Source organism: Micropterus salmoides, unplaced genomic scaffold, assembly GCF_014851395.1.
Source record: "Micropterus salmoides isolate LMB-PRFRI ecotype aquatic unplaced genomic scaffold, ASM1485139v1 Ms_hic_scaffold_14, whole genome shotgun sequence".
NCBI classification, from domain to species: Eukaryota; Metazoa; Chordata; class Actinopteri; order Centrarchiformes; family Centrarchidae; genus Micropterus; species Micropterus salmoides.
In genome coordinates this window covers 2,018,996-2,091,084 of record NW_024040485.1, presented here as the reverse complement: position 1 = coordinate 2,091,084, position 72,089 = coordinate 2,018,996, and the positions used below count along the sequence as shown (strand labels likewise).

At 40.3% G+C, this 72,089-nt stretch overlaps 4 protein-coding genes and 1 pseudogene across 8 annotated transcripts in view; all 5 read right to left on the bottom strand.

Moving 5' to 3' along the window:
• tmem71 (transmembrane protein 71) overlaps nucleotides 1-2,356 on the bottom strand; it is an 18,131-nt gene extending 15,775 nt beyond the window's left edge. For all 5 annotated transcript variants that reach the window (XM_038717217.1, XM_038717218.1, XM_038717221.1 and 2 more), the window contains exon 1: nucleotides 2,152-2,356. The gene's annotated coding sequence lies outside the window, so the exon portion shown is untranslated. The remainder of the gene's footprint in view (nucleotides 1-2,151) is intronic.
• A 5,681-nt stretch (nucleotides 2,357-8,037) lies between these two features.
• On the bottom strand, nucleotides 8,038-10,480 carry LOC119901652 (tripartite motif-containing protein 16-like). The gene has a single exon (XM_038717216.1). It carries the CDS (start codon nucleotides 10,409-10,411, stop codon nucleotides 8,732-8,734), a length of 1,680 nt encoding a protein of 559 aa, XP_038573144.1. The 5' UTR covers nucleotides 10,412-10,480; the 3' UTR covers nucleotides 8,038-8,731.
• Nucleotides 10,481-16,870: 6,390 nt separating this feature from the next.
• LOC119901651 lies at nucleotides 16,871-19,986 on the bottom strand (annotated as a pseudogene).
• Nucleotides 19,987-40,191: 20,205 nt separating this feature from the next.
• Nucleotides 40,192-47,022, bottom strand: LOC119901650. Its single transcript, XM_038717215.1, has 7 exons — nucleotides 46,819-47,022; nucleotides 43,872-44,016; nucleotides 43,668-43,763; nucleotides 43,006-43,150; nucleotides 41,618-41,763; nucleotides 41,191-41,330; nucleotides 40,192-40,873 (listed from the first exon to the last, which is right to left on the bottom strand). Exons 1-7 carry the CDS (start codon nucleotides 46,916-46,918, stop codon nucleotides 40,725-40,727), a joined length of 921 nt encoding a protein of 306 aa, XP_038573143.1. The 5' UTR covers nucleotides 46,919-47,022; the 3' UTR covers nucleotides 40,192-40,724.
• Nucleotides 47,023-50,815: 3,793 nt separating this feature from the next.
• On the bottom strand, nucleotides 50,816-69,289 carry cunh5orf22 (chromosome unknown C5orf22 homolog). Its single transcript, XM_038717214.1, has 10 exons — nucleotides 69,050-69,289; nucleotides 65,074-65,219; nucleotides 64,196-64,345; nucleotides 63,715-63,848; nucleotides 60,089-60,393; nucleotides 57,992-58,054; nucleotides 57,399-57,520; nucleotides 53,597-53,663; nucleotides 52,731-52,870; nucleotides 50,816-51,257 (listed from the first exon to the last, which is right to left on the bottom strand). Exons 1-10 carry the CDS (start codon nucleotides 69,116-69,118, stop codon nucleotides 51,101-51,103), a joined length of 1,353 nt encoding a protein of 450 aa, XP_038573142.1. The 5' UTR covers nucleotides 69,119-69,289; the 3' UTR covers nucleotides 50,816-51,100.
• Between the last annotated feature and the right edge of the window lie 2,800 nt (nucleotides 69,290-72,089).

Here is a 72,089-nt window from a genome sequence, read left to right as displayed (position 1 = left end):
GGTTAATTTTAACCAAACATACAGTATATTAGCATTCAAGGTCAATATTTATATGACATATTTATTTTCATGGAGGACATTTTGCAGTTTTGGAATTTTCCAGGACTTGTCTACAACTCAAGTCAAAGTCAAAAAATCCATGGTGTACATTTCTTCAAGTACTGTACCTAAGTACATATTTGAGGTATGTGTACTTTACTATGTAGATTTTATTCTATTTCACTACATCTCAGAGGGAAATATTTTACTTTATACTGCACACTGATGTCTTGTTATAGAAAAACTACTCAACAGTATAATAAAGTTGCTAAAAGTAGCTTCCCTTTACATGTTAATGCATCACTAATGATATGATACAGTCTGCTGCCAACATTTCTGTACTTGTGTATTTTGATTGCAGAACTTTTAGTTGAGTATGCGTGTGAGCCCTGTAGTGAGATACCTCTCATATCTGAGTGGACTTTAAAATACTAGCAACAGTCAAAGCCTCTCCTTCTTTTAATAAGAAAAAATCTCTTCCACACATTGAGGCCACTTTCAGAGTGCAGCATTGCCTGTGTTTGAAGGAGGATAACAAACAATGTGCCTGTAAACTGAAGTTCCTCTTCGCTGTTCAGGACAGGTTTGTATGACAATAACTACCCTGCAGAATTATGAAGAACAAGCAAAGAAACCAGAGCTTTGTGTTCATTAATAAAACAGAGTAGAGACTTGGTTTGGTGGCATCCAGACTATTAATCCTAGTTGAGAATCTGTAAACAGAGACTGGCTGGAAAACCGCAGTTGCAACCTTTCAATATGTTGTAAACTATATTATGTTCAGTCTCACAATCTTGAGTTTTAGTTGTTATCATCAAATATATACTGCCTGCTTTTTGTGTTTTCTACATGCATGACCTTCAGAAACAGTAAAAAAAAGCTTAAAGATTTGAATTTAAATAATGTGTAAGTTTACGGAAAATTTCCAAACTTCACAATATAATGAAAAAAGATGGTTATTTTGGTTAACAATAATAAAACATCCAAACTCTATAATATATTGGGTAATACTCAGTGAGGTTAAAATATGAGATTTTTAATTATAACCCTAAAACAAAACTGATATTTGATATTTCCCAACTATTTAACCTCAGTACCTTCCATGCTTTATAGTGGCATGTCTTAAATTATTTAATTTCCCCACATTTGTCTCATTTTGGACTCTTCCCAGCCTGTGTTTCCCAGCATCCATTGCAGCAGCAGCAGTCTGTTTCTGTTGGAGCTGCTGATGCTGGAGGAAAATGCGTAGCAGGAAACACAAAAATGGATCAAACCATTTCACCATCCCCAACACACAGCCACAGGAGTACCCTGCCTGCAGGGTCTCTGTAGGTCTTTTAAAATATTTTTACAGGAGCTTCCAGCAGGTTTAAGATTCACAGAATTGAATTCTTACAGCACTTATTGTCAAATGAGTTGTTAAAAATTTTGTATTATACTTTTATTATTGCTTTAGTGCCACTTATTGTATGTGGGCTGCTAATTTTGAGTTCACAGAGTCCTCACTGTTCTAATAATATTATTATTATTGCATTATAATTTTAATAATAGCCCTATAATATAATATCCTACATAGTGTTTATGCTGCTCTGCTCAGAAAATAATTTATAAAGTTTTCTTTCGTGTTTTAAAGAATCCTTTATTATTTACAACAATATTACTCTAATTCCTCATATTGCGTTTTTTCACCCTCACTAAGTTATTAGACTAACTATTCTATTCTATATTACTCACAGTGTCTTAAATTGTGCGTATTGTGGCTTCACGCTATTTTTAGCAGCAACATTCCTATAATATTTCCAAGATAAAGTCTGGTATGTCTTTTGGTATCGTCCTGCAATTATAATTATAATATGTAATGCACCTAAGGAAACTGATAAAGATTGCATCTGTCATAATGCAGATAAAGGAAGAAACTTCACTATTAATAACCAAATAACTGGAAAGAAAATGTCTTTGCATGAAATCAAATTGGGTTTAAAATAATGTTAGTTACTTAAAAAGGTCCAGAACGCTATTCGTTGTATATATACAGTATATGTGTAACGTTACGTTGATCTCAGCAGATTCTTCTGTGTAAATCCAGACAAAGAATAACGGGACTGAACTCACCGGTTTGTTTTCCTCCAGGTTTCTCTGCCGCAAGTGAAGAAAAGTCTTCTTCTGGCTGAGGGATTTAACTGTCTGTACTCTTCTTCTTTTTCCCCTTTTTCCACTTTTCTTTTAAAATCTTCAATTTGTCTTCGGGTGAATAAAAACACACCGAAGATCCGAGTCTCAGAGCTCCGCAGCTGTCACTTAGCCTCGCCCACACAAAGGAAACACCACCGGCTGACAAGTTAAAACACACAACAGCAGTTACAATACAGGTTCTGGTCAGGATTTTCAAAGTAAAGGCATATCGCTATTTCAAAAAGCACACTTTTGAAGATAAGAATACTAAACTGTGTTTATCAGTTTGGAAGAAGTAGGCCTATTCATCATTTATTAGTAAATGTAGCAATACTAGAAGTAAAAGTCCTGCATTCAAAAGTATTAACATCAAAATGTATTTAAAGTAGACTACCAAAAGTACTCATTATGCAGAATGTCCCATTTCATATTAATGAACATTGTACCGTATTACTGAATTGTAATCATTGACAGATTAATGTGTTCATCACTTTAGTGTTGCAGCTAGTAAAGGTGAAGATCATCTTAATCACTTTATATACTGCTAAATTCATAATAATATAATATATTTTATTTGTTTACAATATTTCATATTAACAGTCTCATGCTGTATATTAACTCATAATAAAATAAATCAAATAAATGTACTGGAACAAAAATTAAAATGTTTCCCTCTGAAACATGGCGGAGTAAACATATAAAAGAACACTGAATGTAAAGCAAAGTCCAAGTACCTCAAAACTCCAGGCCTGAAACCACCACCACAGCTCCACATCCAGACCCGACAGCTGAGTCTGAACAAACACACACAGGCAGAAGGGCTGACATTATCCTCCTCATGGACTCTAATGGAAAGTTCCTGGATGAAAAGACCTTATTCCCAAGGCACAAAATGGAGAAGATCTGGTGCCCCAACACCAGGAGAGCCCTGGAGCTGTTAACAGTGCCTGAGCTAGGCTCACCCAGCCACATCATCATCCATACAGGCACCAACAACTTAAGGTCCCAGCAGGACAGACTGGCAGACTCTGAGGAGAGTCATTGAGCAAGCCTCCACCAATTTCCCTACCAGCAAGATAGTCATGTCCACGCTGCTGCACAGGAGAGATTTCCACCCCCACACCATTCACAGAGTGAATATCAGTCTCTCCAGGGACTGTGCCCTCAAACCCAACGTGTTCTTGGTCCGCCACCCGACCCTGCACCTGGACTGCCTGTATGATAACATACACCTGCACAGAAATGCAGTCCCCACCCTTGCTAGGACCCTGAAGGATGTTGTTCTTGGAAGGACCCCACTCCAAGGGGTAACCACACAATGCAGACCTCCAGGACCTCCTAGACCTTCAAGACCATCCAGACCATCTAGACCTCCACCATACATCCACCCACGGCCGTCAGAGAGGACGGCCAGGCCACCAAACCCACCGCATCACCAACATCACAACCCACAGCCAACACAACACTGGCCACTGATACCCAGCCAGAGAGCCCCCCAGCCTGGAGGTCCTGTACCCCCCCTCATCCCAATGGCAGAACCAAGACTACAGGAGCAGCATTCATCCTATTGGACTGAATTATGCTGCAGCGGTGAGAAGAGCCACAGCCCCGCCCCCCTCTGGTGAACTCAAAAACATATTACACATGCTAAACCTGCTCTGCTCTCGCCTCATATAGCTACATGGTGCAAGAGCAGAGACCTCTTAAAGACATCACAATAATTCATAGTTTAGCATGTTGGATATCATTTTAAATGAATAGTAATATAAGGAGAATTCTTAACAGTATTTCACACATGATACACTCTAAAATGTCACTCACACTTTTTTTTCTTTTCGTTTGTTACTAGTATTATTTTTTAATATCTAGTTTACTATTATTATTATTTGTTTTTTAAGGTGTTTGTCTAATTTTTGAACAGATTACACTTGGAGATGAAATCGTTTACAATAACATGTTGGAACATTCAAGGTCTGAGATCATCAGCTTTTGGTTTAAAGAGCAGAAATTCAGATTTTAATAGCGAGATAATAGACTCTGACATCATAGTTTTACAGGATGGTGCAGAGAAGATGTTTCCACTGGTCGTCCTCACGGCTACACTGACATTATTATACCATCAACAAAAAATCCCACAATAACCCAAGGCAGAGATTCAGGAGGCCTGATTATATGGTGTAAATCAGAACTGAGCCAGTTCATCACAGTTATTAAAAAAGGAGAATCTTATATACAGTTGAAAATTAACAGATGACAACATGTCTACATGTGTGTCATCTATATACCTCCACCAGAACCCCCCTACTACAACCCAGATATTTTCTCTATTCTTGAGGAGGAAGTTAACCATTATAAAACCATGGGAAATGTATTAATCTGTGGGGACTCGAACGCTCAAACAGGGGAAAGAGCTGACACTATGAACACCCAGGGAGACAAACACTTACCTGGAAGCACCTGCTTCCCCCTCCCTGAATGCTCATCGCTGCTCTGCCGAGCTGCAGAGCAACGTTACTACACACACACACACACACACACACAACACACACCGACACACAGACATGGTGAAGGAAGATTGATTCAGCGTAGTGAGCATGGTAGTGAGTGATACTGTAAGTTGTTGTTAGTGACTGTTACTTGCTGAACTTAAGCTACCTTAACCTGAGATAAAGGAAAGGGGATATTTAGTTGGCCATGGAAAACACTAGTGTTGGTAGAGTGAACGCCATTAATATTACCTATCTCTAGTAGCCTATTTCAAAACAATATAAGTCCCCGTAGAATGTTGTTGTCAGTGAAAACTAAATGTCATAATGTCATAATTTCATGTAATACTGTTGTAGAGAGAGAGTATGTAATGTGTTGGAGAGAGAGAGAGAAGTGGGAGATTGGGGGAGCTGATTCTGAAGTCAGTAGTATTCTACAGGTCAGTCTGTGGTCTACAGGTCCAAGGAAATATAGGCTGTTTTGTTTTCTTCTAACAACAGACATTTTCTTCTGCATTCATTGGCTGTAATAAATTAAATAAATATGTAGATGTTGCCTAATTAAATTAAATTAAAGTAACCATACAAAAATTTTATCCATATATATACGTAGTAATCATTACTCCAAATATTTTATTCATTCCACCATCAGGTTATTAAATTCAGACAGTAGTCACTTTAAATAGGATCCTTATCAACAACTTTTGAATGTTTGTTTGTATGCAAACCAAACTACAGAGCAAAAAAACACTCTGATTGAACCAATCCACAGTGCAGTAACAGTAATTAGTGTAATTAAATAGCATCCTTTGAATCTGCAACTTATCTAAAAGACAGGGGAATTCGACTTTACTTTATCACACATTTACATGAGCGGCTGGGTAGCATTTAAGTCACAGACTACAGAAGAACTCAGTGTGGCCTAAGTGAATTCCCCCCATTTAGCGTTGATGTGTCTAAAAGCTAACATTACATGGGCGTCGGAACCATTGTAGAGGAGAGCAATGTTATTGGACCCACTCACTTTTACTGTCTGAAATTCAGCGCATCTGTTTGTTCACCTTTCAGAGCATCGTCAATCAAATCCATTCCACTTGAAGAATGCTCTAATAAATTACCGTTAACTCCATTCTACAGCCTTCACTTTCACTCTGCTGCTTCTTCAAATCCATTCCACTTGTCTCATTTAGAGTCCATATAAGTTAAACTCCATTCCTTGTTTTCACTGCTCGTGGCTACTGCACAGCAAGGTAAACGAAGAATTTTAGGATACCTGCTGCTCAGGTGTGTCTTTGTGCTCACATACTGTCACAAAAAAGTTGCTTTTTAAGTGAATGTTCATCATTTGTTCACCTATCGATCAAACCAGATGAAACTCATCAGTTAGCTAAACATCAAATGTGCCTTCAGGATGTTAAAACCTGGATGTAATTTTCTAATGTTAAACTCGCATTAACGCATTATCTAAAGATATAGTTTCCCTTGATGGCATCGCCCTGGCCTCCAGCACCACTGTGAGGAATCTTGGAGTTGTCTTTGATCAGTACATGTCGTTTAAGGCGGCCCTTGAAATTTGCTTAATGTGAGAACATTAAGCAAAAACCAGGAACATCCTGTCTAAAAATGATGCAGAAAAACTAGACCATGCATTTGTTACTTCTAGGCTGGATTACTGCAATTCTTTATTATCAGGCTGCTCGAAAAAGTCCATTAAGACTCTTCAGCTGATCCAGAATGCTGCAGCACGTGTTCTGACAGGAACCAGGAAAAGAGATCATATTTCTCCTGTTTTAGCTTCTTTGCATTGGCTTCCTGTAAAATCCAGAATAGAATTTAAAATCATTCTTCTTAGCTGCAAAGCTCTTAATGGTCAGGCACCATCTTATCTTAAAGAGCTCATAGTACCTTACTACCCCACCAGAGCACTGCGCTCCCAGAATGCACCTGTGGTTCCTAGAGTCTCCAAAAGTAGACTAGGAGCCAGAGCGTTCAGCTATCAAGCTCCTCTCCTGTGGAACCAGGTTCCAGTTTGGGTTCAGGAGGCAGACACCATCTCCACATTTAAGAGTAGGTTTAAGACTTTCCTCTTTGATAAAGCTTATAGTTAGGGCTGGCTCAGGTGAGTCCTGAACCATCCCTTAGTTATGCTGCTATAGGCTAGACTGCTGGGGGATTTCCTATGATGCACTGAGCTCCTCTCTCCTCTACTTTCTCTCCCTCTGTATGCAACCTTATCCCATTATTGCATGTTACTAACACAACTTCTCCCCTTTCCGGTAGTCTTGTGCTTTCTCGTCCTCTCCTCTCTCCTCCTATCACTTCCTGCAGGTGTTTCTGGCTCTGGAGCTGTGAGTCTGGATCTGTGGTGCGGGTCACCTGCTGCCCCCGTGTTCCTGCTCGACACCCTCTGCTACAACGACTATTGTTACTAGTCCTATTGTTATTATTGTTATTATAATCATTAACATTACGATTGTTACCATTAACACTACTATAAATATCTGTACCATTTTTCATTTAGTCTATAGCAACATCACCTTCACTGTCTGTACCTCTGTGTGTATATTGTGTAGGCTGCCTCCCTCCCCTCTCTCTTTCCTTCCATCCCTCTCTTTTTCTCTCTGTTCCTCTCCTGCCCTCTCTCTCTCGCTCTCTCTCTCTCTCTCTCTCCTTCACCCCCAACCGGTCGAGGCAGATGGCCGCCCACCCTGAGCCATGGTTCTGCTCGAGGTTTCTGCCTCTTAAAGGAAGTTTTTCCTTGCCTCTGTCGCCTAGTGCTTGCTCTTGGTGGGAACTGTTGGGCTTCTGTAAATAGCATCATAGAGTATGGTCTAGACCTGCTCTTTTATGAAAAGCGCTGTGAGATAACTGTTGTTGTGATTTGGCGCTATATAAATAAAATTGAAGAAATTGAGAAAAATTGAGAAATTGGTGCAGAAATATTCACCAGAATGCAGGAAATTAAGTGTTTATTGCTCAAAATTTTCAGGGGGAAGGCCTCAAGACACAAACCTGAAATTTGAATTCAGGAATCATGATAGAGACTATTGTTATTGTATACAAAACACAACGAAATGCAGTTTGGAGCAAAACAATGAACCAAGCAGCTATAAAATAGCATATAAGCAATAAGCAATGAGGATTTCTATAAAATAGTGTTAAAGAACATCACATCTTGTTCTCTTTATATATATAGGCTATATATATATATATATAAAAAAACTCCTGGAGAAGGACTGTGGTGTCCGAACGATAATGCTGCGATGATGTGTTGAGAAGAAATCCGCTTGACACTGTTCTTGATTATAAAAGTTTATTACATCAAAGAATTCAGCATCAATTACAAGCTCTGCAGCAGCTTGGAGAGTGACCCAGCCCGATGGCCACTCTGTCTCTCTGTACATTGAACACAGCTTATATAGGACATGTTTAGGTCTCTGCTAAAAACCATATAAGGGCAAAGTCCCTTCATAGACACTAATCACTACTCCCCCTACCACTGGGTCAGAGGTCAAATTCCATAGAAGGGTTCACTCTTTGCACACCCATCAATCATTACTTCCCCTTAAGGGTTCACTGTCCCTCTCTCCAGCTGCAGAGTATTATGTTAAACTGTAATGGTCAAATGCACATATGTTATACACCACAGGACCCACCCACATTTGTCGTTTGTTGACGCCCATGTAACACAGTAACTTGGCTTCTTCACTGGTTGTTGACATAACTGTAGTTATAATACAGTAACAGTCTAAGTAAGTAAAAGGTGCGAGTGCAGAGATTTCTCAAGCACAAGTTATGCATACCCCGTCTTTCAATCCTAGTGACGTCCCTGAGCGCCACCTAAAAAAAACTCAAACATTTACACAGCAACTAATGAGAAGATGCCAAAGTACCACCCATAATGTTTGATTGACAGGTGACCTCTGTGCAGTGAAGAAATGCCACAATCAGCTCTCAGCAACAAACATGACGACAAATTAAGTTTAAGGATTAAAACAGAGAATTTAACCTACTTTCCCTCAAATAACTTCTGACTATCTGAGTTCACAAAACTCAGCAGTGTCTCCAAAATCTAAAATTCGAAGTCCAGCATAGAGAGGCTGAGTGAATGTGGTCTGGACTCTGTGGAGGATAGTCATGGTTTCAGAGACGCTGTAGAAGGACAGAATACCTGCTCTGTGATCCAGGTACACTCCTACTGTGGGGGACCAAGGACCTGAGACGGGAGTTTGGACTTCGTTGTACAAGATGTTATAGCCGTTTTTGTCACACCTTAATGTCCAAGATTTGTCATTTTGTCCAAATTCACATTCAATGGCTCCCCCTTCTCGCTTGATATTCTTGTATGCAACTGCTACATAAACCCCTCTCCCTCTCCACTCCACCTCCCAGTAACAACGTCCAGTCAGACTCTCTTTACTCAGGACCTGACAACATCTAGTGAATCTGTCTGGGTGACTAGAATAACACTGTGCTTCTCTCATTCCTGTTGCCTTTCTGTTCCCCTCAGATAACAACAGTTTTGTGTAAGCTGTGTTTGGATCCAGTGTGATTTCACGTGAATATTTTAAGAATCCAGCTCTGGTCTTGGGCTCTGGTTGTAAATGTGGCAATAAAACATCCACTTCAGTCACTGTCAGTGAGACGTTTGTCCATTTTTTACTCAGAATGTCCTGTAGTTTATCTCTGACTTCTGACACAGCCGCTGTCACATCCTCAAAGTAGCGCAGAGGACGTTTCTTGATGCTGGATGAGTCTGTAGATTCACTGAGTGATGACAGTGAGGGGTAGTTGTGTAGAAACTGGTTGTGATCCTCTGTGTGTGAGAGCTGTTTCAGCTCAGCGTCTTTCCTCTTCAGCTCAGTGATCTCCTGCTCCAGCTTCTCCTGAAGCTCTTTGACTCGACTCACTTCAGTTTCCTGCTGGGATCTGACCTGCTGCTTCACATCAGAGCGTCTTTTCTCCATCAGACGGATCAGCTCGGTGAAGATCTTCTCACTGTCCTCCACTGCTTTATCAGCAGAGCCATTGATAGCCTCCACCTCCTGCTGAAGCACCTTCACATCTTTCTCTCTGTCCTGGATTCTCTGCTGGATGTTTTGTCGACTCACCTCGAGCTCTCTCTGCCTCTCAGTCCTTTCTGCTGCAGCTGAGACTGTGTCGTGGCCTTTATGTTCATCCACAGAGCAGAGATAACAGATACTCTGCTGATCAGTACGGCAGAACATCTTCATCACCTCATCATGACGAGAGCAGATGTTCTCCTGGAGCTTCTTGGAGGGCTCCACCAGCTTGTGTTTCTTTAACGGAGCTACCTCATCATGACGCTGGAGGTGTTTCTCACAGTAAGAAGCCAGACATACCAGACAGGACTTGAGGGCTTTCAGTTTTCTCCCAGTGCAGACATCACAGGCCACATCTTCAGGTCCAGCATAGCAGTGATCAGCAGGAGCAGCTTGGAGTCCAGTCTTCTTCAGTTCCTCCACTAAATCTGCTAACATGGTGCTTTTCACCAGGACAGGCCTCGGTGTGAAGGTCTGCCTACACTGAGGACAGCTGTGGATTTTCTTCTCATCCTGTTCATCCCAGAAGCGTTTAATACAGTTCATGCAGTAGCTGTGTCCACAGGGAGTAGTCACCGGATCCTTCAGTAGATCCAGACAGATGGAACAAGAGAAGGTTTCCTGGTCCAGCTGAACTCCTTTCTGCGCCATTTCACCTCTCAGTGGCAATGACTGTCTGAGTTTCACTTCCTTAGAAGTGAAACTACATAGAGCTCTGATCCAAACAGCATGTGTTTCTGCAGCGAATGGGTTCTGTCAGTTCCTGCACTTTACCACATGTTGGTCACACCCATCTTCAAACTGTAGATCTGAAGGGGAGGGAACAAGGAAGTGTATGGACGAAGAAGGAGGGGTAAACAAACTAATAAACTGGTAATTCATTTCAAGAAGAAGAGCAGCTCTATGGATTTGAATCTTGTTTCTTCATTTACTATGAGCCTCAGTTAAAACTGCTACCCTAAGTTTTTAGTTGTAAAATAATTCTTCAGGCTCCTCAGGCTTTGCTGATGGCTCCAAATTTATCCAACTCTTCTATAACTTCTGTTCAGTTTTCTTTTACTGGTTAAAACCATTTGATTGACAATAATCAAACTAAAGTGTCAAAAAATATTTAAACTGCTGTATAATCATGTTCTCACTGCTTGTTAATGTAAATAAAGGAAGGCAAACCAAAGTCATCCCTAGTTAACAGGATGAAGGCGCCCTCTTGTGTTGTGTTGTGTTTCCACATTTCAATTATTAACCTGCTGTGATGTTCACTGCAGGAAGTCATTGAAAAACTTCACTGACTCCTGAGCAGTTTCAAACAACATCAGTAAAAACAAGTTTAAATATATGTAATATTACACTATGTCAGTTTGTTGTGAATAGTATGTGGTAATGTAGCTTAAAATAAATGTGGTAATGTAGGTTGAATTCTGGTTAAACAACATGGAAATACTTGTAAAGGAACAACATAAATCTCCAACCATAAATTATTGTCATGATGATCAAAAATGATGTGGGGAATATTCTTTATTCATATTATTGATATGAAGAGAATCTTTTTAATCATTATGGAACTTCAAGTTCAGCCATCAGACCTTGGGGCAACTGGACTTGGTTCAAGATATTCAAAGATGTTTTGCCTCTCATCCGAGAGGCTTCTTTAGTTCTGACTGACAGGCAGGGAATCCAAGCTATTAATCCTAAGCACTTTTCTTACCATGAATCTCCCAAATAAACGCTGCCATAAATACAAACCTGCTCGCCCAAACCAGCCCGACCCTTGGCTAACTGGTACCATCCATAGATCTCAGAGCCACTGAAAGAAAATGGTGAAAAACCGGAGACCCTGCTGACCTTGAGGGCTACCAAATGCTCCTATCCTCCTTCTCAACCAGTCATTGTGGAATGCAGTGCTGCTAAAACTGCATTCCATAATGACAGAATTGGCTCAGGAGGTAGAGCAGGTTGGCCGTTAATCAGAAGGTCGGCAGTTCAATCTCGGCTCCCCCAGGCTGCATGTTGAAGTGTCCTTGGGCAAGATGCTGAACCCCGAATTGTCCCTGGCGGCTGTTCCACCAGTGTATGGCCAATGGTGAATGCAGATGTAGTGTAAAAGCGCCTTGAGTGGTCGAAAAGACTAGAAAGGCGCTATACAAATACAGAGCATTTACAGAATTAGCAGTGCCACTGACTCAGGCAAATTATTTTCCACTTTTAAAGTGCTACTAAATCCTCCTCTACCTCCACCACCCACAAACCTGTCCCTACACACAAAGCAATCTCTGTCCCAGCTGTTCTCATCTGTGACACCCAGTGTTGGGGTAGTTACTCAAAAAAGGTAATGGATTACACATTACTAGTTACTTTTTTTAAAGTACTTTACTAGATCACTCACTGTTGAAAGTAACTAGTTACACTATTAGTTACTTTTTGGATTGCTGCGTAACATAATCTGTGATGCACAATAATAATAAAGATAAACCTCATATATGCCCAGATCAACACAAATCCTTATTATGAGGACATACACAGAATCTCTCTTTTATGTTCTTTAATTCTACAAAGCTAACAACAAAGTCGTGAACATCAGCCAAACATTTGTCAAGAGAAGAACAAGGCTAGGTGAGTACAGTAGCCTACCATAATGCTTAAAACGTTTTTGGACATTTCATTGGAAACATTTATTTCTGTTCTCCGTGAGAGGGAAAAATTTAGAAACTTGCGTGGAGACCCCAGCTGCAGTAGTCCATGGATCATGCGTAATATTCATCCAGCCAGAGGGAACAATCAGGAACCGTTCATAGCATGTCGGTCATATAGCAAAACAACCCGTACTGGAGAGGGAGTGGGACGGTGGAGCGTACAGGGCCAGGAATTTGCATTTGATTTGCATCTGGGGTGAATGTAAACAGCAGCAACCAGATGATAATATGAGTTTCATCTTCACTTCCAACATCTGGGAAACAGAGTCCATCCTGACTGCAGCTGTGCACTAAGCATCATCAACAGTCCACTTCCTCTCATCTTGCCAGAGTACAGAGTCCAGTGCTTGATCCGCTCTGATGCAAAGACTCTAATTCACGCCTTTATCAATTCAAATTAGCTTTATGGGCATGTATGTGTAACAACAATATTGCCAAAGCATCATACAAACTACATAAGAACAATCAACTCCATACATTTCATTAAACAAGTAATTAAAGCGTATGTGTGTTTGTGTGTGTGTTTTATTAAAAATTAAAAAACATTTTTTTTATTATAAAATTAAAATATATTAAAAATTAAAATAAATTATATAAATAAAACAGTAAGTGTGTGTCTGTCAAAAAAATAAAAATATAAAAAAATGTAATAAAATAAATAGATAATACCGTAAATGTGTATGTGTGTATATTAATAGACAAAAAATAAAGAATTAATTGATTAAAAAAATAATAATAATAATAATGTTTTTTTTTGAAAAATCAGTATCAAATGTAAAAACTAAACAATTACTAAAATATCTAACAATCAAAATAATAATACTTTGAGAATTTGTACAATTATTTATCAATCAGATTACTGTAATGCCCCTCTCCTTGGTGTACCCACTTGACTGTTAAACAGAGTCCAATATGTCCAGAATTTGGATCTGCATGAGTTCTCTGCCTCAAGCGTACATGGGAGCGCATCACCCCAACCCTTGAGCAACTGCAGTGGCAACCAATTAAATACCGCATCTGCTTTAAAAATACTTCTTCTTGTTTGTCAAATTTGTCCATGGCCTAGTGTAATCAGCTCCGAGTTGTACTGCATGGTCCTGACTTGAACCAATGACCTCGGGTATGGAAGGCAGAAGTACTGCAAGGAGGCTAAAACCCATGGGCACTAGCGTCAGTCGCCAGTGCATCTCTTGGGGAGTGACGTTTACTCACTGTACAACCTTGCTGGCTTCTGTTACATTAGCACCTCCCTACTTATCCAAACTACTCCGTCCCTACACACCTTCTCACTCACTACATTCCTCAGATGCCTATCCACTCTGCCCTCCCCCCTCCAGGCTCCACACTATGGTTCAGTGTGCCTTCAGTGTGGCTGGCCCTAACCTCTGGAATGCTCTGCCCCATGCTCTGTTGGTATTTACATAAGCCTTTCCTGGTGTTTTGTAATATGTATACTATGAATGTGTTTCTATATTCAATGTATTTCATGGCTTGTTTTTCCTTTCCTTTTCCTCTTTTATCTTTTCCCATATTACCTGGTTTTTGTAAAGTGTCCTTGTTTGATTTGAAAGGTGCTGACAAATAAAATGCATTATTATTATTACTATTATTTAACCTCTGTGGGGTCGTTATTAAGGTGATGGATAGAGCTTGGTTCGTTAGTTCTCCTGGCTGTTGTAATGACAGCCGTTGGAGGTCATTGGAGTCACCTGAGGCTATCGTCGGCATTGTCACATGAGGCCAAATGTGATTGTTCAATCTCCTGGAAAGGAAAGAAAGAAAAGCATATTAAGTGGGAGATAAGTGGTGTTGCAGACCTCCTACCCAATTGAGAGATGGTTTCTCTATTCTGGTGTAAATGGCCTCTTTCAAACCATCTGTCCTCCCTTCCAGAATATGTACACTGTTCGTCCTCAAAAGAGTGTCCCTTATCCTTCAAATTTTAGTAAACTGCTGAGTCTTGACTTGAGGAGTTGGCCCTTCTGTGCTGACCCATGTGTAGTTGTTGCTTACTTTCCCCCAATATACAGGTCTGTGCATTCCTCAGTGTATTGGATAATGTACGTAGATTGCTTTTATTGAATTTGGATATGTGAACTTTCAAATGGACCAATAGCTGTCTGAGTATTTTCTTGGGTTTAAAAAAAACAGGGATGTGGTCATTGTTGAAAATCCTCCTTAGCCTCTGTGATACTCCAAACAAGTATGGAATCATGCTGTTGCTCCTTTTACTGTTCTTTTACTCATCACCGCTAGTGTTGGTGTTCTCCTGGATTTTGTAGCTGTCACAAAGGTCCAATGTGGATATCCACAAGCTTTTTCACCCTTCGGGTGTCTATGTTAGAAGTGCAGGTCTTTGTCTGTAATATATAAGACTGTGTATCATTTAACATTTTATGATACCAGTACCAAAACCAGTACCCTTAAAGTAATAAATGTCACCTGTTAGTAGTAGGCATAGTAGTTGATTGGTATTATTATTTTATTGTTTCAATGAACAAGCAATGTGATCTATTTTCTTTTCTTTTTTATTGTTTGAAATAACTGTATCAGATCACTACTTATCCTAATTATGTCATCCATGTTAAGTATATCAGAGACAGTTTGGGAGTTTTTTTGTAGCTATTTGAATAAGAGAGGAGGAGAGAAATAGGCTAGTTTATTGACCTCGTGAGTTATTTGACCCCTAGCTTATGCTCCAGTGGGTGGTGGGAATCGATGAGTAGATATTGGTCTGTGTGTGTGGGTTTTCTGTACCATGATTTCATCTGGATCCAGTTTTAGTCCTCGAACTTTGTTTACAAAGTCAATGGAGTTTTGGATGTGGTGAGGCGATCTCCCTTTCCCACCAAGGGAGCTAAGATGGTAGAAATGTGTTTGGCAATGTTGTAGGTGACCGAGTTAATGCTGCTGATAATCGGCCTGAGTGGGGCTCCTTCTTTGTGTATCTTGGGTAGTCCATAAATGCATGGAATGGCTTCTCCAGGATACAAACGGTAATATTGTTCACGGGTGATGGTGTTGTCCTTCTGTAACTGTTGTAGACATTCTATGGCCTTTTTCTTGTATCCGCTGGTTGGGTCTTTGTCTCAGTTTCTCATGTGTCCATTAGTAGTGTGTTGACTTTGTTCTGGTAGTCCGCTGTGTTAAGGACTACCCTGCATCTTCCTTTGTCAGCAGGTAGGATAGTGATGTTTTGATCCTTGCTCAGAGATGTCACAGCCTTCCTTTCTTGGATGGTGAGGTTGGAAGGGGGGTCCTTCACATTAGAAAGGGCTGCTGATACCTTTAGTCTGGGCTGTTCCGCTTCTGTTTCTTCAGAGGAACAGCACCGAGCCACTGGTACAGATATGTGGACGACACCTGGGTCAAAATTAAAAGCCAGGAAGTACAAGCCTTCACAGAACACATCAACTCTGTGGACAGTAATATCAAGTTCACACGAGAAGATGTTCACAACAACAGTTTGGCCTTCCTGGACTGCGCTGTACACACTGAAGAGGACAGGAGCCTGCAGATTGGTGTTTACAGAAAACCCACACACACACAAACCAATAGCTACTCTTCGATTCACACCACCCACTGGAGCACAAGCTAGGGGTCATGAGAACACTGCACCACAGAGCGGAAAATATACCAACAAGCGCCCAAGCCAGAGAGAAGGAACAGAACCACCTGAAGGGGGCACTTACAGCCTGTGGATACCCTAAATGGACCTTTGTGAAAACAGCCACAAGATCCAAGAAGAACAAAACTACAGGGGAGGAAAAGAAGGTCAAACGCAACAACATTGTGATTCCATGTCTGGAGTATCAGAGAAACTCAGGAGGATTTTCAACAAACATAACATCCCCAAACACCAAAACTTCATCTGACATAAGCATTTTCCCAATCTAGTTACAAAAAGGATTGAATGCAGTACTGGTTTAACTGAAGAAGTTTTGATACTACTTGGTACTGGGCTATTTCGATCAATACCTAGGCACCTTGGCATTCCTGTAGAGAAGGCTCATTGCTTCTCACACATGAGTGTTCCCATTTATTGTGATGAACATGGGTCTCGTGACCTTCATCTTTTCCTTGACTTTAGCACATAAACAGAATGTACTTTCTGAGACTGTCATCCTCATGCAGCACATGAACAAGCACATTCTTATTAAAATGATTACAAGTGATGTTGCAATAAATCTTTTATTTTTTTAATAGTTTGATGCAGGGAAATTCACGATTATTTTCAGAATGAGCCTAGATAACAAAATAATGGGGTCAAAGTCAGATAGAAGTTTAGAAAAGGTGGGCCTTGCAGTAAGGCCCAGAAAAGGAAGAGGGTATATAAATGAGTGATTTTTGAGGATCAATAAGAAAACCTCTTGAGCAAAGCAGGCTGTTTAGTGGACTGACAGATTCCACCCTGGTGGACTGACAGATTCCACCCTGGACAAAATAAGTCGCAAGAAGTTTCAATCAATTCTGGATTCAAACTTTACAACCCAGGATGGTCTGGCTGTGAGGTGACAGTGCTAAACACTGAACCAACATGACAACCTCATTCTGAAGTTTCATCTTGATGAAAATCAACAACAATAAATGAAATTAGCCACAACTTCACAATATCTGTTTTCTTATGTGAGTCAGTTAAACTTCTTCACACCCAAACTTGACCAAATGAATTGTGACTTTTTTAAGTCTGTTTAATAAATCCTCTTTAGTGATTATTATCTGTTAAGTGACTGTTGTTCAATGTTCTTCTTGTAACTTCATCTACACAGTTTGTTTGATCAGAATCTCATCTATGTCAAAGAAAATAATGAATGGTCTCTTCCTTTCAAATTGCGTTTATACAACTCAGCAGTGTCTCCAGATGACCAGTAATAAAACCAAAGTCCAGCATAGAGAGGATGAGTGAATGTGGTCTGGACTCTGTGGAGGAGAGTCATGGTTTCAGAGATGCTGTAGAAGGACAGAATACCTGCACTATGATCCAGGTACACTCCTACTGTGGGGGACCAAGGACCTGAGACGGGAGTTTGGACTTTGTTGTACCAAAAATTTGAACTGTTTCTGTCACAATATAACGCCCAAGATTTGTCATTTCGTCCAAAACCAATTTCATTCAAGCTCCCTGCTCGCTTGATATTCTTGTATGCGACTGCTACACAAACTCCTCCCCCTCTCCACTCCACCTCCCAGTAACAACGTCCAGTCAGACTCTCTTTACTCAGGACCTGCAAATACATAGTGAATCTGTCTGGGTGACGAGAATAAGACTGTTGTTGATTCACTACTGTTGCCTTTCTGTTCCCACCAGATAATAACAGACATGTGTTGGCTGTGTTTGGATCCAGTGTGATATCACATGGAATATTTTAAGAACCCAGCTCTGGTCTTGGGCTCTGGTTGTGACAGTAAAACATCCACTTCAGTCACTGTCAGTAAGACGTTTGTCCATTTTTTACTCAGAATGTCCTGTAGTTTATCTCTGACTTCTGACACAGCCGCTGTCACATCCCCAAAGTAGCGCAGAGGACGTTTCTTGATGCTGGATGAGTCTGTAGATTCACTGAGTGCTGACAGTGAGGGGTAGTTGTGTAGAAACTGGTTGTGATCCTCTGTGTGTGAGAGCTGCTTCAGCTCAGCGTCTTTCCTCTTCAGCTCAGTGATCTCCTGCTCCAGCTTCTCCTGAAGCTCTTTGACTCGACTCACTTCAGTTTCCTGCTGGGATCTGACCTGCTGCTTCACATCAGAGCGTCTTTTCTCCATCAGACGGATCAGCTCGGTGAAGATCTTCTCACTGTCCTCCACTGCTTCATCAGCAGAGCGATTGATAGCCTCCACCTCCTGCTGAAGCACCTTCACATCTTTCTCTCTGTCCTGGATTCTCTGCTGGATGTTTTGTCGACTCACCTCGAGCTCTCTCTGCCTCTCGGTCCTTTCTGCTGCAGCTGAGACTGTGTCGTGGCCTTTATGTTCATCCACAGAGCAGAGATAACAGATACTCTGCTGATCAGTACGCAGAACATCTTCATCACCTCATCATGACGAGAGCAGATGTTCTCATGGAGCTTTTTGGAGGGCTCCACCAGCTTGTGTTTCTTGAATGGAGCCACCTCATCATGACGCTGGAGGTGTTTCTCACAGTAAGAACCAGACATACCAGACAGGACTTGAGGGCTTTCAGTTTTCTCCCAGTGCAGACATCACAGGCCACATCTTCAGGTCCAGCATAGCAGTGATCAGCAGGAGCAGCTTGGAGTCCAGTCTTCTTCAGTTCCTCCACTAAATCTGCTAACATGGTGCTTTTCACCAGGACAGGCCTCGGTGTGAAGGTCTGCCTACACTGAGGACAGCTGTGGATTTTCTTCTCATCCTGTTTATCCCAGTGGGTTTTAATACAGTTCATGCAGTAGCTGTGTCCACAGGGAGTAGTCACCGGATCCTTCAGTAGATCTAGACAGATGGAACAAGAGAAGGTTTTCTGGTCCAGCTGAACTCCTTTCTGCGCCATTTCACCTCTAAGTGATAGTGACTGTCAAATAGTTTCACTTTCTCTGAACAGAAACAATCCCTGTGCTCTGATTCACATCATGTTGTTTACACCCATCCTTAAACCTGAAGATCTGCAAGGGGGAGGGAACAAAGAAATATTTTGTTCATGTGGCACCTGTTGTGTTTGGAAAAGAGGAAGGGTTTTCAGGCTTTACTGCATTCCACAAAGAGTAGCTTTTTGAGAGAGACAGTGTGTGTTATCTGCCATTAACAACTTGCTTACAGGCAGGCAAACAGGCACCACACAGACGGCACACAGATATATCTTCCCCTGAGACCTGATGACCCAGAAAGCCTAGCTGCTGTTTTAGACTGTGTCAGTGATGTCAACTGTTGGATGGCATAACATTTTTCAACAAATCATGTTGTTCAGTCCTCCAAACCCCATCAGTCTCAGTGAGAGTGGCCTCGGCTCACTGTCTGCTAATGTGAAGCCAGCTGCCACAAATGTCACAATTATTTTATTCAGAGCAAAGCTTTGAACCAAAGATCAAAAAAGTTGTCTAGTGCTGCTTCCTTCAAATAAGCACTGTCTCTAGAATTAAAACAATTATCTCACACTCTGACCTGGAAAAAATAATTCACGCATTTATCTTTTCCAGACTCAACTACTGTACCTCGCTCCTTTCTGGCATTAACCAAAAGTCACTCTCTCGCCACCAACTAGTTCAGAATGTAGCAGCTAGTTAGATTCTCTGGTGGTACGCTTCTGGCCATTCCAAATCTTAAATCTAAAGGTGACCTTGCTTTTGCAATCAGGGCCATCTGGCTTTGGAAAAACCTGCCTGATAACATAAAACTTGCAGTATAGACTTCTTTTAAATCACTTCTTAAACCCCTTTCATTTAAGCCATGTTAACATCAAACTGTCATGTTATTTCAAGCGGACTTTTGAAATATCGCAAAAAAGAAAAAAAATAGTAAATGTGAAATAGGTGTGTTTCCATCAGCTAGTTCGGAGCAAATAAACTAGGCTACAGCAAGCGTAGTAATATCAGTAGTTGACATTACACATGGCTGTAATAAACAAAACCGTATGGGTTCCAAACCAGAAACAAAACCAGTTGCATGGACCTGATGGCCATTGATCTTAGAAAAATGGAGAGAGGTCCTCAGGAATGTGTTTCGAGAGGGCAAGCTGCTACCAGCCATGTCTCTGCGTGTTATGGGAATATAGACAGCGGAAACAGCTGATCAGACGTGAGTTAACTTATTCGACAAAAGTGTTTCCATCTCCCATTTAGCGCATTAACTCTTTTTCGACAAAGGCAAAAACCACCTCAAGCAAGTGTAAAAACATTTTAGCGAAATTAAGGATTAAGGATCAAATTTTGTCGTTTCCATCAACCTTTTCTAATGTGATGAAGACACAGCTTTAAAGTGATGTCTCTTTTTTATTGGTTATAGCGCATTTCTTGTGTGTATTTGTTTATTTATTTTTATGTGATTTTTATTTATGTTTTGTTTTCATAGTGTGTCTTATCTTAATGTTTCAACTTTAACTTAACCTTATCTTGCTGTGTTTGGCATCTGTTGTTGTATTACCTTCTGGCTTTTGCTGTGTCTGTCAAAGCACTTTGTAAACTCAGTTTTAAAATTTCACAAAAATAAATAAAGAGCTGTTTTTCTGTGCAAATGAAACTTTTTACAGATACATGGTTCTCACAGGACAGTGACACTACATATATAGTGTCAGTGCTTGAAATGGAAAAGTGCTAGTACTCCCTTTTTTCACGTTGACATGTGAATCAGCCAATATCAGCAAATCATTAAAAAGAGTCTGTAGCCTGCTTAACACCTCTGAAAGAGCCGTCAGAACACGTGATTCGCGTCCATAGGTTGATGGATGAAGATCAAACACCAGAACACACACACTGCAGCACACGTGTGAGCATGTGAAACACTCGCTGCATAATCAAAGTCATAATCAAATCCCTTTTCTCCCAAAGCACATGAGCTAGTATTGTAATCTTTTTCAACATAAGTTTGCTTCCTAGATGTTATATTTGCTTGCAATTTAACCCTTCTAACCTCCTGTATATCTGTGTACTGAATTACATTGCTATTGGACGTACAAATAGTAAATCTTGAAATAAAACTCAATTGTTCATTAGTGCACTAAAATTCTTCCATACTTCAAACTAGTTTACTAATACTACCTACAAAACAGAAAGAAAACATAGATTAACACAGATGTTCAACAAAAACAGAAAGAAAACATAAATTAACTCAGGTGTTCAGCATCACACATGTGTCTCAGGTTATAATTACAGTTGCTTGGTTGTTCCTGTGGAATACATAACAAAGGTTGATCATGATTTAAGACTCACAATCATCAAATTTAAGTATGCAGTAGCAATGTGCTGCTGAAATTGCTTTATAAAAGCTTCAATGAGGCTTCTCCTTTCGGCCTCCTTAAAATCAAGCCTGAAAGGTTGCCTGTCATTGTATCTGCTACACCGAGGAGTTCTGCGCTGGCTGTTCCTCTGCACAAATCCAGAGCAGACAGTGATCTCTAACAGTTATAATAAATAATATATAATATATAAAATAATCCCACTAGATTCCCTTTTCCTATAACGCTGTTTAAAAACACAAGGAATGCTTGATGTTCTGATCCCTTTTTGCTGAAATTCAGTATCAGGTGGCTGCTGGAGGAGAGCAGGACACCAAAGTTATTAACTCAGTATATTTGTGTTAATTAATACATTATTAATGACATATCTTGCTATTTTATAGATCCTGAGCTAATCTTATTCTTATTCTTATTCCTAGTCTTTTTTGTGAAGACATCAGTCCCTATTTTCTTTTTTCTTCCCCTATCTTTCTATTTTTTCTTCTCCTACAAATTATCAACACTCCTACTCCCAAACTCTTGTGAGGTCAGTCTTCAAACAGTTCTTTTTCAGCAGATGTTGCAATTTTCAAGGCCTCTTCTAATGTTGATCATGGTGAGACAGAGAGCTCTTCCTTGGTGATGTTTCTGTCAGCACTCGGTCACATGTGAGAGCATTTTGGCTGAAGTTGATTTTCACTGTAAAGCCTTCTTGACCTTTTAAACTTTGTGCTGTTAGGTTCACAGTCTTTAAGGTGGTGTTGTCCTCTTTGTGATTCGACTGTAGATGGTAGATGTGGTCTGACTGGCTGCGTCCTCAGCATTGGGAAGATGTCAGTGGAGGTGGGCTTGGCCTGTGATGCATCAGGTTGGAACGCCTCTCTGTGGAACGCCTCCTGTATCACTGCTCGTTTGTGGCCCTCCCTTTCTTCCTCACAGTCAGATTCTGCTGTGTCCATTTTGAAGCTGCTCTCTCGCCTTCTTCATGAAACTTCAGAGCTGCCATCTTGTCCATTGTAGCTCTGTCTCGCTGTCGTCATGTCTCATGGTTCGTTGTGCTCTGCAGGTGCCTTGGTCTGCCTTTCTGCCACCTGTTTTAACTTTTCACTTCTTTGTTTGGGAGTTGTTGTTTTTTCCTATTCAAATCTAGCTCTCGTCTCCTCCCTATCTAATATAGCCTCTCTTTTTCCATCTCTCCTTTATATCTTAACTCAACCCTTTAAAGACCCTAATTCTTTTTTCTTCTTCTTCTGCCTGTACTGGCCCTTAAACGCACTTACTTATATCTTTCTTCCACTTGCTGTATACATTTCTTCATCTGGGGGAATATCTATTTAGCCCTTATTCATTATTCTGTCTCAGTGACTACTTTTCCTTCACTAAAGGCTATATAGTATGTCAATATTATCTACCTGTTGGTCAAACTGTTTCTCCCTATTTTCCCTTTATTCTGAGCTTTCTCTATCTCTTATCTGACGTCTTTTATTTTATCTTTAACTACTTAGTTTTGCTGTTACCACATATGTTGCTGCCACAGCTCCCTCCTTTGACCACCTTTGCAGTTAATTTGTCTTTTTTCTGCTCTTTACCATTTAATTTCACCTGCTGTGTGCCTCCCAGGACAGCCATCGCACACTCACTGCGAGCAAACACTTACTCTCTGGAAACTTTAGAATTTGGACGGCCTTCATGCCTCAAAAAAGAAAAAGACAGTTAATTGTCAAGCCACACAACCAAGAAACTAGAATGAAACAATTCATTGAAAGAAACTCAGGCAGCTCTCCTTGTTTCTATATCAAAGAGCTATTCAACTGAAAAACCATCAAAGCAGAGTTTACTAAAAATAACTAACATCAGTGAAACTAACAACTATTAAAATATCAAATTCAGTTAAAATTCATTTTAATTTTTTGTACTTTAACTAGGTTCTAGAGTGAGGAAGCTTTCAGAAACTTCACCTGGGCGGAGAATCCTGTACTCAGACACACTATTATGCAGAAATTTTAGAAAAAGGTTTACTGCTTACCTTTTTAAGTACGCGTATGTGTCTCTGAGATACAGGTTGTCCGTCCTTGGTCAAGGTCATCCTGCCCCTGTTCAACTCTCCTGGCACGGCTCGACAAGTAATGTCGTGTAAAAATTCAAGACTTGGGCCAGATAAGAAAGCTTGAACTTTTACCAACATTTTTATTATCAACAAAAACAGACACCAATTAGAATACAAAAGTTCCACCGGAGTGTGTCAGAGATCGGTGCAAAATAGAGCCCCATTCTGTTACCAGAACAGAGACCCGAGTCGACATGAAAACCATGTAACAACTGACTTTCACCTCCTTTTGGACCTCCTTTTATAGCTCTGTTTCTTGGCTTCATATCATCTCTTGGCTCTCTTTCCTACTGCACCTGAATCTGGGAAAGTCCTTGACTGCCTGCTCCTCCTCTCTGTGTCCTCTGCATGCACTCTGCTTGATCATGCCATTTCTTCCATAACCTGACTTTTGTGGAATAAACTGGTGTTTTTTGTGCTCTGTGCTAGAAACAGGACATTACACACTATATTGATGTATGTTTTGTTATACAATTTGCACAAAATCTGCTTCTATATTTTCCTTTGCAGGTATTTTTGATGCTGCCTCACTGTGCTCCCTCCCTTTTCTCCCAAAGCACATGAGCTTGCTCACACACACACATGAGCCTGGGCAGTTAGATACAGAAAGGAGCACATACACTCAGAGCTGTAGAGTTTTAACACTGTGATCCTAACTTTACACTATAAAATAACACTTTAAATGATGACAATGTAGACCACCATTGCTCTAGTAATTAATGATAACAATTTAGGCTATAATGCTCCAAATTAATTCTCAACACTACACTGCCAGAATTTTACAAGGAGAAGAAGTAGATAGAAATGACTCATTCTAAGGTAATAAAAACATAATGGCTCATTATGTAAGGTCTTTATACACCACTGAAAACATTGTTATGGATATTACATTGCATTCCCGTCAATAGATCCTCAGAAATATTATACACCGAACCTTTAATTGCGTTGAGTGGAAAACACATTGCTGCACCTCTTTATAAGGGTTAAAATCTTAAAGCATTAATTCCCCAGTCAATGATATTAAATCAGATGGTTTACCAAATGGTGCACAGTATGAGGAGTTATTTGACAAACACTTGTCACTTTAATGTTAAGTGTTATTTAATCCCCATTAAGCAATTATGACCACTAGAGGGCAGAAAAAGAAAGAAAACAGAATAAACTCTCAGCAACAGAGCTATTACATCAATTTACCAAGCAACCCTTCCACATTCCAGGGAGTTATCTGACTCATTGTTCATGTCAAATACATTGGTGCTCAAAATAAATGGAAATCAAAAGATAAAATTAAATAGCATTTTCAGCAACCTACAGCATGATTATATCTGTGAATCACAGACTGACAGTGTTATGATTCCGTCTGTGTGTCTTGTTTGGGAGTCTGAGTTTAGTTCCATGTCCTTAGTTCATGTTTTGGTAATCATTCCTGGTCCTTGTTTGTATTATTGTGATTTGGTCTCCTCTGTACTCTGTGTTCTAGTTCTGTGTTCTCATTTAGGTTCTGGTTCTTTGTAACTTGTGTGTTTCTGTCTTCTTGGTTATTCACTCTGCCCCATGTCTGCTTGTCTAGTGTTCTCTCTGTTTCCCCCTGCTGTCTCTCTGCCTCGTTAGCCCTGATCCCGCTCACCTGTGTTGCTCCCGCCCCGCTCATTAGTCTCTGTGTATATGTATGCCTGCTTGTCTCTCCAGTCTTTGTCACGTCCTTGTGTCTAAAGTTGTGTGTTCCTGCCTGTTCCTTGTCTTCCTAGTTCTGGATTATTCCCTGTGTTTTGGATTGCCTTGTGTTCTACCTTTGTTGGACTTTGCCTCAAGCTCCTTGTAAGCCTGTTTAAGTTAGTTTTTTGAGTTAATAAACATTTTTGCTGCACCGCAACCTCCTCGCCTCGCCATAGTCTGCATTTGGGTCCTCGCCCCAGTCTGCACTTCAGCGCCCCAACCCATGACAGTAGGACGTGACCAGAAATGGACCCAGCAGACTACTCGGATGAACTTTGCGAGCTAGTATGTGACTTAATCGAGTTAAAAGTTTTGTGGAAGGAAGCCCTTGATGATCTGGAACGGGAGGCTTTTGGGTCTCTGGCTCATGGAAGAGTTGCTGCCAAGCCGTGGTTAAGGGACTCATTACCACCATGGGCTCATTGCTTCCTCCGCAACTCTGCTCCTCGGCTCAGCAGCAGCATTCAGCTGTCTAGCCTGTTGCTTTCACCAGCTCCTGTGTGTTCTCCGGATCCCCGGCCCGCTAGCGCTCCAGCGGCTAGCCCCCTGCCTGTTTCCCGGCCCGCTAGCGCTCCAGCGGCTAGCCCCCTGCCTGTTTCCCGGCCCGCTAGCGCTCCAGCGGCTAGCCCCCAGCCTGGCCTGCCCATCTGCCTGCCTGACCCCCCCAGCAAGGACTCTGGGACCATGACTCTCCTGGCCTTCTTTGCCATGAAGGCCAGGGAGTCGGAAGAAGCACAGGCAGCCAGTCTGCGGCCTACTAGTGTGGAGGCTAGTTTCCCCCCTGGCTCCACGTCTGATCCACCTCCAGTAAGGCCAGCTGGAGGGCGACGTGGACCCCGCTGTCGAGGAGCAAAGACGTCAGTGGTCCGACCAACACCAGCTCCGTTGGTGGCCCAGCCGACTCCTCCTGTTCCTCGTGCTCCGTCGGTGGACCGACCGGCACCAGCCCCGCCGGTGGTCCGATCGACTCCTGGTTCCTCGTCGGTGGCCCGACCAACGCCAGCTCCGTTGGTGGCCCAGCCGACTCCTCCTGTTCCTCATGCTCCGTCGGTGGACCGACCGGCACCGGCTCCGCCGGTGGTCAGACCGACTCCAGCTCCCCGTGTCCGGTCCATGGTCCCCAGCCCAGCGGTCCAGTCAGTGGTCAGACCGACTCCAGCTCCTCCAGCTCCTCCTAAACAGAAGAGGAGCTGTGTATAAGAACCTCATAAAAATTAAAACCACAAGAGCAATAGGGCAAACGAATAGGAGAGAGAGAGAATTATACATGACATTCCATCAAACTCATTTTTGACAGCTATTTCCGGTCCACCCCCCATACCGGATATCTGTATGTAACTGATAAGAGGGGTGCATCTGGTCCCGCCCCAACCGGAAATTTGGACACCTGTTGGGCCCTCTTCATAGTGACATTTTTTTCAGCGAGAGGCTCCTCCTGAACTCTGTGGATTTAAGAATTAAGCTAACCAGGGCTAGCGATGCCTTTTCTCTCATGGCTGGGGCTGCCAGTACTTTCAGTACAGATTAAAAATACTGGGGGCCTCTCTGTTTGTTAAGAAAGTCACTGTATCCCCAGCAGTGCGATTAGGTCATGCATCGGCCTTATTGAGGGGCAATGCCCTCTACCCCTTATCCCGTGTGAATGTCAAAACCTATTCTATACCCGCAAATTCACGGATATGCAACCAAGAAAATCTCTTCCTAGGAACGTTACCTAAATATCTAGTTATTGCCATGGTAAACCACGAAGCCTTCACAGGAAAGAGAGACCTGTCACCCTTCAATTTTATACACAATGATGTAGAATACATGGCACTGTGTCAGGACGGGAGACAAGTCCCAGCCAAAGCTTTCCAGCCTCAATTTAACCACGGGTTGTCTGTCCGAGAATTTTATAATATGTTTACCGCCACAGGGAGACATCTAAAAGATTTACCTCTGAGCATCAACCGGGAAGAATTTCAGCAAGGTTACTCTTTGTTTGTTTTCAACCTCAATGCCAGTGAAGACAACAACGCTTTGTCAACTATTTCCAACGGGAGTTTAAGACTTGAAATGAGATTCCGAGTGCCCTTACCTCATACCACAACTCTCATTGTTGAAATAAATTCAAAACGACAAGTGTTGGTGGACTATTACTAAGGCAATATGAACAACCATGAATTGGAAGGAATATTGTGACATTTACTTGAAGATTCCTTTTGTGGCGTGTGGGCTTCGGATCAGTTACCTTTACTGAGACAGTCCTTTAGACTACCTGCTTACATGATAGTTAACACCCACCCTGCACACGAGCCTGGGGAGCACTGGCTGGTGCTCACTCTTGAGGATGGCCAGAAAGCTAGATTTTTTGATTCTTTTGGATTCTCACCAGAGTTCACATTACCCCAAAAGTATCTTGGAATTTTTAAAAAAACGCTGTGAAACCATTTCATATCATACACAACAGTTTCAGCATACACTGTCTACCACATGTGGTCAGCATTGTGTGTTCTATTTGGGTCATCGAGCCTGCGGTCTATCTTATGAGAATGTGCTGTCTTTGTATCATGATGATTTTATAAGAAATGATTCTATGGTATCAAATTTTGTGAAAAAATATCAACGTTGTATGAGGCAACAAAGAGCCGCATCTTTTCACCACACAGTTTGTTCTTTACAAATGTTCAAAGACTGTTACAAGTTATAAATAAAGATGAATCTTGAGACAAATAACTTTAGTTTGAATTGTTTTTATTATGGGTTAAAATTAAGCCATTGTGGAGCAAGGGGGATGAGTTTCTTTCTTTTTTCTCTTCTTGAGGGTGGCGAGGCTTCCACCTCTTCCCACTGGGGGGTTAAAGATGCTCGTCTGTGTTTTCTTCCCTTCTTAAATAGTAAGGGCGGTGTCTCATCATCCTCAGCATCCCTGCGAGGGGCACGGGGTGTCTGCTTTTACCTTCTTCCCCTATTTATCAGCAGGGACATCACCTCCTCCTCATCTTCCCAGGGTCCTACCGTTTGAAGTTGCCTATATCGCTCTCGAGCTTGAGGGTTACTCATCATTGATAAAGGGATGTTGAGTTCTGACAAAGTATTCAAAAAACCTGTCCAACCCTTAGGAGGCTGGGATTTTTTTAAGGGAGACGGTCAGACTTTTAAACAAGTCTAGTAGGTGTGAACCTTTCACAACATCTCCATTATACACAAACTCTCCCCTGGGAGTCCACCCACCTCGGCTCTTAGTTAATTTCTTTATGATGTACTGTGCATTGTTACGATAGCGAGCCGGCAAGTTTTGTACAACCTCCCTTGCTGTTTCATCCAGTTTCTTGGCTTCTTCTTCTTCTCCTTCTACTCGCTGCTTCAGTGCCTCAGAATCTTTAGCTACTGTCAGAGTAATGTGGCGTTCTTCCTTCTCTCCTTGTTTGACCAGAGCTAGGTATCTTTGCAGCAGGGCATTGTATTTCTTAATTTTTTCATAAGCGTTCATACCATCCTCGTTTAGTATTGCCCTCATTTTTTCATCCAAATCATTTTCTACCGTATGTCTCATTGTTTCAGCATTGGATGCAGATGGTACAGAATGATTCAGCCGGTTTAGTTGCTGAGGTGTCACCAAAAACATTTTCTGACTCATGATTTATCTATTAATTAGCCCTCCCAAAATGACAGGAAGGATTGTTGAAAGAAGAGGTAACAGAAAGCCTCCAGACTGTTTTGTCAGAGCCTTATGTTTGGTTTTAAGACTTGTTTTTTTATTAACCAGCAACCTTATAATTTTCTTTTGTTTTTTGAGTTTGTTATATTGAGCTGAGGTCATAGGAATGTTTCCTTTTAAAAGATTCAAAGAGAGTTCACACAAAGACTGAAGAAAGTCCGATGAGCAATTGTTGAGATTATCTTTACGCTTTTGAGGCGTGGCGTGACATGAAGCCCTCAGTAAAGGCGCATTCCTTTTTAAACGTGCTGACATGTTGGATCAGGACTTTGATTTGGGAAGATAGACAACAGGCCACTGGTGGGGTAGTACTCCTGATCTTAGTCTGTAAGTTTCTGGGCAACTAGGTGTGAGGTCCAAGATTAAATACCCGTGAGGATCTTTGGTAGCATCTTCAAAACTTTCTAAGAAAAAGGCTTTTCGTTCGAGAAATATTTGTTGAGCTAATATACTCATCTGTAATCTATCTCGAGGGTTTTTAAACAAAACCAAATAGTTACTATTTAAACTAATTGTCCTACTGTGCTTTCCACGGTGAAATACATTTTGAGTCAACATGATGACACTAATTTTTTTGTGATGCCTGTACTGTGTGAAAATTTTCACAACTTCAGGGTGATCAGAGGCCTGGAAAATGACATCATCCAAAATTATAAGATGATCTTGATCAGGTGGGAATAGAATTTCATCGTCAAAAGAATCAGGGAATCCCTCGACAAATTTGATCTTTTTATTCTTCTGTTGCAGTTCAGTGTACATCGGTTGATAAGAAGTAAAAATCCAAACAATATTACTAGGCATGTTGTCGATGACATGATTACAGGATTCCAACACAGACTTTACAAAATAAGTTTTACCGGACCCGCTTGGCCCCAAAATTTGACAGGAGAAAGGTGTTCTTAGTCTAGGGTCAAACTCAATTTCATTGGATGAAAACATTTTCTTTCTTCAATAGCCAAAAGGCAGGGTTTGACCTTGGCTCAGTAACCTTCTCTTGTCATACACCACTCTAAACTTTTTCTGGAATGATGAGTTTCTAAGGAAAAACCCCCTTTTATCTCGTACAATATTGTGCTGAGGTGTTTCAATGACACCCCCATCATCAGAGTTTAGCACATAATTCTCCACCAACTGTTTGACACTGTTAAAGTTAACTTGTTCACAACAATCATGCGTTTGAGTGATTCCCTTTACACAAGTACTACTTTGTTGTTATGAGTCTGGTATGCATAACTTTTAGGACCCGTGGCCGCGAATTCTTTTATGCTATCACCATCTAACTCATCAGTCAAATCTCCCATGTAATTACCCAGGTCAAGCCGTCTCTCCCCCTCTTTTGTGACATAGATAATACTGTCTATATCATAATACAAGACCCTCTCCTGCAGCTGCTCCAAATAACTGTACAACTTTAGACGCCCATAAGCTGTGGTGAAAGCAGCTATAAAGACGTTGTCTACCTTGTTTGGAGGGGCAATACACTGCTCACCGTAACTCCACTGCAACAATGCTGTTTTGTCGTTGACAAAGGAAAAGTATTTAACTTTATATTTTCCAGAAAACATAAAGTTAAAAAACTCTTCAGGGTCAGTGATTAGTTTAGTCTGTGTCTGATTCTGATTTGCGTTGTGCAAATTTCCCCCAGAATGTGTTGAGACATAATTTGGAGACTTGTCTTTTTGCAGGATTCGGATGAATTTTAGACGCATCCAGCAAAATACCCTGATTGGTCTGATAGTCCTTGATGTACTTTTCTCGGGCTGCCTGATCTTTGGCTTCAGGGGGTAACCTGAAGCTTCCTGTTTACCCTTCAGAAAAGTGTGCATGTACTGAACAAAAATCGAGTCGCTCTGTCTATCAAATTGCCATACCTCTGTGATCTCAGCTACCCGATACCCCATCTCCAAGGCCTTGTTAAATTCAGGAGTGACCCAGACCCCTGTCATCGCTCTGTCCTCATCACTGTGTTGACACGGACCCTCCTGAAAATTAAGCCCCCATTGCAACCACTGAATGCCTGCGTTTGAATACGTTTTGAACTGGAATGTGTAGTTATCGGGGTCGGGGATGGCCAAACTTTTAGGAGGAAGGAAGTTGGTCACAAACACTTTCATGCATGCAGATGCTATAGTCGCAGCAGCTTGCATCCCTCTGCGAGAATCTCAACATCATTTTCACAATAGAGGCCTCTCTCATGAAATCAAATGTACTTTAAGTCTTTCAGCTGTACCGTAGTCATGCGTTCTGTACCGTACATTTTTGGCTCTGGGTAGGGACCTATGTAGGTCAAAAGGGCAGGTGAGCTAAAATTATGGGGAAAATAGCCTTTAATTCTGTCATCGAAACCGAGAGCTTTTGGCATATCGGCTAAACGCATGGAAAGAAAGGACAGTGAGTCAATGTATTTTTGATTAAAATCAGGATCTGTCATACAGATGACTTTTGAACCTTGCAAAATCAAAGAGGGTTTTAATGCTTGTTCAAGCATTTTAATGCTTGTTCAAGCATGGCATTGAGGAGTAGGTAGGAGTCAAAACCTTGAGCATTGTGAGCAATAAACACAGCATTTGTACAGAGGGCGTCTGAAATGCATGAGAAACTCGTTGGCACAATTTCTGCCTTGAGAGCTCCATGTTTTGCCATCTAACGTTTTTGTACACACCAAAAAGGGTATGTGAACACCATTTTCATTGACGTATGTTTCAAAATCATAAAACACCAATTTTTCTGTGTGTTTTGTTTCAGGTGGTAGTGTCTGGATGTAGCACTGGTGCATCTCACTCTTATCTGTAACGTGTTCCCTTTTCCGAGGTCCGTTGATCGGTATAGGCTCAGTCTGATTCAGCGGCGTACACGGTTCTGCTGGGTCCGGATGAATGATTTCCTCTGCTGTCAGTCCCCGCGCTTCTACCGGTGATCCGTTACGTGATCTCCCATCTGCGGCCTGACTGGAGCGCTCTACATCATCGACGGGTGATTCCGGGGACACATCCCGGCTCATCGTGTTCCGGGGACCCCGGTGTTATGTACGCTTGCGGTACTGAAAACGAGGGCTGATCTGATTCCAGAACCGGAGCGTTCTCCTCGTAAAAGGTAGGAGAGAGACCCTGCATAAAGTACTGTTCACATTCGCTCGCACCATCTGCGGGTGTAATGAAAGAAAAGAGTACTGTTACCACATCTGCGTAAAAGTTTGTAAACAAATAAATAAAACCTACACACTGATTAAAAGTTAAGGTAACCTTACTTACCGACTTCTCCTGTGAGATCTACAACCTGCTCTGATGGAATGCCATTCTCCCTTGTAGTCCGTATTTGCTCCTCTGAGTAGAAATCTGTAAAAACAATATACAAAATAGACATCAGGATAGGACACTTTAAAATATAGAACATTTCTATTTCACTGTACTACATAGAAGGCCCTCTTACCTTCAAGGTGATATGCGGTTGAATGAAGCTCATTGTCGATTAAGTCAAAAACTGTTAATTGAAAACACGCAGGAATGAAAATACAAAGTGTCGATTTTTGCTATTTCTTAAGTTACGGAGGAAAGGCTGAATGCATACCGTGTTCTCTTTGAAGGGTCATCACCTCTCTCTTATTTTGCTGCATGCTGTTGAAGGTAATTTAAAAATCTGTTTAATTTTAACTCACTGTTATACTATTTTACTGTAATTATTTAATTTTATTCTTTAGTTCTTTAATGATGGTACGTTTGTCACACAAAGCTTTAGCAAAGATTTTATAAAGTTTAATTTTGGAACTCACTCTTATTTTGCTGCATGCTGTTGAAGGTAATTTATAATGCTGTTTAATTTTTACTCACCGTTATACCATTTTACTGCTTTACTGTCATTATTTCAATTTATTCTTCATTGTTTAATAATAAAGACTGCCTTGATTCCAAATCAATGAAGAAACCTCCTACTGATCCTTTGCTGGCCCCAGAGATTCCTCCTTTACTTATAACTCACTGCTATACTATAAACACCTACTAGTTAATTCATTCAAGTTTTATTACTTAATAAAGTCTTTAAATCAATGAAAAACCTCCTCCAATTATCAGTCAAAGACACACAATGGAAGGATGTACGCAACCCTCTTATCAGTTACACACAGACATATTTCCGGTTGGGGCGGGACCAGATGCACCCCTCTTATCAGTTACATACAGATATCCGGTATGGGGGGTGGACCGGAAATAGCTGTCAAAAATGAGTTTGATGGAATGTCATGTATAATTCTCTCTGGAGAGTTAAATGTGAACATAAGATCTGCCTCTTCTAAAGGTGTACAAGTAAATGAACTAATATCATATTATGATATTGATTTATTTTGTCTTACTGAAACCTGGCTGGGTGATGGAGAATATGTTAGCCTAAATGAATCCACCCCTCCCAGTCATATTAATACTCACATTGCTCGAGGCACAGGCCGAGGAGGTGGAGTTGCAGCTATCTTCGACTCTAGCCTACTAATCAGCTCTAAACCTAAACTAAATTATAACTCATTTGAAAGCCTTGTTCTTAGTCTTTCACACCCAAGTTGGAAATCACTGCAACCAATTCTTTTTGTTATAGTGTACCGAGCACCTGGTCCGTACTCTAAATTCTTATCTGAATGTGCAGAGTTTTTGTCAACTTTAGTCCTTAAAACGGACAAAGTTATTATTGTAGGGGATTTTAATATTCATGTGGTCGTTGAGAATGACAGCTTTAGTACTTCGTTTATCTCTGTTTTAGATTCCACTGGCTTCTCTCAGAGTGTTCATGAACCGACTCACTGTTTTAACCACACCCTCGACCTTGTTCTGGTATATGGTATTGAAATTGAACATTTAATTGTCACCATGAATAAAGAATGATTGTGTTCCCACAGAATCATTCTTTTTCCGACCACTGTTTGATAACTTTTGAGTTTGTATTGCTGAACTACACACCATTGGGCAAAAATTTCTATACAAGATGTCTGTCTGATAGTGCTGTAGCTAAATTTAAGGATGCAATTCCATCAGCTCTAAATTCATTATCAGATCACAAAGTAACAGAGGACTCCTATGCTAATTTCAGTCCCTCCCAAATCGATCATCTTGTCGATAGTGCTGCAGGCTCGCTGCGAATGACACTCGACTCTGTAGCCCCTCTAAAAAAGAAAATAATAAAACAAAGACGGTTAGCTCCATGGTATAATACTGAAACTCGCAAATTAAAGCAAATATCGCGGAAACTTGAGAGGAATTGGCGTTCCACCAAACTGGAAAAGTCTCGTTTTAATTTGGCAAGATAGTCTTAAAACTTATAGGAAGGCCCTCCGTAATGCCAGAGCAGCGTACTACTCGTTATTAATAGAGGAAAATAGGAACAACCCCAGGTTTCTTTTCAGCACTGTAGCCAGGCTGACAGAGAGTCACAGCTCTATTGAGCCAAGTATTCCCATAGCTCTCAGTAGTTACGACTTCATGAGCTTCTTTAATGATAAAATTCTAACTATTAGAAACAAAATTCACCAAGACCTGCCCTCAACTGGCACCGACTTATCTCTAAACTCAGGAACCTTAGAAACAGCTGCAAAACCAGATATATGTTTAGACTGTTTTGCTTCCCTCAATCTTTACCAACTAACTTCAATAATTTCTTCATCTAAACCATCAAATTGCCTCTTAGACCCCATCCCGACTAGGCTGCTTAAAGAAGTTTTACCCCTAGTCAGCACTTCTCTACAAGATATGATCAATCTATCTTTATCAACAGGCTATGTACAACAGTACTTTAAAGTAGTTGTAATTAAACCTCTTCTGAAAAAGCCCAAACTTGATTCAGATGCCAACTATAGACCTATATCTTACCTTCCATTTCTCTCTAAGGTTCTGGAGAAAGCAGTTGCTAAACAGCTGTGTGACTTTCTACAAAGCAATAGTTTATTTGAGGATTTTCAGTCAGGATTTAGAGCTCATCATAGCACAGAGACAGCACTGGTGAAAATTACTAATGACCTCCTAATTGCATTAGACAAAGGACTTGTCTCTGTACTGGTTTTATTAGATCTTAGTGCTGCATTTCATACCATTGACCATCAGATGCTATTACAGAGACTGGAACATTTCATTGGCATTAAAGGAACCGCTCTAAGCTGGTTTAAGTCCTATTTATCAGATCGATTTCAGTTTGTACATGTTAACAATGAGTCCTCCATGCACGCCAAAGTTAGTCATGGAGTTCCACAAGCATCTGTCCTCGGAACAATCCTGTTCACTTTATATATGCTTCCTTTAGGCAATATTATCAGGAAATATTCCATAATCTTTCATTGTTATGCAGATGATATGCAGTTATATCTTTCCATCAAGCCAGATGAAACTCATCAGTTAGCTGAACTTTAAATGTGCCTTCAGGATGTTAAAACCTGGATGACCTGTAATTTTCTAATGTCAAACTCAGATAAAACTGAAGTTATTGTTCTAGAGCCCAAGCACCTCCGTGACGAATTATCTAAATATTTAGTTTCCCTTGATGGCATCGCTCTGGCCTCCAGCACCACTGTGAGGAATCTTGGAGTTATCTTTGATCATGACATGTCGTTTAAGTCTCACATTAAGCAAATTTCAAGGACCGCCTTTTTTCACCTACGTAATATTGCGAAAATTAGGAACATCCTGTCTAAAGATGATGCAGAAAAACTAGTCCATGCATTTGTTACTTTTAAACTGGATTACTGCAATTCCTTATTATCAGGCTGCTTGAAAAAGTCCATCAAGACTCTTCAGCTGATTCAGAATGCTGCAACACGTGTTCTGACAGGAACCAGGAAAAGAGGCTTATAGTTAGGGCTGGCTCAGGTGAGTCCTTAACCATCCCTTAGTTATGCTGCTATAGACCTAGACTGCCGGGGGACTTCCCATGATGCACTCCTCTACTTTCTCTCCCTCTGTATGCAACCTCATCCCATTAATGCATGTTGCTAACTCGACTTCTCCCCTTTCTGGTAGTCTTGTGCTTTCTCATCTCTCTCCTCTCTCCTCCTATCACTTCCTGCAGGTGTTTCTGGCTCTGGAGCTGTGGAGTCTGGATCTGTGGTTGTGAGGCACCTGCTGCCCCCGTGTTCCTGCTTAACACCCTCTGCTACAATTATTACTAGTCCTATTGTTATTATTGTTATCATTAACATTACGATTATTATCATAAACATTACTGTATATATCTGTACCATTTTTCATTCAGTCTATAGCAACAACACCTTTACTGTCTGTACCTTTGTGTGTATATTGTGTAGGCTGCCTCTCTCCCCTCTCTCTCTCCTTCCATCCCTCTCTCTCTTTCTCTCTGTTCCTCTCTTTCCCTCTCTCTCTCTCTCTCTCTCCCCTCTCTCTCCTTCACCCCCAACCGGTGAAGGCAGATGGCCGCCCACCCTGAGCCATGGTTCTGCTCGAGGTTTCTGCCTCTTAAAAAGAAGTTTTTCTTTGCCTCTGTCGCCTAGTGCTGCTCTTGGTGGGAACTGTTGGGCTTCTGTGAAAACCATCATAGAGTACGGTCTAGACCTGCTCTTTTATGAAAAGCGCTGTGAGATAACTGTTGTTGTGATTTGGCGCTATATAAATAAAATTGAATTGAATTGAATTACTAATCAATTACTAATTTTAAAAAAATATAAAAAAATAAAAAATTTACCCTCGGGTACTAATAAAGACACCTTGACCTTAATCACAAATTGTGCGGTCAACTGAGAAGATTCACTCCCAGGCCTCTTTCTTTTTTGTTATGCACCAAATATACCAAAGCAAACTCCTTGTTCCTCCTCCTATGTTAAAACCTACTTGGCAATAAGCCTTATTCTGATATGTAAGTAGTACAGTGGTTCTTCTTTTGGTCATTTGCCTGGTTGTAGTGTTGTAGTCAAGACCACCCTAACCGAGACCAAGTCGAGTCTAATACCGAGGGAGGTCGAGACTGAGTCAAGACCAAGACCAGTCCCCCACATTACATGACACTCAATAAAATGTGGAACGAGATCATACGTACTTCACAAATTCATCTGAAAGATCCACATTCCCATTAAAACATCCACATACAAACACTAAGAGCTGAAATCAACTTAGCCATCTTTATTCAACACTCCTTTTCCATGTTTATCATCCACTAAACCAGGGGTTGGCAAATAAGTCTGGCATCGGGCCAAATTTTTCCAAGCCGTTATCTGGCGGGCCAGAATAAAGTCTAACTGAACCGAAGCATGCGCACGTTTAGCTCAGTCGGTACTGTGTGGGACTCTCGATGGGTCGGTTGTGAGATTGAATCTATCTTATTGCAGATATTTTTTTCTCCATTGTTAAACTATTATAATATTGAATAAAAGGACAGTTTTGCACATGCTCACATAAAGCATGTGCTGCAGTGTGTGGCGTTCCGGCGTTTGATCCGCATTCATAAACCTATGGACGCTTATTTTCATTTTCACACTCAATCACACGTTTACGGACGGCTTTTTCAGACGTGTGTCAAGCACGCCAGAGACTCTTTGAATTGTCCTTCAGAACTCTTCAAAGTAAAAGCTCTTAATAAACTCGACATGAAGCATGTATGTTTTATAGTGTAGGCTTTCCCCTTTGTGACATATTGTTCCCTTCATTTTGCTACTGAGGGATTACCACACTAGTGGTTTAAGCACAAGTTCCTCTTGCTGGAATGAAGCAGAAGTCGTCTGCATACTGCTGCTCTTAGACACATGATCTATTGGAATTTTGTCCACACGTTTCCTTGTTCCCCATGGTGACATGCAACAGGTCACATGAAAATTTAATGTAGATCAGCAAGTGAAAATAACCAGTAGGAACAGTTTTGATTCAGACCAGAGCACAATCTTTCCATCTGTTGTTAGGAAGTGAAACTCTCAGACAGTCACCATCACTGAGAGGGGAAAATGACTGCAAGAAATTCAGCTGGATAAAACAAACCCTTGCTGTGTGTGTCTTGATCATCTGAAGGCTCCAGTGACTCTTCACTTTGGACACTACTACTGCATGAAACGTATCTGCAGTACTAGAGCTTATGGCATAAGAAACAAATCCACACCTGCCGTTAGTCCTAATAGACCACTAATAATTGTATCTACTATGATTTCTGATGTGCTCACTAACACAGATTTTGACAGATTGGTGAATATTATTGGAGAGAAATAGGCCTTTTGTGTACATAGAGAAAGTCTTAGATCTTTGAGTTCAGCTCATGATGAATGGGGGCAAAAACAAAAGTGTTTGTGTTTGTTTGTGGGTGTGTGTGTGTGTGTGTGTGTGTGTGTGTGTGTGTGTGTGTGTGTGTGCACCACCGGGTCAAAATTGACCCGGGAAGACCACATGTGTTACAAATTTGAATAAAATACCCACAATTCAGAGAAAGTAGTGATCATTTTGTTTGTTTGTTTAGAGCGTAGTGTGGAACCATCCATGTTATTTTGGTGCAATTTCATGAAAGAAAACCATATTTTTCAAACAAAAACAAGACCACACAAGGGCTAGGAGAATGATCACTCCTCTGTTGTTCTTCCTGAGGTTTCTTAATTTTTTCCCTGTTTAAAGGTTGTTATGTTTTTGGAGTTTTTCCTCATCCAAATTGAGGATCTACAGATAGAGGGTGTTGTATGTTTCAGATTGTAAATCCCCTTGAGGCCAATTGTGATTTGTGATATTGGGCTATATAAATTAAATTGATGTAGATGGTCAGCAGAGCATGTGAATCAGCAGATCCTTGAAGAAAATACAAGGATCCCCTTTCATTTACATTTCAGAGGGATCACTAAATTTAAGAATAAAGGCATTGAATTACTGCTGCAACAAAACTCACCAAAATTGGCAGGTGGGTTGCAAATTCCACCCACTACTCAGGCAAAACAAATGGCACTCATAGACCTCATGGTGGCGCTATAACAATCAACTTTACGTTTTTGTGATTATCTCGAAAACGGCTTTGAGTAGAGTCAAACTTCTTTCATGATTTTAATCTCAGGATTAATCTGCATCTTTGCTCCAATGGTCTTCTGCTCTAAAAATGTCAAATTGTGCAACTTTTTATCAATTTTCTCTAAAACCTATTTTTGGGAACTCATCCTAGACGGTTTCACCAATCGACCTGAAACTTTGGCAAGATCATCTACGGACAGCGCTGATCAAAAATGATCAGAACAATTTTTATTACGTAAATCTGTTTGTTTTTTTTCCATACATTTTTACTTTATTAAAATTGACTTAAGCTGTTCGGTGATTAAAATTGACTTAAGCTGTTCGGTGAGCAGTCCTGGGATATTCTTCCACTAGGTGGCACTACATTTGGAAAAGGTTATAGTTCGTAATTTGCTGCATGGATTCGTACAAAATTCGCTTTGTACAATCTAGGGTCACTACTCAGTTGATGCATAAAATTTGGGAATGATTGCTCATTCCAAACTTCAGAAAATCTAAGAAAATAAACCCGTGCGTCATAGAAAGCTGCAATTTTTCTAGACATTCTCTAGATGGCCGATGTCAAGTGCTTCAAAGGATTTTTAGATCGGTCAAACGGTGAGTCTGCAGTGATATTCAGTATCTTGCTGTACAGTATGCACAGCATTTTCTTTTTTGCTCAGTTTTGGATCAAATGCCATGAAAATAATTGAAAACACACCCAAAACCGGCAGAATGATGTGTGATTTTTTTCAGAATTTTCTCACCATCATCTGTTGTAAGCTTTTTAAGTTTAAACTGACAAATCTATCCAGGTCTGGCACGTCACCTCCCTTAATTTTATGAGTCAGACTTGCTGACAATGGTTGTTCAGATCATAGTGAGTTTAAGTTCTTTATTTTATTTGGATCCCGTGACGCTTTCTTATTTTTCTCTGCTTAAAACTGTTGGTGCAGCTTAAACTTTAAACCTTTGAAATACAAAATGTTGCAGGTGGGTTGAACATTTCACCTAGTAGTCAGGTACATATAATGACACTCTCTGATCTCAAGGTGATGATGCAAAAATCAAGTTTGCGTTTCCCCAATTATCTGAAAGTCAAAATTATTTCATCACTTTAAACTCTTAAGTCATCTGCGTCTGTTCTTCTCCTCTGAAAATGTCAAATGTTGCTTTTTTCATGTCTTGCTTGGATCCCGATCATTGACGTTTGAGGCTATATTCTTCCCTATTACCCCTTGTCCTGCCTCACTACATCTACAATCACACCCAGCACCAATCCTTCATCCTCAACAATACCTTGAGGATGACTGTGACTGCAGCCAAACTGATACTTACACTACTACTGCACATTTCAGCCACATAGTGTTTCTTTGCATTTGATTTTACAAATCTTCAGGAACCAGACTTCATTAGAAGCAAACAATGCTTTAATTGGCAAATCTATATAAATTCACAAAAAAGCACAAGTACTTTATAGTACAATTTGACTGTTTACTAATTCAAATGATATTGTCAAAAAGCCAATATATATAAAATATATTGATAGTATGTATGGTTAGTGCATGAATACAAAATTAAAAAAAAACAACATAAATGCTGCATAAAACTGCTGTACAATGGCAATAAAAACATGATAATTAAATCACATGCAAGCATTTGTATGAAAGGTACTTTGCATACAGAAAAGGTTTACCCACCTTCCCATTTCAGACTCTCTCTCTCAAGCTAATTTCAAACATTCCATTGTAAGAAACACAGTTCTGATCAATGTTGTTTGCAAATCCACAACTAGTTAAAACACCTTCACAAGTAAAACCTCAATTTAAAACTGGCAGATTTACCCTCACAATTGCTTGTGTGAAAATGTAAATAAATTGGTTTGGGCTTAGAGTTTAAAGGCTACAGTGGGACAAGAGGTACAATACAAGTTCAGCATGTTTATATAAGGATCTTGAATTTGCTGCCGTCAAGGGGTGATACAATCAGCCGTGCTGAGCCTGGGGAGTGAAGAGGCCGCCTGCTGTTTCTCCAGATAACAGTACAGACTCGGAAAACCAGCAGGACACACGCTAACACCAGCAGTATAACTAGACGGGACACAAAAGAAGAAAATCACCAGAAGTAAACCTTCAAGTTTAAAAATGGAATGCATTTTAGGGAGTTCAGAAAGGCAACATGCTATGATTGGTTTTTAAAGATATTTTTGGGCTTGTTGCCTTTATTTTGGACAGGATAGAGAGAGGGGACGGCATGCAGAGAAGTGCCACGGGCTGGACTCGAACCCAGGCTGCTGCCATAAGGACACAGCTTTGTACATGGGGCGCTCTACCAAGTGAGCTAACTGGCACCCCCACGCCAAGATTTTTATCCTAAACATCATTTTTGGAACTTAAGTTAAACTTACCCATAAACAGAGAGTTTGGAGTGGGATCAGCTGGGTTAAAATGTTTGAGGATGTTTCCGACCAGAGCCACAATCACCACGGGGTACACTGTCAGGATGTTACGCACCCAACGGTCCAGCACCCAGTTCTCAAGGATAAACCTGCACACAAAGACAAAGCAGTCATCAACCAACTGTAAAATACACAGGAGGGAAGTTATGGTTTTACACTGCTCCCATAAATGTTTTCTCACATAATGCTGCTGGTGACCTGACACTGATACCTTTAGCAGCAGCAGTCTTTAGTAACATTTATCATCTTTCATGACAAAGATTAAATGTTTTTAATATTCTGATTTTTCACATTTATTGTCAGAACTAAAAACTAATACATCTGCTAGTACCACATGGTAAGTGTGTCACTCTTCTACTTTTGAAACACAGCTTACCATCCCACCACCTCTGCAAACAGGATGCACAGAGAAGCTGTTGCTGCTGTGCTCCTGTCCACACCCCACAGGTGGAGAACCAATGAGAAGTTGATCAGAGAGGCAATGGATGTCCATGTGGTGTAGAGAGCCAAACCATTCTGGACCTAAATATATGAACATTAATAAGCACAAAGATGACTTAATTCACAGGGGAGTTTTTTTTTTAATTAGCAATGTAGTGACGGGCAAACACCGTCTGAGGTACCAGCTACAGTGGTGGTTGAATTTTCTATATTTCAGCACAGATATGACCTAAAAAATACTACACAAGCAGATAAAGAGAACCCAATTAATACTACATTGAGGAAAATCATCCAATATTGCGTATCTGTAAAGTATATGAACCTTTGCTTTCAGGATCTGATGTGACTCCCCTGTGCTGCAGGTCTTATGTGAATGTGTTCACTCTCTCATAGACTTGACTCTGTAAAAAAAACTTGGTAGCCTATTATGTTACATACGGACACGGTGGATATTTTACAAGCATGGACCAGGTAAAGCAGCAGTGAACACACAGATTGCAGATGTTGGTTTCGGTTGTAACGGATCGCGGGTGGAAAACTCGAGACGAGTTCTGTGTTCTTTAGGCGATTTTCTAAAACATACTGCTGATGGAGAAAGTGGAGCGGACGGGGAGGAGAGACAGAGAGAGGTGGAGCAAGCTGGTGTGTTTGCAGTGAAAGACAAGAGGTGTAGGTGTGTGTGAGTGTGTCTGAGTGTGGGGAGAAGAGAAGTCTGCGCCAGGTGCCAGCAAAGGTTCTTATGCTGGAATGTTATTTTTGTGCCAAACATAACGCTTTTAATTTAAACCAGAAAGTTCTATTTCTGTCTCACCAGTCCACAAAAGAATTCTCCAATGGCCTTCTGGATTGTCGGTGTGATTTAGAGCAAACTGCAGACGGGCAGCAATTTTACTTTTGGAAAGGAGTGGCTTTCTCCTTGCAACACTGCCATGTACACCACTGTTGTTCAGTGTTCTGCTGATGGTAGACTCATGAACAGTGACATTAGTTAATGTGAGAGAGGCATTTAGTTGCTTAGAAGTAACCCTGGGTTCCTTTGTGACCTTGTGGACTATTACACGCCTTGCTTTTGGAGTGTCTTTGTTTCTTTCATTTGTACACAGTCTGTCTGACTGTGGATTGGTGAAGTCCAAACTCATTACAGATGGTTTTGTAACCTTTTCCAGCCTGATGAGCATCAACAACTCTTTTTCTGAGACTGGAAAGCAAAGGTTGACATACAGATATCGGAGTATGTTTTGGGTCATATTTGTGCAGAATTATAGAAAATTCTATTGGGTTCACAAACTTTCACTGTACTCATACACACACACTCTGCTGTACCAGTATTCTGAGACAGGCCAGGTCTTTACGATGGTATGTCTGTAACCAGAGTCCATAGTAATCTGTGGCAAAGCAACAAAAGAACAACGCGCTGTAGTTGGAAATCACTATCATGATTAATACAACCAGAGCCGCTAGCATCATCCTGCAAGACAGAGAGAGAGAGAAAGAGAGAGAAGGACCATAAATGCATATCACACACTCAATGTCAACTGTTTTATTACAAGTGGACATTTCAGAGATTCAGGCTCACACAATAGGCTACATACACTATTTAATGTTCATTAGTAATAATACTCTATAGTTTATAATGGATCTTTTTTGTAGTTTTGACTCTTAATTATTAAAACTTTAATATATTTTGCGGTACTTTTGTTCAGCATTCTGTTATGTTATCTTGGTGAGGTCTCATAACAACATATCTAAGGGATAATCTTTGTTTATGTTGTGTGTTTCTGAAAAGAAGAGAAAAAAAGAATATCGGCCGATATATTGGATTTTAAAATCCTCAAATTGGTATTGGCTTAAAAATACCATATTGGTCAGGCTCTAGTTTCTGGTCCTCCTCACCCTCCCTCCTAAATGCCCTCCCCTCACCCTTAGTGTTCCTAGCCCTGTTGTTGTTTTAAGTTTAATGTAATGACTAGAAGTAGAAGACATACTCTCTGTCCCATAGCAGCAGCCATATCATGTTCAGCACCATGTTGGACAGCCAGCAAAAATAGAAGGCGTAGGGCAGCAGACACTGAGCCCAGGATCTACACACAGAAAGACAAATATCAGTTTCATCTGTTGACAAATGAGTCCTATCAGACAGGTTACAGCTGCATTAGTAAATATTATGACTATTTTAATGTTTAGCTTACCCTCTGAATACATATGTAGTGATGTATATGACCATCAGGGTGAGCCAGGTATAGATAACACCCCAGATGGAGAAGGTCCAGCCAGCTGGAGTGATGTCTGTCTCATAGCGGGCTGACACATTACCTGTGGTGGAATGGAAGAGACCTGGAAAACAAAGACATTCAGTCACCAAACTCCAGCACTGATATTGGCTGATATGGTGTTGGTCAGGGTTGAGGTCAGGGCTCTGAGCAGGCCAGTCAAGTTCTTCTATATAAATTCACAAAAAAGCACAAGTACTTTATAGTTCATGTGTGTGCTATTTGACTGTTGATTGTGATTTATTTGTTTGCAAACAACGGTGGAAAAGAGAGGAGCAGTAGGGCTGGGCAATAAAACAATAATGATAATTATCGCAATATAATTTTCCTCAATAACAACATAATAAATGTTCAATATATCGTCAATAAATATTTGCTTTAATTCATTTGAATTACAAACAAATTAGCATCTAATTTTTCTTTTAAAATATTTATTTTGTTGAAAAACTAATTTAACTAATAATTTGTTGAAAAAGATAATAGTTTTAAATGTTCTAACTCAGACTTGTGATGTGATCCACTGTTTGGCATCAAGTTTTGTCACATTCTGACCATAAAGAAAAGTTTAAACACATAATTAACCATCTGGTTTCTTGAATTTTTACTTAGGAGCAAAAATCCGCCTTAAAACTACTGATTTTAAGGCGGATTTTATGATCATGAACAAGTAAGTGGTGAGAGAATATCAATACTGCAGAGTATTGTGATATTTTGCGTGGCAATATTATACAAATACACAGACACAAATTATTAATAATTAATAAAAAACACTTTTTGGTACTATAAGAAAATCAATTGCTTTTTCAGTCCACTAGACAGTGCTAAGTTTTTTTTCCTGGTGAGGTCACTATTTGGGACAGGCGTCCATATGGGACAGGCCTTTCATTCTTTTTGCACAAAACTGAAACTACTATGAAACAGTTTATTTATGTCAAACAGAATAATACTTATGTAAAAATGATCAAATAATATCAAATACACGTCATTCATTTGATCTAGCTCCGAAAGACGGCTTATGCGCTTTTATTTTGAAGGCAGCAACCTCACGAAAACAACAACACGGTGCAGGATGAGAGAAGTTAGCAGACAGAGAGCGATGGACTTAACATGACAGAATTCACAACTTGGATTAATTTTTCTGAAAAGCCGTTTTGATTCTTTTGATCGGTGGACCGTTACAGACTAAAGGAATATAAATAATCAAGGAAGGGACACATTCGGACTTAACGGGCAGACATCAAAGTTAACATGAGTCAGCACTTTTTCCATTGTATTCATGCAAGTTACACCGGTAAATCTAGAAGAATTAGACTTTGGGTCTTGTTGTTTCCGTTAAATGAACCTAACAGTGGTATTGTGGAGAATCTAACCGATCTAACGATGTTCAGCATGTCCATATTGACATATTGATCATACGTTTAAACATTAATATTTGTATTAACGATCTAAGCAGCGTAGAAGCAGCTAAAGCGGGCGACCTCGCGGGGTTTAAGAGGTTTTATACATCCAAAGAACTATAAAAACCAGAGCAGGCATTTATTTGTCAAAATGTGTTCCCACACCAGGCCAGTAAAGGAGGTAGGCGGCTATTTGGGACTCGGCTATTAATTGTAGTTTTACGGTAACGTTACATTAATTTGTATAACGTGCGTCTCCGCAAGTGCTGCGCCCGATTAAAGCAGGGATTCGCCCGAAAAACAAGCTGCAGCCAAACCAACACCAAAACCTATGACCATCTAAAGTTTGGGAGCATTTCAGACAGAGATCCAACAACAAGGTAACTCTGTAAGCTCTGGCCAAGACGGCCGCAAGACAGCACCACAAATCCTGTTTACTTTTTCTCCCCACACAAGCACGTTATATTAGGATTATCAGCAGGAGGAGCGTGTTTTTGTCAGTAGTAATCACTTAAAATTGATTTTCTAAATGTTACTTCATCGCCCCCATGTTAAAAGTAATTTCTGCACTGCTGCTGTCATAGCAACATAACATTACACCACGCGCCATCAAACGTTTGTATGTTTTATTTTTAAATTAGTCCTAAGATTAATCAACTAATCGAAAAAATCATCATAAGATTAACTGATTTTAAAATGAATTGTTAGGTGCAGCCCTATGTTACTTTCAACCACTGCTTCAGCGCATGAAACACACTGCCTGTTAGTCTGAACAATCCAAAGACCTCATCCTTTTTAAAAAATATCATTTTCTAAAAGGAAAAATCTGCTCTCAACCATGGGTAGGGTGTGGCATAAAAAAAATCTAATTTCAGGGACTAGAGTGGGTAGTTAAAAATAGAAAGACTTTAATAAATATGGGCCTACACAAAAAAAGAAGAAAATCTACACAAATGTGCCATCCACTGAGAGCCTTGCACTAGAATTCCAGCCGCACCTTGCGCATGGATGGAAGAATTCAGATGGAAGAGGTAATGTTAATACCACTAACAGTTTGAAGTGATCGCATCTTCTTGAAACAAAAAGCCAGCTCTTCAAAAAAACGTTTCTGTCATGTTCTTATAGAACGCTAACTCTAGCTAATTACTAATCACAAACATGACAAACTAAAGGTCCACATGGAACTTATGGCCATGGAAAGAACTCAGTGTATTGCCACACCACAGTACGTTAGCGACATAATGAGTTTCCAGCTCTTTTAACGTTACGTCACTGACTGGGAGTCTCCCTCCACAAAGTTCCATAACCTGTGGAACCACTGCTGTATATTTCAGGAGGCCTAACACGTCAACGTTATGTCACATTAAACGTGTTACAAATAACGTTACTTGAGAAATCTTTACTTCAACGTTTAGTTAGCTTTAACGTTAGCGCATCGAAAAACATTCTGTGTGGTTATTTTAACTCACCTCTTCCCGTTTGAGCCAAACCGTTAAAAACTAAAACGGCAATAAAAACTGCCGCACACAAGATAATTGTAAAAATTCGGGGGAAATTGTTGTCCTTCATTGTATCTAGATTACTGCTTCGTCTGTGTTCCGTTGTGTTGGTCTGCCGCTGGTTAGCCGTCAGTTAACAGTTAACGTTACCGTCAGGACTGAGAGAAACAGAAAGGACGTTGACCAAATGATGCCTTCACGTGCTCTATGTAAACGCCCCCAACCGTGGAGCAAACATGTCTAAAAGACAGAGTGCTCACTAACAGCCAACATTTTCATTTCCACCATTTTTCTATTTGATACGGTAACTAAGTGGACCTAAAGGCAGTAAAAGTGATTTGCTTCATTGTTATGAGCTTCGAGGGATTTAAGCAGATGTGTGCTGCATTTAAGGCGTCTGGAAATAAGTTAAATCACCTCAATTTCAAGAGTGTGAGAGTTAGGTTTTGAATTATTTGTTCATATTTGAACCATAACATGATGAACGAGACTACTCTGCCTGGTATTTCCGCTCAAGAGTTAGTTTCTTGTCATTATGATATTGTTTCTCAAAAGGGTCCTTGGTTGCTGCTTGAAATTTGTGTCCATCAAGAAACTTGAGGAAATAAAACTTGAGCTAGTAGCCTACTTTATAATTTCTCTCTGGCTATGCTGTGAGTTCATTCACCATGAGTTCAGATATATTTACTGTTGTTTGTTATTGGCTTTATTTAGCGTAAAATAGATAAAGCAAAAAAGTCAAGCTGCTAAATCACACTTGCTGTGATTGTCTCTCTTTATTAGAAGATGTTCATTAACATGTTTTGATTTAGTATTGGATCGTTTGGACAAGTTTGTCGTCATATTCACATTTATAAAGTTGCCATCATGTACAACATCATTATTAGCATAAATGTCCCCACATGATAAGCCAAACTGTACCACATGTTCATCCCAGTGACAGGGGTGAGATGTGAAGTGATGGCCATAGCTGTGATGGATAGCATCACATGGATTCCATGGATGCTACTGTACTAACTGCCAGATGTGCCACTGGTAACTCCATAAGTTTGCAATAGTTAAGGTAGTTAGTGCTTTCCTGTTAATATAACAATGATAAACAAAATTGAATATAAACAAAAAAGTTTATATTATAGTTTCTAGTTTCTGGGCAAATTCAAAGCTGCATTAATTGATTTTTTTGCCACTTGGGGTCAGCAGAGCAAGGTAACAAGCAAAGCAAAATACACTGCTCAAAATAATTAAGGGAACACTTAAATCACACATCAGATCTTGATGAACAAAATTGTTATCATAATCTTTACTGTATATTGTATAATTAGTTGAGATCAAACCGATTCAAAATCACACCGAAAATCAAAGTAAAACAAATCTCTGTGGATTTAGGATTTGGCTAGCATGTGGAGGTCTGGGCAACATGCCTAGGATATGCCTCTCCAGATCATCACTGACCCACCGCCAAACCGGTCATGCTGGATGATGTTGCGGTCAGCGTCTCTAGACTCTTTCACATCTGTCACATGCTCAGTGTGAACCTGCTCTCATCTGGGGGAGAACCGGGGTGCCAGTGGTGGACCTGCCAGTTCTGGTACTCTCTGGTGAATGCCAATGGAGCTGTATGGTGCTGGGCTGTGAGCACAGATCCCACTAGAGGACGTCTAGGCCTCATGCCACCCTCATGGATTTTGTTTCTGACAGTTTGGTCAGAAACATGAACACCAGTTGCCCATTAGGAGGTCTTTTTGCAGGGCTCTGGCTGTGCTCCTCCTGTTCCTTCTCGCACACAGAAGCAGGAGCGGTGCATGCTCCTGAATCAATATAGAGGAAACACTGCTGTGCAACCTGAATGGGCTGCAGGTACTACCTCATGCTACCAGTGCAGACATCTTCCATCTGCCTTGATACTTTGTCTACAAACTTTTTAAGAACCTTTATAATGGCATGGCATGATACCTATTACAGAAAATTATTAGTATCAGGCTTTTAAAAGCCTTGAGCAATCTACCGTAAATGCCTTTGTAATGATCAGTTACAGGCCCATTTCAAACTGAAAAACATTTTAACACCTTCTTTGGCTCAATAATTAATCTGATTTTCTCTAGTGAAGATTTGGGCAAGATTCCTATTGCGAGGAGAGCCTACGATTTTACAGCATCAGTGAAACTCTTCAGCAAGCAAACTATGAGAAGAAGTATATAATGTACAATGTCAGTTCTTTGGAAGAAGCTAGCTCAGTACTCTCAGTACGGATATCATGGCAGTGGCTGCGAAGAGGCTAAAGAAGACGTTGGACACTTGAAGGAAGAGAAAAAGAGAGAGTGACTGAGCAAGAGTAAATACCTAATATAATGGCTGTTACTCGTTAGCGTGAACTTAGAGCTCAAAGGATGCAGGACAGATGCAGAGCTGGCCTTCCTGCTGTTGGACGAGTCAATAATAACTTATTAGCTACTTGCTGTGTCTTGTCCTTATTGACGACAGCTATGAATTACACTCTGAAACAGCAGGGTTGCCAAATTGCTCGAAACCACATCTTCCATAATGTTGCTTTAAGTGACATTTCTTTAAATACAGGCTGGGACAACACCTCAGTTCTGGTGTTCCTGGATCTTATTGCTTAGGCTATAAGAGTATATTGCTTTACAAATTTCAACTACTAAAGTCCGACCCATACTGGATCGTTGAGACTGATAAGACATTTGACAGTTTAAAAAATCTGATTATATCGGCTGTTATGGATTTCTATATAAACACATACCATCTCTGGTGCTCTCTAGAGAGTAGAGCTTTTGTTTCCTTCAGGAGACACCTTATTAGAAAGGGATACCGCTTAACAGACAAGGTACATGGTCCAGGTTCAAGGCAGATTTATTTGTCACATTCCAACAGGTTGTAGAGTGAAACTGAGATTGTAACTCCCTTCTGCTACGTAGCAGACAATATACAGTAATATAAAAACTATTTTAAAAATGGTAAACAGAAATAAACTGTATTCACTGGAGCAGTGCTGAGGATGAACTAGAGTTTAAGAGTCTGATAGCTTGGGGGAAAAGCTGCTCTGCAGTCTGGTGGTGCGGCAGCAGAAACATCTATATCTCTTCCCAGAATGCAGCAGGGTGAACAGGCTGTGGCAGGTACTGTCCTTTAGTATCCTTTGGGCTCTGCGTAGGCACCTCACATCACCGATATCACTGATTCTGAGGAGATGGGTACCAATGATCTTCTGAGCAGTTTTAATCCCCTGCCGCAGAGCCCTCTGATAGTACATACAATACATAAATAGATACAACCCTAACTAATAATATCAAAACATTTCTAATAGGGCTGGACGATAAAACAATGATAATTATTGCAATATAATTTTCCTCAATAACTATATAACAAATGTTCAATAAACAACAAGAATCCCTTCTTCATGGTGTGGTTTAAAGATTTGTTATGTATTCCATCGAAAAAGGAAAGAAACCTCAGATTTATTTGATACAGTTTGGTTTTTTTTTCCTCGAATAACCTAATCCAGTTGCTCAGAGGGTATATTAAAGTATTTTGGTGTTTTGTTTTAATTTTTAAGAGTGTACGGTTTTCAATTGTTATATTTATCTTTGTGTTTTTATTGGCTTATTATTCTGACTCGATACCAAAAAGGGAAAAAAAGGCAGATATATTGGTCTAGCTCTAGAGACAACTGAGAGGACACAAATGATGTGGTGTCCTGAAGGGTCCATTCAGATGCCTCTCCTCAACAAACTCTTATAATAGTCTAATAATCTTTTATTTTGGGGGGGGGGGAGTGGTAAATCCTCAGTCTCCTGTAATGGGGCTGAAATACTCTGTGTAGCAACAGCAAGCTGTGGTCTACGAAAATTAAAGACAGCTGAGGAATGATTTTACATGAAGCACAGCCTTAAGCATTTCCCCCATCTGTTGTCAGTTTACAGAAGGTTAAATAAGGCTCCGAAGACATTACTTGTGTTTAAATAAACCTTCACTTCTCCCATTAATTTATCATGTTAAGAGACAAAGATAGAAACGCATTTCTGCTGGCTGCATCTATTGTCTTGGACATGTACTCCTTCAACTACGCGTAAAATACTTGCTGGTAGGATACATTCATTGCTGGCTTGAGTCTTCAGATGGGACTTCTGTGCGTGTAAACAGTGTCAGTGTCTTCTGTAAAAACTAGTTGCAGGATGGAGAACCTCTATGGCCACTTCTCATACATTTACTTCAGGTGTATGTGTGTGTTTGTTTGTTAAGAGGTCTGTGGCTGGCAGTTTTGAGTCTCTGTGCTGCTGTTTTCATAGTCTTTGTGTAGGTCCAGTGGTCCATACAGGCTCGAAAGTACAGCCAGTACTCTGCTCTGGACTGAATCCACTTGCTCTACTGGGCAGTATTCATCTAGGCTGGACCTGAAAACATACACAGTAACACAAACACATTTAACTTCTCTTTCTTTAGTGCTAGATCTTTGACACACTATAAGGACAAAAGTATTGGGACATCTCTTAATCATTGAATTCAGGTGAAATGAATGAAACATTGAATCCCATTGCCACCAGTGTATAAAATGAAGCATGTAGCCATGCAGTCTGCATTTACAAATGAATCAAGTCTGCATTTTGTGAAAGAATGGGTCGTTCTAAAGAGCTCTCTGAATTTGAACGTGGCACTGTAACAGGATGCCACTGTTGCAACAAGTCAGTTTGGGAAATTTCTTCCCTCCTCGATATTCCACAATCAACTGTAAGTGGTATTAATGCTAAGTGGAAGCACAGCAAGTCATCCATGTGACAGACCTCGTAAAGAGAGGGGTCGCAGAGTGCTGAAGTGCATAGTGCGTAAAAGTCGTCAACGCTCTGTTGAGTTCCAGACCTCCTCTGGCATTGACATCAGCACAAAAATTGTAATTAATTAGTCATTCAGCTGATGCTTTTTATCCAAAGTGACTTACAATTGCTATACATGTCTGAGGTTGCACGCCTCTGGAGCAGCTAGGGGTTAATTGTCTTGCATTGGTGGATTTGTGGCAGTGGGAATTGAACCCAAGGCTCCTGGACCAAAGGAACATGTCTTATCCACTGCAGCAGGAGCTTCATGACATGGGTTTCCATGGCCAAGCAGCTGCAAGCAAGCCTTACATCACCAAGCACAATGATAAGCGTTGGATAGTGTGATGTAAAGCACGCCGCCACTGGACTCTGAAGCAGTGGGAACGTGTTTTGTGGAATGATGAATCATGCTTTTCTATCTGGCCGTCTGATGGACGAGTCAGGGGCACATGCCAGGAGAACGTTACCTACCTGACTGTTTGGGGTTGTTTTTCTGGGGTTGGCCTGGGCCCCTTAGTTCCACTGAAGGGAAATGTTAATGCCTCAGCTTACCAAGACATTTAGGAGAATTCTATGCTTCCAACTTTGTGGGAACAGTTTGGGGAAAGCCCTTTTTTGTTTCAGCGTGACTGCATCCCCATGCACAAAGCAAGGCCCACAAAGACATGGTTGGATGACTTTGGTGAGGAAGAACTTGACAGGCCTGCACAGAGCTCTGACCTCAGCATGACAGAACACCTTTGGGATGAACAGAGATTGCTAGCCAGGCTCTCTCGTCCAACATCAGTGTCTGACCTCACAATTGCTCTTCTGGATGGAGGAAAGATTCATACAGACTCTCCAATATCTTGTAGAAAGCCTTCCCAGAAGAGTGGAAGCTGCTGAATCCATGCCTATGAATTTATAATATAGCACATCATGAAAGCTTCTTTAGGTGTAATGTGTAGTGTCCCAATACCTTTGTCCATACAGTGTAAGATAGGCCTGATTTCAAATTTCAATCCCGATTCTTACTTGTGTAGATTTTTAACTTTATGTGGCTGTATTATTTACCTGGACATAGTAACCAGCGTAGGTTTGGGCAGAGCCTTCAGACACAGCTGCACAGCTGAAATGAGCCTGTCTATCTCATCGTCAGTGCTGATGTGGTGAGGCAGCTCGGTGGAGTCACAGGTTAACCCTGCCTGATGGACCTGAGAGAGAATATGTGGAGACAGGGGAGAAGGATTATGGAGATTTCAAGGAGAAAACATGGACGAGGAGAGAAGCAATAAGCTCAGATAAGAGGCAACAAACTAAATGTGGATAAAACAAGGTGCAGTATGAATCTTGATTTCTACCACTTCATTTTAGGTATTATGCCTTTACTTTGAAAGGCACTTTATTATTATTAATTGAATGTGCAACTATTTTTTGAGTGACCAGTTTCAACCCACTATAATACAAAAAGAAATTCTATGCAAACTGATATTTTATGCATTCAGTACCCCCTACACTGAAAAGATGAGTTCTGCTAATTTTCCCACATTGAGATGGCCATCAGGACATGGTGGAGGTGGGAGGTGCATGCTGGTGGTTTCTGTCATTCAGTTCACTTGCATTTAGCCAAAGACTATGATTAGGCGATTTGTTGTACAGTTTTCTTTCTACAGTTTAAACCCAGGGATAAAATGTTTATTTGAGATAAAACTGACATTATAATGTATTTTGAGTATTTCAAATACACAAATACAATCTGTGAAAGTATTTTGTTACAAATCATGACTTTTTCTGTCTAGCAAAATACAAATTAAAATATATATTTAAATTCAAATGAATTGATTTTAAATGTATTCATTTAAATAAATACAATACATTATTGTGGTTCTTGTAGCAATGGTACATACAGTTAAAGTAAATAAGTGCATTAACATTCTTACCATTTCATAGTCCGGGGACAGATTTCTTGACTTCAAACTAGAAACAAGTTGGGCTAATGAACCCATGCTGAAAACACATATAAGAAAAAAAAAGGAAGATAATACACTTTAGATGTGCCTTAAAAATTCTAACAATGCACAGAAAAACTGTTGACTGTGTTACTTTCTGCTAAAAGTCACACTATGCAAGGCTCTGCATTTTATTTGCAACACAACATGCAACAACATGCAACACAAATGGTTGTGATTAATAAGTGTCAGTTTGCTGCTATCTATATAGTAATACGTGTCAATTACATCAACACACATGTTCCACCAACACAGATATTTTCACTAGTGTGATGGGTTAGACTTATCAGAGCTGTGCGAGTGTGCGACACCTGGCATCTCCACGTTGCAGCTGTTACGAGCTGGATAAGCTCCACCTTTTACCATAACACCATTACTATAGACCAGGGGTCAGCAAATAAGTCTGACATCGGGCCAAATTTTTTTCAAGCAGTTACAATGGCGGGCCAGAATGTTATTTCAGTCAAATGTGTAGTAATGTAAATAATTTATTTACATAACTGTTTTTAAAAAACAGGCCAACGATCGGCCCATAAATGTAAATGTACGGGGAGAGTGGAGGTGAAGCTGTAAGCAGGGAGTAGCTCAACCTGGAGGGAGGGAGCAGGGAGGGAGGGTCATTTACACTGGGGACACAGAGGACATGTAGCCACCACTTTTTGAAAGCATTTGTTAAAAATGTTCTGAAAAATGGCTTGCACCAAGAAATGTTGATTAACAAATAAAAATGCTATGAGAAAGGTTTATTTGCACAATAAGAAAACCTGCAATGCAATGTAAATATAGAAGAAACCTCTGCGTTGTCCAAAAAAAGTAATATAATAAGCTACTGATTACTGCATTATATTTTATTATATTTTGATATTGTTAATAGTCACCTGCCACCTGAATTTAGTGCTTCCCTTTATCAAAATAAAGACTTTTCCACCTTAAATTGGTGCAGAAAATGTCTCCAGAATGCAGAAAATTAAGTGCTTAATGCTAAAAATCTTTTCAGACCCCCCTATCAAATATTTGATTTATAAATATTTTTCGAAATAGTAGGCCTATTAAATATATATTCTTGTCTTGTAGTCATGGACAACAATCTTGTGCAAAAGTTATGTCTTAGTGTTTCATCACTCCCGTAATCGGATCAATGGTGTATTTGTGAGGGGTGTTTTTGGCCCAGTCCAGCCCTGATCGATCCCAAAATCTGGCTGACTTTTTTCCCTCCCTTGTTAAACAAATTGATTAGTCTATAAGGACACTTTTGCACATGCTCACAATAAAGCATGTGCTGCAGTGCGTCCCGCCGTTTGATTCGCATTCAGAAAACCTACAGACACCAGTCACCAGAAGAAATTCAGGGGAATCCAATCACACCTTTACTGGTGGCTTTTACAGAGGTATGTCAAGCCAGCCAGAGACTCTTTCGAATGTCCTTCAGAACTTTTCAAAGTAAAAGCTCTCAAACTCAACATGAAGCACTGCTGCAAAAAATGTTCTCACGCTTTCATTTTGGAGGCAAAATCACGTAAGAGGAAGTGACTATGTGAGTAACTGTTGCTGTCATGACAGATCTATTTCAGCATCAGCCGCTATCCATTTATTTTTTATTTTTCTGCTATCAAAGCAGTCTGGCCACGGGCCACATATTATTGCTGGCGGGCCACATCTGGCCCGCGGGCTGCCTGTTGCCGACGACTGCTATAGAACCTTTTCACTACAGACATTTTGACATATACTAAGAAAAGCACAGGTGATTAATAAAATTAAGTATTAGTAGTTTTGCCAGTTCCAGAGCCTTGGACGGTCTGAAATCAGCACTGCAAGCAGTTACAACAGGTGCGGTCTTTGTGTCGATGGCGCTAAGCGACGCAAAGGGGGCGGGGCCGGCGGGGCCGGCGACGCAACGGCAACGCAAAGGAATTCGCGTGAGTTGAATATTGAATTCGCGTGAGTTGAATATTTTCAACTGCGGCTTCAGAGCGTTGTGTGGAGAGGGCCAGGCAGAACGGGACACTGAAAATCTGCTGGCTGGCTGAGAGCTGCTAAACTTGGGGGAGAGGAGCAGGGAGCAGTGCTGCAACCATTGGACAAATAAACACCCATAGTCGGACTGGATTATGCTCTAACAACTACGCCGTTTACTCGAGGGAGGAGGGAGGAGTAAACTGCTTTTATTATATTAGCTTTTTACTTAAGTTTTTGGGATTACAACGTTGATTTATCTTCACTCGAGCTTCTCAGCAGCTAGATTTCATGCACATCCGGTTCCAGTGTTGTTGTTAGCGTCGTTAGCTCTGTCGGACTACAACTTCATATTTATATAAAAAACGGACAAAACTGGACATTACTTGGAGAAAAGAAAGCGAGGAGGTTGAACTACCTGGTGAGTTCAGAAAACATTTGTCTGTAACTATTCCAGCTATCATTGTACTTTACTGTGACCAAGTTAGCATAGAATAGCCCTGATTGATCCAAACTCCATTCAGAAAACAAACATTTTAGAAGTTGTTGTCCTGCTGTCTTGTTGACAGAACTGACAAAGCATGAATTCATAGGTTTAACAAAACTGCATCATCTTGTAGTTATTTCGGGCATCAGTTTAATACGTTTACTGCAATTTAATCACAGCAAAATGTTTACTTTGGGTTCATACAGCTGTATTAATGGCAAGTTGTGTTTATTCACGTTATGCTACAGCGTCCACTATGAGCAGGCTGGCAAAAGGTTTAGCGCTCCGCTAACGTGAATAGGGGTAAAATTGTAAACGTGCAGCTGGCGTAGCCTTTTCAAATATTATCAACCGAGTGGATCACATTCGCTCGTGACGGTCAAATATATTGATCCACCGTGTTACAGCCACTGTTTTGGCCGCTAGTAAAAGTTACTTCAAAGCACGGGAACTTCCTGTCGGCTTGGAGACATTGAGAGGCTACCCAGCTGACCAATCACAGAGCTTACGGTCCGCGTCGACTCGAGGAGGTGTATGGCAGGCTACACCGTAGATGACGCCGTAGGGTAGGGGGCTACGCAGACGCTACACCGTCGATTTGACGCATGACAAGTAGTGTGCGAGTGCGGGCCCGAAATGGTATAATGGGACAGCACAGCAGTTTGCAACATATCATGTTACATTACCGTGACTATGCCAAAATCGCGGTTTTGGGATTTTTCACTTTACATCTGAAGGGACCAACTGTCTGATCTGAACGTATCCCAGGCTCTTGCCAAGTAAATTGATTATTTGAAAATTACCCGGGGATTTTCAATTTTCAAATAATCAATTTCATCGGGTGAGTCTCACTGTGGAGATGGTATTAAGCCATACTGTATAGTGAATAAGGAGTGATTTTGGACACATGCCCTTGTATTGTACATGCTAGCTCACTGCTGTTGCTTCCTGGGACACTTCACTGGAACAGAGCCATTGCTGTTATTTGTTTCAGCTTTCTTTTTCCTGCTATAACAAGTCAAAATGTCTGCTGTGAAAAAGGTCTGCAGGTAGATTTCTGTCGGTGACGTTCATCAGCTTTGCTCATTGTTTGGGATGTAACGCTGGATAGGACACAAGTGTGTTTTCACAGGTACAGTACAGTTCAGTGCAGTAAGTACTATCCCCAATGATAATTACGCTGAAGAGGAAACCAGTGGCGTTCCTCTTTAAAGGTTACATTAACTTCACTGCTAAGGCAGCATGTTTAGTTCTCTGTACTGTCACAGTGAAATGAGCCCAGAGAAAGTATACCCAGGGTTGCTGGCCCAGCGTGTAACCGTCTCTTCCCCATCATCCTCTAGTAGATCAGCGAATGCTGCTTCCAGGTCTTCTAACTGATGTACACGACGATCCACACACTCATCAAGCTCCTCCTGGACACACATACACACACAGCGTCAAATTTAAAACATCTCATTATTTTTATCAAATTAAAAATATCAAATAACAGAACAGTTACAATTATTCTACAAACTCTTCTGTACGGTCATCTTAATCAAATCCAGGACATTTACGTAAATAAAACCCAACCAAGGAATGCAACACTGGTATTCTCCTACGGTTAGTGGTAAGAGTGCGTACAGATGGTTTAGGTAGAATAAACGTCTTGTGGTACCTGAAAATTACATTCTCACTCACTAGCTCACCTAAACGACTGCTCCTATGAGGCAATTACTTCTATGCGGACGCTGTGTATATCTGCACATAAGCATACAGTACTCACAGACACATCCCTATTTGCATATGTTCAACCATACCTGGTGACTTGTGTGTTTGTAGTCCCAGTCTGTGTTTGTATGTATGTAGTGTTGATTGAAAACCATTTGTAAAACAAAAAGGCTGACCTGATCAGCATCAGGGCTGGGTCCTCTGAAATGGTAGAGCTCCTTAAGGATGGCGTACTCTTCCTGGACACAGAGACGACATGGAGCTGAGGTCAACTCAAAGAAACATGTTCTACTATGTTAATGTTTACTACAGAGGGAACTCCAGTTTTATATGTAAAGCACATTCAGTCTGTTTTTTAGCTAATGTTAAATGGGATTCAATGTTGAGTAATTTGGGTATAATATGGTTATGCTCATAAACTCATATCATCAAAAGCTGTTACTACAGCTCAAATCAGAACCAGAACAGCACTTTATGAATTTCATCACTAAATAAAATATGACGGAAGCCAATATTTCTGTGATATTAACTATGTGTTTAAAATAAACTGGTTAAAAAGATGTTTGACCAATGCTCAGTCTATCTGGACCATCATACCACCTCACATATTACCGGAACTGGTGATTTAAGCTTTGTTATCTTGCACTTTTGCACCATGTAAATTGCCTATCAAGCTTTTAGTTTGGAAGAGCGGTCACGTCTACATTTGTGCTCCACAGAAAGCTTTACTGTGAAACAATGCAGGTTATCATAATTCATATTAAGTGACTATTACTCCCCAAATGCCATCAAAAAGGAATTGATATATACATATTTTACTTGCATACAATATGTAGACACACATTTGAATCCCCATTCCTTTTAGAGAAGTTCATTCAGTCATTAAGGCTCTTCCATGTGGTCTGTTACTGCTTGTCAAGTGGCATCGTAACTGGGGAGACATTAACTATGTGCACTACACTGTTTTTAGCAGGTGTTCACCTAACTGGGAAATGCAGATATAAATGTGTACCTGAAATTCTTCACAACCAAAATAAAATTGTTCCAAAAGGTGAATTAGAGGTTAAAGCCTAAAAAAGCTATTAATAACATTGTCATCATATACACTCACCAGCCACTTTATTAGGTACACCTGTTCAATTGCTTGTTAACACAAATAGCTAGTCAACCAATCACATGGCAGCAACTCAATGCAATTAGGCATGTAGACTTGGTCAAGACAAATTGTTGAAGTTCAAACCGAGCATCAGAATGGGGAAGAAATGGGATTTAAGTGACTTTGAACGTGGCATGGTTGTTGGTGCCAGACAGGCACCAGTATTTCAGAAACTGCTGATCTACTGGGATTTTCACGCACAACCATCTCTAGGGTTTACAGAGAATGGTCAGAAAAACAGAAAATATCCAGTGAGCGGCAGTTGTGTGGACAAAAATGCCTTGTTGATGTCAGAGGAGAATGGGCAGAGTGGGTTGATATGACAGAAAGGCAACAAAAACTCAATATGAACCAAAGTTTCTGAGGAATGTTTCCAACCTTGTTGAAAGTATGCTACAAAGAATTAAGGCAGTTCTGAAGGTAAAAGGGGGTCTAACTCGGTACTAGCAATGTGTTCCTAATGAAGTGGCCATTGAGTGTATATCTGTTTTACATTTTTTTATCAGTCATTTCCTGATGATATCAAGTGTAAGTATAAAATTGATAACCTGCTTGTTTCTGTCAACTGATCATAATTGAAAATATGCAGATTTTATTCCTGTGTACAACTAGACCTTACACTGATTTGCCAAATACAAACACACAGCACTTTGTAGTTCATTGTCCTGCTCAAGGACACGTTCGTTCAGTATTGAAGATGAGCACCAACCTTTTAATCAATCAAATTTTCAATCACCTTATCACATCTTTCACAATGTATTGAAGGCCTGTCCATCGGTTTGAGTTCGATACTTTATCAGTTTCCAGCCCTGTGTTTGATCTGAGGTAGCAACTCTTTTGTTTCTTTTTGAATAAAAGATTTTTCCTTTAAAAGCCCCAAGGAGTCATTACTTACTGGATATGATGTTTTTCCTGTTAAATCATTCCAGACTCTAGTCTAATGGCAATTTCCTGTTTTTCAGGAAGTTAAAATCTCACAGTTTGAAAGTGTTTGCGATAAAAATAAATACATTATTATGGTTAAAAAAGTGTGAAAGCAAACACATCTGCATAAAGAAACTGCTACCAACACAAAATGAGGCAGTGTGCCACATGCGGATGTACAAGCGGGTTATACCTGTGTGTACAATTCCTTGAAAGGATTCTTACACGAGAAGAAATCCAAATCAATGTCCAAGATATATGGCTCTGTCTCACTCAGAAATGCAGATATTTTCTTAACAACATAACTGGTGGATCCCTCATTATCATCACCATCATCCCCCAAGCTTGCCGGCCAACTGCTGCCCTCTGCTGGTTGCAGTACATCGGCACATCTTAAGAGGGGCTGAGAGCAGCTGGCTTCCCCAGCTTCATCAGACTCTGTGCGGGGTCTCTTAGCAAACCACTTCCCTGTGTCCTCTTCCGTTTTCTTTTCTGAAACTGCAGACCGAAAAGCATAAGACAGTGTAAGATAAGTCTGCTTTAGAAATATGCATTGTTTAGTCAATAACAAAGTATTAAAAAATTCTTGATTTATCTACAGTACTACATTTTCTAAACATGACTCTCTCTCATATATATATATATATATATATATATATATATATATATATATATATATAGAGACTAGGTTAAAGAAGGGCTTGGTACACAGAACTAATGAGAGGTTTGCACTGCTACTTAAACAGCAAAGGGCATTAAAGTGTGTGTTACCAGAGTTAATTGAGTTCACATTAAAGTTGCGTTAATCAGTGATTTTTTTTGTCTAAGATTCTTTTTGTTGAACCAGAAACAGTAGCTATGTCCCTCTGTTCAAGGAAATTTATTTTGCATGTATGTTGGGCATTTCAAATCCAAAAAAAAAACAAAAAAAAAAACAGTAGTAGTATTTTGTATACTCCGTACAATCTCCATGTCTTAGAGTCCTGGTCATATTTAAGCATGTCTCTTTCACAATTTCTGGGACAGAAAATGTTGAATATTGTTCATATGTTACAACTGGCACTGACTTCCCACTAGCTTTAAGATTGCACTTGGTTAAACCTCACTTAAGAAACCACACCTTGATCCAGAGGCTCTAAATAATTATCTACCAGTCTTTACAGAGTTGTCTCAGCAACTTTCAGCCCATATATCTTTTCGAACCTTTTCAATCCCCTTTCTACTAAATTGATCTTCTTGCCATGGATTCAGACTCCACCACAGTGCTTGTATTACTACTCAGTGCAGCTTTTTATGCCATAGATCACTGTCTTTATATTTCACCTCTTGGCCAAATTATATGCAGTCATGGATTTCCACTTCTACGCTGACGACACTCTGCTGTATATGCCAGTAGGCAGATGATCATTCCCAAATTATTAAATTAGAGGCATGCTTGTCACAAAAACCAATACAATGGTAAAGTCAGTACTCTTATTTTTTTTTTTAAAGGTACTGTAGGTAACAGGGATCCACCATGCAGAAGACTGAAAGAAGTGCAGCTGCAGCGCCTCGACTCATCGAAAAGAAAAACAGTATGTATGAAATTACTTTGCATTACCATTTAATTTGGAGACCACCAACATTAGCAATGGCTAAATGCTAAAGGCTAACGTAATGTAAATACAGCTGTTCAGTCCGTTTCATCTGTCTTAATGTATATGTCAATGCTCCGTATTTGTATAGCGCCTTTCTAGTCTTTTTGACCACCTAAAGCGCTTGTACACTACATCTGCATTCACCATTCATACACTGAGCCTAAGTGCTCAAACGGAAACTAACATTCACACTCACTCATACACTGGCGGAATAGCCGCCAGGGGCAATTCGGGGTTCAGTATCTTGCCCAAGGACACTTCGACACACAACCAGGGGGAGCCAGGGATTGAACTGCCGACCTTCCGATTAACGGCCAACCCGCTCTACCTCCTGAGCCACAGCCGCCCCTTAATGTTGTTAGCGTTTTAAATACATATTTTTGGACAAATGGTCTGTCACCACGTCAGTAAATTTAAACTACTACTTGAACACTGAGTAGGGTGTGTGTGAGTGTGTGTAGCCTCTGCTGTATTTACAGTTACTGAGCTATACCTGGGCCCCGTTTCAGAAAGCGGGTTTAGTGAAAACTCTGAGTAAGTTGAGCCCGAGATGAGGGAAACTTACGCTGTGAACCTAACCTGCTCGGGAGGAGGTTTACTTCAACAAACGCTGAGTTTCTCTCCGATTCCTCCCCTCCTGCGGAGCCTGAGGGTGTCTGACATTTCCTCATTCAGACTGTCGATATCAAAGCACATATTGGAACGCAATTACGTCTTTAGAAACATCGAAATTACGGTTAAATAGGCTATTAGTTGTAGTAGTAGTAGACCGCTTTTATGATCAATCTGTCATCGATGTATGGACAGAGCGTTATCTTTGGACATCGTAAATTTATCCTCAGCACAGAATAAAATCTATAAGCTACTATCCTTTATGACACAGTGACTGTGGACATTAAGGCAGCTGTCAGGCTGGCAACAGTTGCACAAAAACACTTACCGTGCACTACAGTACTGCAGTATACTGTTTAACCTAATCCGTATAAAACTGATCAATGAACCTTTCATATTGTAGTCACACAGATTGAACATTCCTATCATAGTTATCAGCTGGATATGATGTGAATATTTTTGAGTGAGGATGACTGTGGTGCAGCTGAAACAAAGTTTAAAAGTGAGTTTTTCATTATCTGCTGATATTCTGAATGTGTTTTGACAGCATTTCATAAAATACGAAATGAGCAAGATTTTATTAATGCAACATAGACGTCTAACTGCTGTCTAGCATTACTAATCATACTTATTATCACTTCGTCAGCTCTCTGCGATACAGATCAGAAGCGTTAAAATGCTGCACAAAGTCAGCCAGTCAGTCACCGGAGTTTGATTTCTTCACGTGGGTCCTGATGATGCAGGATGACAATTGCCAAAGCTGTCCAATCAACAAGTTACCTGTATGTCTATGTAACGTCATGTTTACTTTGTTTGTAAAACTGCAGTGTGAACATGAACCGGACCAGAAGTAAAATGCAACAGTGTATTATTTTTTTTTTTCCACTTGGCCCGGACCAAATGAACCGATCTACAGGTGTGAAAGCAACCTTAATTAATCTGTTAAACCTAGTACTAAAACTGCAAACTTTATGAAAACCGCAAGCACAGCTGTGTGCCGTCCTCTATCTAGTTTCTCCGCCTAATCCTCTCTTTTTACTCAGGCTTGTCTGTGCTGGATCATCAGAGGTCCTGGGACTCTGTCTCACACCTGAATGTCAGTGCCACATTCCAGATGTTTTAGATCTGGGTCTTTGTCCACCAGGAGATTCCACCTCTCCTTTTGTCTGTCTCTCTCCCTCACGTATCTGTTATTTCTCCTACCTGTGTGAATAGTTGCCATATTGTTTTGGCACTGAGTTCACTTAAGCTTCAGTGATAACAGTCAACAGCAGCTGTATTCAGGAACAGACAAATGTTTCATCATTTCATGGACTAAATTCAATCAGTCAACAGCCTTAAACTGGCAGCAGCAGAATGTAACGCATTGCCATGTGCTTGTGCATACTCACACCCGTAGACAAGACATAAACTCCCTCAAACATAAATATCCCTTCATCACAACTCAATCAGCTGAGGATCAAAAACATTTCTGGCTGGATATGAAAGTAATCCAACGACTAGCCTAATGTTGCTAATTCTACCAGAGGCTCTCCCCGTATACTTTCTATCTGCCCTCAATGGTACACACCAGTAAGAGCCCCGTGACTTGGTTTGACAGGATTGACTTTAACCACGTTCAGTCTGAGAGGTTTAGAGTTCTCCAGCTGCTCCTCAACAACATACAGACCATCACTGAGGAAGTAGTTGTCTGTACTGGTCACCCTGCAGAGAAGGAGGGGGGGGGGTGAGACAAGTGGATTTCATGACAATCCAGAGAAGTTATTCACTCAATGGCCCTGCACCTCCACTTAGGTGTTTTCACTGGCTGAAGCTGAGTGGAGCTGTGCTGGAGTTCCATGATATCAAAAAAACTCATATGTAACTACAAGAATGGCAGCAGGGTACAGCTGCAAACTAACAGGAGAGTGAGGGAGATGTCAATGAAGCCCAGTTTGCACAAGCTCAAACAGTCCTGAAAGGAAGTGAAAACACCTGTGCGGGTGGACTGTGCATGTCTTAAAGATATACACTTAATAAAGCAACAGAAGAATGGCTGTTTTGCATCCTACCTGATAGTGGTAGTGGATGAGTCTTTTCCTACAGCCATCCTGTGCTCTCCCTCTCTGATCTGCTGGGCCCAGTATGGATGCAGCCACGCCACACAGGACACATGGCCAGCGTACACCATGGGCATTATCCAGTTTTCTATACTGAGCTCACTGAAAAAATAAAATAAAAAGCTCATGCTGTGATTGGTGGAACTCAATCCAGCTACTACCTGTACACTTGTGCAGAGCTGCGGCAAAAACAAACAATCGAGCACACAGAGTTTACACATCTCAAACAACAATGCTCATATGCATCCCTTTAGGAATGACGCTGCAGATGTTGTAAATTAATCCAAACACGTCACATTTATTCACAATTCAATAGAACAGAAATAAAAAAAGTTATAGAAAAGGTTTTTTAATCCTATCAGTTTTTGTTTCAGTATATAGTCAATTTTTTATTTCAGTAAATGAAAGAATTCTGTCGAGGGAAGTTCCCCTAACAGACATTCCCAGAGCAGGGAGAAGGGGGTACTGTTTACTGTGGATAGAAACCTGTCTCAGAATTCTGACTTGAAACTCAGAACTCAAATAAGTTTTTCACATGTGACCCTAATCCTCTTCTGTTCATAATATCCGTTTTGGTAGACTGAAAAAAGACATGTCTGAATTCACAGATCAGCTTCAAACATTTATTCTGTAGGAAGTTGTTCCAACAAAGCTTTTCATTGGCAAGCCATGTTAAGGATGTTTTCCAACATGTCACAGAGATGAGTGACACATACAAACCACGGCTTTATGATTTCACTATCCCAACACTCTGACCAGGCTTAAGGAAAACACTTAGTTATAAGACAGTCTGGGTTGCAAAGTACTGGATGTTTTGAAACAAAACGTACCTGAAAAGTTTCTCCTTATCAAAGACAGTGTCAGCAGACATGTTGACAGGGATGAGCAGGTCAGGATGGGAGTCTAAATGAACCATCTTTATGTTCTTCAGCGGGAGGTGTTTTGATGCAATGGCACGATAAATATGACACACCACCTAGTAGAGATACAGTAAAATAAGCTATTTTAACATCTTTGACTCATTGTTATATACTGAAAAAACTAGCATAATATTTAAGCTATTTGGTTGCTATTCACTGGATACACAGAATCTTACACAGAAATGATCCTAAGACACTTTACTGGGGAACGATATGTTTTTTTCCTGGGCCGATCCCTATTATTAGTAACCAATTAGACCCATTCATGGAACCGATATACATTTGCAGTAAAAATTTTTATCTTTGTGTTGAAATATAGAATAACACCAATGCAAAATTTTGTTAAAAGTAACAAGATTAAAGTTAATTGTCATGTTTAATCTTTATAAAAAGTAAATTAAATGAATTAAAGATCCATCCCAGAGATGGACTTGTTAACTATGAGTGATAAATTAGCATAAACTTTGTCTTTACCTGCTGCCATTTATATTGTATTTATTTTATATTGTTAGGATTTTATTGATACATTTATTGATACTATTAATTTGTTCTGTTCTTTATCTATACTCTTATTGGTTTTTCATTACTAAATAATTACTTAAAAGAATAAATTCAGAACAGTAATCAAATTTAATATTTTATTATAACTACCTGTTTTCAGAGCAGCAACAAAAGTTTACAAAGTCACTATATAAAATCAGTCACTGGAAACAAAAGGAAACATGTAAAATAAACTATATTCCTGACATCAAAATACTGAGTTAAGTTTAGAAAGAAGACATCAGTCAGTCAGCCCTTTCTCCTCCTCCCTCCTCTGCTGCTGGTAGAGAGGAGATTGTTTCTCTCAACAACCAGCTGAATTTACAAGGATTTACTTAATTTTAAGGTACGTAACATCTCAGCTAAACAGGCTACAGACAGAGAGATTTCGTTTTAGCTTGCTTATGACAAACTAGCCGAGCTAGCAGTTCCTGCTTATTGTACTGATGCAATATCAGCCTTGTACTAGTATTGCTGGTTTTGCTGCACTTACTTACAGTATCGGGTGTAGTTATGGTTAACTGGTGTAATCTACATGGATCTCAGCTCACTTCGCTCAGTGTGTGCATATGCGTAGCTCTGGTGAGACGGGAGGGGAGTGGCTGCAGCGTGATGGCTCGCTCGTTCTATTGGCTACTTCCGCCCTAGTCAGTATTTATCTTTTCATATACAGTCTATGGTATTATTTATAGGCTTTTACTAGTGACTTGTAACCAATTAGCTAATACTGTGGGTGGGACATTGCTCGAGCTCACAGAGTGGTGAGTAGAGATAGAGAGGCGGCTGCATCAAAGCATAAGGAGCGCATTTTAATTAAATTATATCAACTATCTATTTTTAAAATGTTGAATGTCGGCCAGGATATTGTGTCAGGCCCATTATTGGTCGACCCCTACTTTACACTGACACTTTCATCAAAAGAGCACAAATTACATTGTTGCAGATGTTGATGAGATAAATCTGAGCTCAGGCTGTTTTTACACTGGTTTAACAACACGAACAACTGGAGGAAAAATCTGTCCCAGGGCTTAAGGCGGTGCCGATTTTTGGAATAGAACAGGAATTACAGATATAATCTGAACCCTACTTAGATTCTGACAAGCTTAACAGGACCACTCTGACCATTTTAGATATTTGTTTGAAAAAAAAAATAATAATAAAAACAACATCTGGATAGTAATGTCTTTGTTTTCTGAAAGGAGCCATTATTATCAAGGATAGACAAATTCCCTGGGGGGGGGGGTAGAGGGGATTCTAAAATGGCAATACTGACAACAAAACAAGCAAATGCAGCCTACAGGGTTGATGGAAGTTATGTGTAAAGAAAGGCTAGTGGACAAATACAGCACACACCACATCAGTATGAGCAAACTGAAGGGGTGAGAGAACACTCATTAGAGGAGTGAAACTGTCTGAAAGAGAGAAATGTGATGTGTGTGAGCTTGTATGTCTGTGGTTCTTCAAAGTCAGATATATTCCTAAGAGGTCTGTGTCCCATGTTTCTGTAAGCTGGTATCTGACCGGTGCTTAGGCTTGGTACAGTACCTGCAGAGCTTGTTGAGAGGCTGGTGATTGGCTAAAGGGGTTTTGTGACAACACTCACATGAAAAGTGATACTAATAAAATCCTCATCAACAGCGTCAGGGATCGATACACGGTTCTAAAAGGACCCGGTCCCCAAATTTCTAAAAAGCCAAAAATCAAGGTTAATAAGGTTCAAGCTTATCAATACTGCTATCGAGACTAGCAGGTCTTTTAATGTAACGTTATGTCTCGGGTCATGTCATTTAAATCAAATCTGAGTTAACTTGAACCGTGATGAATAAAAAACTAATGCTGTTTAGTGAGGACACTGAAACACGGTATTAAACGGGGTTAAATACTATGTATCTATCTATGTTTATCATCAAGCTGCAGCATCTGCCTGCTCTCTGGGCGTTGGCCGTTAATCGGAAGGTCGGCGGTTCAATCCCTGGCTCCCCCTGGTTGCATGTCGAAGTGTCCTTGGGCAAGATACTGAACATACTACACTGTGGCTGTTCTGCCAGTGTATGAGTGTGAATGTTAGTTTCCGTTTGAGCACTTAAGTGTATGAATGTGTGTGTGACTGGTGAATGCAGATGTAGAGTGGTCGAAAAGACTAGAAGTACAGAGCATTTACATTCTGGGTCGGCTCCTACACACATGGCGATGGTGAAGTTCCTACCCGAGTTGATGAGAGCTACTATAAGTTCTTATTCGCGTATGATTCAAGTGATTAAAAAAAAATATTGCGATCACACTTCATTATTGTTATTGTCCAGCCCTAAATACAGCTACTGTTAACTTGCCAATTTCCCAAATGTTACAAACAAGCTAAATAGAAAGCTGTATGTCAGAAGCATAGACAGGTCTGTAGTATTAAAATGTGGCACAGTGTTGTAAACTCAGCTGCTGGCTGAGACACCAGCCGCTCCTCTCTACTAGCGTTACCTGCAAGCAGTTAACAGTAGTAGAGAGCAGGAGGAGGAAGAGGATTCTTTCTAAACCTCAATCAGTATTTTGATGTCACTGAGTTTATATAGTGACTTTGCTGTTGTAAACTTGTTGTATTAAAATCAAGTAAGTCGTATTTAAAATCATCAATCACCATTCCTGGTCATTAAACATGAACATTCACAGTGGCACTAAATTGCCACAATTTATAACAGAAAATACAGCATTTTGAAAAAACTAAACAAATTGATACTAAGTTGAGTTAAAATTAATGTGGAATGTATCTCAATGAACTGAACACTGAATAAATAGTTTTTCTTTAATGCGTATGGGAACATATTCTCTTCCCAAAACTATGATGCTGAAGTTAGCTTCTGATTCGTAGCTTCCCATTCGGCAGTTTAGGGAAAGTTGAGTCAAACTCAGGTCGAGATCAAAAACCACAATGCCTAGAGCGGTCAAATGTGAACTACATTATTCCAGAGAGGCTCAAGTTTCTTTAAAACACAGTTTCAGATAGTTGAAACCTTTATGTTATTTGTGAAAATAAAGAAATGGCGATTTATATGGTCTACATTTACATTTTAACAAATAGAATAAAAGGTATGTTTTAAAGACACCTTAGCCTCTCTGGGACACTAACGCTAGTGCACATTTCATAGCTCTAGGCATAAGTTCGTGTTTTTTTATCTGGACCTGAGTCTTAACTGCCGAATCAGAAGCTGCGATCGGATATTATTCTACTAAAGCTAACGTTAGCTAGGTACGTCAACACACAGGCAGCCATTCTCTTGGTACTAAGTGAAAGTCTGGAGAGACAGCGCAGTTTTACAGGTGAATAAGCTGCAGTGTTATTCACACAGAGGCTTACGTCGTGGTGGTCCTCAACTATCCACACCGGCAGCTCCTTGTAGAGCCTCTTCAGCAGCACGGAACTCATTCTAACGGGGAAGTTACGTTCAGTCTGTCCGTGTAAGTAACGTTATTTTTAAAGCTGGCCTCCGCTAGTGAACGTCACATTAGTATACCTCTCTCTCCAGCACACATTTCCCTCACGTTTCATCAGCAGATTGACATTCAACCGCCTGGCACGAGTTAAATTCAGACGCACCGGAAGTTCTTTTCTTCTTTGAGGGTATACGGCAGTTGGCCTTTGCTTCCATGATGTTGCTTTACCGCCACCCCATGGAAATTCCCATGAACAACAGCAACAACAGTCAGGCGCTAGTAGATCGCAGGGTCTAGCAATCAAAAATCAAAAACAAGTCACCTCTCAGTGAAATGAGGTTACTCTATTTATTGTGAACAACGCATTCAACGCTTCTTCAGGTTCACTCAGTGAAATTACCAAAGCACTCACAGGTGTGCTAAATAGGCAGTGTATAAGTCAAATGACCAGTAATCCCACTTTCCATTTTTTCTATGGCTTTTTTTAGTATTTTGAGAAATGTTGCTGCTGTCAGCAGGGCTGTGTGAGATTATTGTCTGGAATAGAACACTTGAGAGAGAAAGGTACTTTTATATTTGTCACAAGATTTTAGTTGAGGATCTGATGCCTCCAAAGTTTAAACTGTATGTAATGTTACTGGGGCAACTTGGCTACTGGACATTTGACAGCTGATATAAAATTGTCTCTCTTAAAAGGACAACAAAAACATTTAAAGACTGTCTCCCTTGTTCCATTTTTTCCCACGTATGTGACATAATAGTGCTGTCAACATTAAAACGCTGAGGCATCTTTTATAGGAGCATCTAACCACAAAAAAACCACAATATTCTATTTTTAAAGACTCATCTGTATTTACTTCATATTTTTTATCACCTGAAGAATTTATTACACATTTTCCTCCCAGAGTCACACTGTGGACAGATGTCCCACCTGGTGCCAGAGAGCTGCGGAGACCTAGGAGTCCTCATTGTGCTGATGGGGTGGACTGGCGTGTACTGGCGTACTTTGAGTTTTAAATATTGTCCACATTTGTGTTATAGGGCCATTTAAAAAAAATTATGGTTTATGGTTCACATGTAATAAATTCTATATTTATATTAGCACTCCCTGTCTTTACTACTTAGTGAAAAGCTAATCGTATACCACAGATAAAACATGAAACATTAAAGCTGAACTCTTTCTACATCAGTCTATTATAAGTTAAAAAAGTGAAAATACTCCCAACATGTTTCACATGAAATGTTGAAAAGTAATTATGCAGTGTATTTCTGTGTGTGCAGGAGTATTTTTACTTTCTACCTTTAAGATAAATAAGGAGCCATACACCCAGTAACCACAGACTGTAACAGAGCCTGAAGTTTCTGATGAGAGCCTTGTTTGCTGCTCTGATTTAAGTCTAGTTTAAACCCAGAATAATGTGCACACATCCATCCTGTGGGTAACTGCTGAAACAAAGAATGATCTGCACAGAGTAATTATGAATCGCACTAGGTGGTTTTTATTGTGACCTTGCAAATTATGAGGTCTCAGAGCTGATCAAATGCACATGTAGGAAATAGGTGAGTCTATACAATGTAAAGCCACACTAGACCTTGTAAGAGGTCGCAATAAATTACACCTTGTACAGGGCTTTAAAACTATTCAGTGTGCAGATAATTCTTTGTTTTTCACTACAGAGTAACTTCTCAGTCAATGTCACATTTGTCTCTTAAAGAAATGTCAAAATAAAACAGTATATAACATCAACCTTTCATTTTTTACTTTCTACTAACATATCTGCAAAATGTTAACCTATAAATACAATCTTAATATTTTCATTTACAGCTGTTACCTATAATATATTGTTTAGATCACACAATGTATAATTAACATAGGAAACTGATGATGAATGAAGAATGTGATTTTATTATATGTATAATTAGTCTGATCAATTTTATAACAAAATATTCCTAATACACAAGCAATAGTTTAACAAATTAAACTCTTGTCTTGCATTCATGAAAAGATCAATATTAAAAGGTTACAAAAGTAAAAGTAATTTTGTATGACTTCAAATAATGTGCTGTAAGAGTTATTATAATGATAGAATCTGTTGATAAGAACCCAGTGTCATAATTTCACATCAGTAGTGTGCAGGTGTTGTGTGTTAAAAGAAAAGGCTGTGCAAAGCAGGAGCTGAAGAGCTGGAAGCTGGAGCTGTTATCTCCTGTAGAGCTGGACACAGCTAATCACATCTGGAGGGTTCTGCAATCAGCTCCTCTGGCACCTGTAAAGACAACAATGGGTAGACAGTTAAGCAGCTTCTTCCAAAGTGCCATAAAGCTACTGAACTCTGAGATCGCATCAGCATGAAAACCTCTCATGGCATGTGACAGTAATTAGGGGTGGCAATGTGAAATACACCATTTACTAATATGTGCAATATGCGGTTTGCTGCTATGGAGGGATTATTTGGTCAGAACTAAAACTAAAAGTCGAAATCGAAAACTAAAAGTCGAACTCGGAAACTAAAAGTCGAAATCAAAAACTAAAAGTTGAGAGAAAGCAGCGGACAGTACAGCAGGTAAGATATGATAACATTAGCAAGTTAGCTATATTAGGCTAACTGTTGCTGACATGCATGAGTTACGTTACTGTCAGTACATGCAGGTTTTAAATGCAGCTATTAACCTCGCTGTGGGCTGTGTGTATAAACTGTAAAGATAAGGTGTAGAAACTGTTTCTGGGTAATAGCACCATGCTGGGCAGGTGACAGGTGTTTGTTTACAGTGTTTGTGTGCTCTGAAAAACATAAAGTCTCAGCCGGCAGACCTAGTATGGTATTATTACTACATACATATCGATTTAACGTTGAGGCCTAATAGACATCCACTAATCAGTAACAGAGGACACTACCTGCATCACTGCCGATGTCATTTGACCAGGGAGTGAATGGTGATTATTGCGATTGTCATCAGTGTTT

Coding starts and splice junctions, on each gene's coding strand:
- LOC119901652 (XM_038717216.1), bottom strand. CDS start 10,411: ATGGCGCAGAAAGGAGTTCAGCTGGACCAGGAAACCTTCTCTTGTTCC.
- LOC119901650 (XM_038717215.1), bottom strand. CDS start 46,918: ATGAAGGACAACAATTTCCCCCGAATTTTTACAATTATCTTGTGTGCG. Junction 44,017..46,818: donor TTTGGCTCAAACGGGAAGAG/GTGAGTTAAAAT, acceptor TTTGTTTTCCAG/GTCTCTTCCATTCCACCACA. Junction 41,331..41,617: donor TTTGCAGAGGTGGTGGGATG/GTAAGCTGTGTT, acceptor CTTTGTGTGCAG/GTTTATCCTTGAGAACTGGG.
- cunh5orf22 (XM_038717214.1), bottom strand. CDS start 69,118: ATGAGTTCCGTGCTGCTGAAGAGGCTCTACAAGGAGCTGCCGGTGTGG. Junction 53,664..57,398: donor CGCTGGGCCAGCAACCCTGG/GTATACTTTCTC, acceptor ATGTGTTTTCAG/CATGGGTTCATTAGCCCAAC. Junction 52,871..53,596: donor TGTCCCCGGACTATGAAATG/GTAAGAATGTTA, acceptor ATTCTCTCTCAG/GTCCATCAGGCAGGGTTAAC.